Source organism: Diadema antillarum, unplaced genomic scaffold, assembly GCF_040938485.1.
Source record: "Diadema antillarum isolate AM-2024a unplaced genomic scaffold, OU_Dant_1.0 scf00000146, whole genome shotgun sequence".
Taxonomy (NCBI): domain Eukaryota; kingdom Metazoa; phylum Echinodermata; class Echinoidea; order Diadematoida; family Diadematidae; genus Diadema; species Diadema antillarum.
In genome coordinates, this window is record NW_027271035.1 from 1,358,508 (window position 1) to 1,411,546 (window position 53,039).

Genomic DNA, 53,039 nt, shown 5'->3' on the forward strand with positions numbered 1-53,039 from the left:
GAGTTTTGCATAGCCATGTGCGTGTATAAGTAAAGATCAAGAGCAATTGTAAAATGTTTTTTGCAATGGCTTTCAGGTAGTGTAACATATCTGGAAGAATACATGTAAGTGTATACATGTACAGTATGTGAAGTGAATTATGACACCATCATTTCACACTGCCAGGAGTTATATAGTGCTTCCTGAAATGGGCCCTGAGTAAGTCTGCTGGAAAATTGTATGCAGATGAATTGGATTATACATCTGTGCAACTATCTGTTCTCACTGCCTACAAAAGTAGAACATACCAGTACACTGCTTTCTGAAGTACGTCTCTGGTGTATCTTCAAGAACATGTGAATGGAAACTGAATTATTTACTGTCAATGCACACTGTCAGTAATATAAAGAACTTCCCTATCTTCAGCAGGAGTAGTAATTCTGGGAAAAAATACCACATAGACACACAAAGTATGAAATGTTAAAAGGTTATAAAGAGCTTTATTCCCATATGTCGTTTCCATCCACTGTACTCGCATGATTTCAAAGCAAGACTACAAAAATTGTATGTACAATATATACACTTGTAATACAGCAGAATGCAGTCAAATGTTGAAAACTGAAACAATCTGCACATCAAGGGGGGCATTTCATGTAGGAACTTGTCGGATAAAATATCCGGCAAGTCAATTATATCCGACAAGTTCAGAGAAATCAGCCAATCAGACAAAAGAATTTCTCAAAACTTGTCGGATATAATTGACTTGTCAGATATTTTATCCGACAAATTCCTTCATGAAATGCCCCCCCCCCCGACAAGTCCATTATACCCGACACGTTTTGAGAAATTCTTTAGTCTGATTGGCTGATTTCTCTGAACTTGTCGGATATAATTGACTTGTCAGACATTTTATCCCACAAGTTCCTTCATGAAACGCCCCCCAGATATGCTCCAACTGATGCATTATGAAGGTCATGTTCACAAGAACCTTGTTCGACATTGAGCATTTAATGTGTCTAAATACAGTATAATGTCAAATGCCACCCAAGTGTACTGACCTCTGAATTTGTGTGTATGTGTTTGTATGTCAAAGTGTGTGTACTTAAATAGTAGGTGAATGTCCAGAAATGAATGGAACACAGCATAATACTGTGTTTGCTATCGATGCATAATAAACAGACAATGGTTTGGTGGGCGTGTTTGAGTGTGTATGACATTTTGTGCGTTTCTCCTTGTCAAGTATGCATAGCAGACATTGTACTAGAAATACAGTACAGTGGAAACTTGATATAAAAGATCTGATATAACGAAATATCTGATACAAAGTATAACAAATTAATTTCTCCGGTCCCAATGAATTTATTTCCTTTGTTTAGTATTGTTTATCGACTACAGATATAACAAAATATCTGCTATAAAGAACAAATTGTCTTGGTCCCACGGATCTTGTTATACCGAGTTTCCACTGTATAAGGTTGTACTTCGAAACAGCCAGAACCACACATGGTATGCTGCTGCGTGTTGAATGGAACATATGAAAAAATGCACAGATGTGGTACAGTACGTGTTTTCAAGCTACTACATGCACATTGTATAAGAAAAAAGATATCCCCAACATACCCTGGATACCAGCCATAAGAGCATTTTGTGTTGCAACAACCTCTCTACACTTTCAGGGTCACCAAGAAAGTTTTTACACATATCCCCTGTGATACGACATACACGTATAACATACAGTAATGCTCAAAAACTCAGTTGAATGGGTGTCAACATCTTCCCTCACTGGCAAAACCATATTTGCAGTGCACATGTATGAGCACTAAACCTCTTTATGACTCCTGTGACAATTTTGCATGATACATTAGCAAAGCCCTTTGTAAATTGAAATTGATGAAAAGGAAGTTGTTATACAGTGGAAACTCGATATAACGAGATGGTCGGGACCGAGTCATTTTCCTCGTTATAGCCGATATCTCGTTATATCAGTAGGCATAAAAGAAGGCATAAAATAAAGACATTAATTTGCACGTGTGGGACTACCCATCATATTTCAATCAATACTGATAACTTGATATTGTGTGTGAGGGAATTACTCACCTTTATGGGTAAGAAGATGTTTTTCGCCAAGGAAATCCAATATCAAGAATGTGTTTCTTATTAATTGTAGATGTTTGAATTTGTAAATTTATATAGCTTGCGATTGTATCAAGATCGTCTGTGGATTGGTATGTGGTTATCGTATGGGTGTGTGTTGTGTGGAAAGCTTGAATATGGTCTGCACAATGCTGTGTGTGTATGTGACACATTCTGTATGTACATTATGACTGCGTGTGTGTGAAGACGGGGAATTCCCTAAAGTAGAAGGCTAATCACAGCATCCGATTGCCTCACACCTGCTAAACGTCATGATGTCATGTATACATATGGCCGTCCGTCCCACCACATTTTCTGCATGTATCAGTGTGCGTGCACACACACACTTCACACGTACAACATGCAGTGCTAGCTGGAGTGCACTGAAGAAAATGATTATGTGTGTACAAGACAGTTTTTGGCGCATCAAGCTTTACAATCTCGGAAGATGATAGCACAGGCGAAGGAAAGCTTTACTGAAGGCATTTTGCTTTACCTCGCTATAGCAGGTTTGATTTACTATGTTTTTCTTTGTTTGGAAGTCACAAAATTTATCTCGTTATAGCAGTTATTTCGTTATAGCCGATCTCGCTATAAGAGTAGCATTTTACATAGACTTGTGTGGAAGGAAATTTGGGACCGAGAAAATTTCCTCGTTATAACCGATATCTCGTTATAGCAGTGTTCGTTATACCGAGTTTCCCCTGTATACACATTACGAGTTTGTATTTCCATGCACTAAATATTTCTGCTTTAAATGTTTTAAATTGTTCCAATTCCTTCTCAAGATAGTGTATACAGTGCTTTTGTAGTGAATACATGTAGTTGTTTTGAGTTGCAACAAAACTGCTACTATATGCACAATCTTCTAGATATGAGCATTAGCATATTTACAGGTGTATAGATGATATTGTTGGCCTCCCAGAATACACTTATATATGAGAAATGCCAGACTGATATTGCGACTATATGATGCTGTACTGTTTGACAAGAATGTGATTTCTACCAGCATTATGAATCAAATTTTAGACAGAAAGACAGTAAGCCAAGGAAGAAGTATGCAGTGCTCTCTACATGTCTTTGGAGACTTATTAATAGATCGGCTATTTGTATGTTACAGAGTGCTTGTTAAGAATTGAAATAACTACAATATACTTACAAGAATCCCGTGTACCATTGCACACACAACAATATGCGGAAATTGTACAGGTAAAGCTTCAAAAAAGGTTATGCAATACATGTATTTGAAACAGAGGGCATGGAAATTGGTTCTATGACCACAAACTTTCACTAAATCATGAGGATGGCCACCCACCTACAGAATTTAACACCATTATTGTCACAATTACTGATGGAAATATACACATGAATGAAGCAGGAAAGGAGAGAGAGGATATTACAGAATAAGATGCAGATTGTCAAATATAATGATGGTACGCAATGCCCAAACAGGAAATTACAGTTTTTTTCCGTCTCTCTTAGTTCAATCACAGCTTTAGGCAAAGGAAAACAACATGCTTCTCACTTAGATAATACAGCTATTGATAGGCTTCTGATATGTACAACAGGCTATAGAAGTGATGTGCAGTTTACAATATTTACAAATATACACACGTTATACACCTTGATGATGATGAATTCTACCAGTTATGAGCTTCATCAAGAAGTTGAATGCGCCTAACTATGGGTACCACGGACTAACACAAAATCCTTCTCAGGGCTTTTTCTTTCGTATGTTTAATTCGCTTCTGCTTTACAGGCAAATTAAAAGCAAGGCTTCGGTGGACCATCTTACTGTGCAGTTTCTTGCCCACATTAACAGTATTTTCCAGTACTTGAAGCTTCTTGGTCCACTAAATATTTGGGGTGACCAAAATATCTTTTTCACATCATACGCCTAAGAACCTTTATCAAAATAGCTGCAGTTCATATGACATTTCTTCATTACACATCTAGCAACTGATTAGTTAATGAGTTGCAACTCATGATAATATAGAGCAAGGGGTTACAAAATCAGTAATACCATTCCAAAGGAACAAAAGGTTAAAAAATAAAACTATAGTATATTAATGTCTCTTGTAGAAGTATTCAGTTCTGCTGTGGTAAAGTGGACATGAAAGCATTCTGACCCCATATGAACATCTCACATAGAGTGATCACACACAGGTTTTTTTAAGAGGAAAAAATCGTAAACTATCAGTCAGAAATGTCCTGTAGGGTAACGTGGAACCTTGGTTGGTTGCATTTTACAGTGTTGAATACATACTAAACATGCACAAGTGACCTCCACTACTTAAATATTTTAGCCATACACAATCTGCATTTAGAGCAACATTATCTCTTCCATTTCTCCACATATTTCTTTGGGCACCAGTGCATCATGCACTAACTAGAGAATATTGTCGAATATGAAAGGATGCTGTTGTTACAAACTTCCCTAATACAAATGCTGGTGTGTTTTTGCTTTTTTGGGAGGGGGTGATGATTTCACAGCACAAACCATGTCAGGGATCATTGCAATTGACAGTCCTTGCAAGTTCTAAATGCCTAGTAATAGTATAAGAAATGTCAGAACTTGAGCATCGATTTTGCATAGTATACTAGTTATACACTGATAGATCATTTCATATATACAGACATCGCATTCAGCTCCTTAGCATTTATTACAATCAAAAGTACCTGTAAACTTATGTAGATGATAGATCTGAAAAAATAATCAAAACTTTTGTAATACAATTGTAAATACAAGCTCTAGAAAGAGATCATTTGCAAACAGGCAAACTATTTAATCCACACTCCACTATCAGCATTTTCAGTTTTAAAAGTGCTATCACTACAACCACTGCATTCCACTTTTTAGTGTGTGTCTTTATGGGGGTGACACGGGCAGGACATGATTATACTCATGATGGTACATGAACAATCAAAAAATGATTGAAAATTTAGCATAATGCTGCAGTTTGCCTTCCAAGGCTACCATGCTACAACCTTGATGTGTTTGCCATCCATAAAAGTCAATAGATGAGCAATAGAAAGAAGTCCATGATTTGTGCCATACAGAACACTTAGATACACCACCCTTTCTTACTTAACACTACTGAGAATCTCCATTAGTGTAGAATACCTTTGTAGAATACACAATATCTTCACCCACAGTGATGCATTCATAAAGCCACAAAGCCGCAACTTCATGAACTGTCCTGTCAGTAGCAGAGTCACAGTCATTCAACCCAGCCATATCATCCTCTGCTCACTTGCCAAAGAACCTAGCCATGGATTTCTGTGAGAAAGAGGGGAAAAGGAGTATGAATTAGAGTTAGCATAACAGATTTTTAAAAGGAAGCTGAGAACACTTTTGAACCTATGTAATTCAAGCAGATTGCTACATTTTTTTTTTCTTCTTCACATTCACAACGAAGATCATGAACAATACTTTTGGCACTTTCCAATTCATAGAATATGTAGATGTGATACTCAAAATGAAAAAACAAAAACAACAACATGTAAATACAGTGCGCTCCTGTTATATTCAACAAACACAGTTATAATGAAATTCAACAAAATGAAAATTCTTATATATCTTTACTTATTCAGCTTTATAACAAAATTTCGATGTAATAAAAGAAAACTGCCTGTGGACTCCATTATAACAGGAGTTGCCTGTACTTTAACACCATCGTAGACCTCGCTGGGTAGGACCTACCATCTTTGAGGGAGTCTTCTCCACTTTGGTCTTGACCTGAGTCAGGCCGGGACTGCCCTTGGCACTGGACTTCTTAGCCAGGGACATCCGCATGGACCTGCGCCTCCTGGACAGCACCTTGGGAGAGAAGCCGACGCTGTACGCAATGCTCTGTCTTCTGGAGGCTGGCTCCTGGGGGGTGGGTGAGGGGGATGAAGAGAAAGGGGCAAAACAACAGATTTCCAAGAATTCAATAGCTGTGTCCTGTTACACATGGCAGATAAAATCTTTTCTGAAACTGGTGATTACAAGCCAGCGCCAGCTGAAGGTGGATGTGTCAAGATAAAATCTGAAACTGATCACACGTCTGAATGCAGTCTTATGTTGGCTCCAGGTGAGAATAAGACAGTTTGAAACACAATGATTCAGTGATTGGCTTACAAGTTATAATCCCTTTCTTTCTTTTCGCTTTGTAAAAGCAATATCAATTATAACTTAGTTATTGATTGTATTTTGAACAAATGATTGTTTTTAAGAAGCACTAGAGCATCTAAACAGTAGAATGGAGTCACAATCAGATGATATTGACAAGTTCAAGCACAGTATTTAGGCAGTTTATTTTGATAAGTATAAAGTTGTTAAAGTGTAAAAGTAAAGAGTAAGAAGTGCGGGTATCAGTAGTCGAGCTGTTATAAACATCCAAAAATCTGTTCATACACAGAAAGCCAGTAGTTCCAGGGATGTTAACATATTATATAACTCCTCTAGATTGAAATATTGATGTTTAATCAAGAAGTCACTTCAATATGAACACATAAAAATGACATAAACAAGATAAAGTGACAACACATACTTGTATCTCTGGAAAGACTGGTTCCTTCTTCTTGGCCTTCTTCTCAGTGACCTTCGACCTCTTGGAATGCAGACTGGAGGAGCTGGAGCTCCCTTCTGGTGACCTGCTCACCAGGCTGGACTTGCTGGTCCTCAAGGAGGCACGGCCTGGATCGGCAGTCTCACTCCTAGACCCTGGTCTGCTGTGTGGACCACCACCACTGCCACCACCGCCACCGCGGCTAGTCTGCTTCGCCAGACTCGACGTGCTCCCCGCCAGGCTCGCTCTGCTGGAGTGGCTGGCCAGGCTAGTCCGGCTGCCAGACTGCGATGCCAGGCTGGCCAAAGACTTCCTCCCGGACAGGCGTGGGCTGCTCCTGGTCCCCGCCAGGCTGGTCTGGCTATTGCACTTGGTGGTCGGCTTGAGGACGTTTGACCGCTGACCCATGGCCGACTGGATGGAGGCGGTCCTCGTGAACCCGTGCCCCCCAGAGGCAGAGGTCGCCGCGGCTTGGTCAGTGGAGATGCAAGAGTGAGAGATGGCCCTCCGGGTCATGACTCCCTTGCCACCTGGAGCTGGGGGCGGGGGCATAGCTTGGCAGGAGGTGGAGCTCCTCAGTTGCTGGGGTTTGAGGGAGGAGGAGAGACAGGCACAAGATTTCATCAGCACATAACCATTGTGAAATATACATTACTTTGCCAGAGCAAGCTGAGAAGCTGGAACAAACATGAACACATATTTCTGTTAGCATCAATACACCTAAAAAAGAGGGGGGGGGGGGAGACATTTAGAAACACATGCAGCAATTATTCACAAGAATTTCCTCCTTTCTCACATTTCATCCGGCCACACCTAGCCCAAAGTCCTAGACACTCCTCTAATGAATTTGTTACAGTTTGTTTTGTAATCATTTCAAACAACAGAATAAATCTTACCACATTACAATTTCATCACACGTAAATCTATGCTTAGCCAGAAATGTGAAGATGTGACACTTGATATATGATCTCATTGTCTTTGATGTGATTAACTCATCCAAATATATTTATGTACACGTCTGTGAGACTATCTCCTCACCTTGGTGACAGGCTGTTCCTCCTTGAACTCATCACTCTTCCTCTTGCGTGAGCTCGGTCTGCTGGAGGTGGCCTCAGAGATTGGAGTGATCCTCCCTGACAGCCTCATACTGGTGCGACGTGTGTCCATGCCGATCCTCAGGTCTGTCTCACTGACCTCCTGCAAATCAAGGAATATGGCTAGGCTCTGGTGAAAGTAGCATTCAGTTGGTGACTTACAACACTAGTATGTGTGTGTGTGTGTGTGTGTGGGGGGGGGGGGGGGGGGGGGGGCAGGGAAGCATTGTTTAACCCTCACCCTAACCTTGACCCTAATCCTCATCCTATAACCCTGACCCTAATCCTCATCATAAAACATAATCTAATCCTCATTCTAACCATGACTTTACTCCACACCATAATTCTTCTTCAAACATATTATAATCCCAACCCTTATCTTACTCTTCACAATAACTCTAGTTCTAATCCTAATCCTAACCCAGGGCTGCACACTAACCCATTTTTCCTACTGGTCCGACCTGTCTGTGACACCAGTAGGTGCCCAGTTTTTCTGTCTGTGACACCAGTAGGTGCCCAGTTTTTCCATTTTTTACTGGTCCATTCCTGAAAAAGATACTGGTCCTACTGTGATTTTTATTGGTCAGGGACCATCGGACCAGTGCCTGTGTGCAGCATTGCCTAACCCTTGGCCCTAACCCCAACCATACTGCAACACCTTACCTCACACACAACCTCATCTACTATGGCATGGTTTGTTTTACTAAGGTTATGTTCATAGAGAGATGTTTCCCCAAAGGCCAAGAGGTTTTCCCCAAAGGCTTGCACCATCAGAATGTGACAAGAAAAAGTGGTACCTGTGGAAGTCTGGTCTGGGTTTCCACTGGGTAAGAGGTCTGAAGATGGGGTCTACAGAGGGTGTTCCGCCGTTGCAACTCCGAGAGACGGTCGTCCCAGTCGACATGATCCGGTTCTTCCTCACAACGGCCAACCAGGAAGAAACCACTTGGACCTGGCAGGGCAAGGAAAGATTTGGATTTGAATAAATACAATGCATGCTTAGTTCTACGGATCCATTTTTTAATCTTTTTTTAATCTAGCATGTTACAGAGAGGAAATAATTGAATTCAAAGACTTCTCAATGAATATTCAGAGAGTTGACAAATTTCATGGCAACATTCCCCTTTGACTTGCAAGATTACACTTCAGGCATGGCCCTTTTCTCATTTTACATATACACTGAAATCTGGCATCATAACAAAAGTGAACCAAATGTTTCTTCCAGCTTATTTCTCTATACTTAGACTATTATAATCTCCACTCTTTCTCTGAATGCATGGAACTATCCTTCAATTCACAGTGCACAAGCCTCCGCTCAGTAAACTTTTGAACAACTTTATTGAATGTCCTATTTGTCACAATCATGATACAACGGGATGGAAAATCTGCCTCATTTGATAAGATGAGTAATTGTATGCTTTATGCTGCTTAATGGAAGATCATGATTTATCAAATATCTTTAACTGTGACTCTCAGATTATACAAGGTCTTGGACCTGACCTGTAGTTCTGTGGGTGTCCAGCGTGTCTCTGCGATTAGAAGTGGCAAACTTTGAGTGACCGCTGGCCCCAAGGTCATCCAGGGTCCTTGCAAAGTTGTCAGGCCAGTCGGCCCCAAGGCTATTCACACTTCCACCCAAGGAGTTTTGGCTCAGGATGCCGCTGATGTCGTCAAACTGAGATCCACTGCGGGAAGAGTTCCTCGACACGCTGCGCTTCGCCGACAGTGTGATTTCAATCCTGGTGCGACCTGTTATGGACAACAATAGATTGATGGTAAACTCCATACATTTTCCGAGGTACCCTCACAATTGTTGAAGATGTAAAGGACCAGGCAAAGATATAGCAACACTTTATCACATAATTAACATATCAACATAATTGCAGAGATGCAAAATATTGATCACAGAATACACTGAAAGAATAACACAAAGATCCTGCACCATGTAATCTGAAAACATTTCTAACAATTTCCATGCATCAGAGCATCAGTACTTCTTTTCTTTTCTCTCTTTTTTAGGACCCTTGCCAAAGAGGTTATGTTTTTGCATATATATGTTTGTATACTTGTCTTTCTGTGGTAAGTATTAAAGGGGGAAAATTGGACAGATTTTGACAAAATTAATCAAAAAAAATGAAAATGAAAAATAGACTATGGAACAACAGAAAAAGAAAATATATATGTGATCTTGGACCAACTCCACAAAGATGATGCTATTGTTTGCAGATTGCGCCACGGTAAAAAATAAAATGTTTTCAGGCTGTTGTAAAGGTATCTAAGAAAAAAAAAATCCAAACCTCTAAAGTGGGCTTATGGACTATAATTTTGATCAACAAAGTTCTTGGTCACAGAACTCTTCACTGTAAACAGTTATGTTGCCAGCACTCACTTCTGGTTGACACAGTACTCCTGTTGGAGGCGACCGAGGCCAAGCTGGCCCTGGACTCAGTCCGGATGGGCGGAGGAGCCTGAAGTCCATCCGTCTCAAGGTCGTCCATGCGGAGGTCACTGTCGTCCTTGTTGTCATCGGGACTGACACCGAGTCCGTCCAAGCTGTCCATGCTGTGGTCGGCGACCGCTAGGTCACGCGTGGTGTTGAGGTCGGGCTGGGACGGGGGTAGGGGAGTGACCATGGCGCTATCCTCACCGGTCTGCCTAGGGGGCGTGATGAACTGTTTCTCTAGGGTCAGTTGCTTCATCTGCTCCAGTTCTGCCTTGAATACCATCTTGGCGATGATGACAACGATAATATTGATCATCAGTTGAAATGGTGATGTCTACAAAAGTTCAAATTCATCTGATTTCGACATGCAATCAATTGCTATATCATTTAATTGCTATGTGAGGCAATAGTTAGAGGCTAGCTGTCTTCTCAGTGCAAATAACTAAGTCATTGAAGAAGTGAGTTATCTAAATGTTCACAGGAATCTATGAGCTAGTTGCCTTGTAACAGCATCGCTTTTCATGTGCTAAGACGCAATTCACTCCTTCCCTAATATCTAGTGCCTGTGTGTACAAAAGATTTTTTTTCTTAACACAATATCAAAGTCTCTGTTTTACCTTATAACTCTTACAGTGTTCAAAAATCTGACAGAATGACAGAATAACTAGCAGTGCTCCCACAGAATATGCCATCACTCCTAAACCAGCATTTTCCATAAGCTGAAAATGATATCTGAGGTCCCCCTGAGGCAATGACCTAAAGATTGTACCATGCTTCTCTTACAGGAAAATACAAAAACAAAAACAAAAACAACAAAAAAGCCTTGATGTGAGACACCATGCAATGATTGGTGTACACTGATAACTTCGAAATGATGATTTTAGAAATAAAAAAAAAGCTTGAATTGCATAAAGACGTGATAACAAATTCAGGACCAGCATAGCTATAAAACCCCCAGGACTGCACAACAGGGACTTTCTGGGCAATGTAAACACTGACGTACAGTGATCACAGTGTAGGCGTGTCTTGCCTCCAAGGACGTGCCCACAAGACAGGACTTACCTCCTGCTTCTCCTTGGCCTGACACACCCCCTGGTATTTGTTCCTTAGTTCCAGGACCTCCACCTCCAGAGCGGACACACGGTTCTGTCTTGCCAGCTCGTTGGAGTCACCTGTAGCACAATGCAGTCAGAACAAATGCAAATATCTTTTTTCAGTTGAAAGTCAGGGAAACGTTATGGAAACCACTGGTCAACTTTCTCATGCAAGAAAATGACAAGCATGTACTGTAAATAACAACTGATAATCTTAAACAAAAATTAACATTTCCCAAGTCCTGATATGTTATAAATGCTCTACAACAAAACATGGTTTGCGGGCATATGAATAGTGCATGCAATGCATTTAGAGAAAGCAATATTTTTTATTTTAACGTAACAATACAGTTCTGCGATCTCTCTCATATGCTTGTCTTTCTAAGTTCTCTCAGCAGACAAGACAATTCATCATGATGTAAAATGAAAAGTTTTACAGTGAAAGGAACTGTATAGTACTGGTTGAGGTGAGGATTCAGCTTGTAACATTTTGCAAGATATTTAGAAGCCACTCTATGAAATGTTAAAGAGCATGCAATTCTAAGGGGAATCAAAAGTTTATTTGATGAAAATTGGTTTTGAAATGACTGAGATATCTAAAAACAAGGTAAAACAAAGAGTCCTAATAACAGTTGTGGTCTGTCAATTTTATTAGGATCGCTTTTTTATACCTCAGCCATTTCAAGACCAATTTTCATCAAGTAAACATTAAATCCTTCTTGAAATTACATTCTCTTTCATATTTCATAAGAGGTTTTTCATTAACTCACCAAAACATGATACAAACCTGACATTAGGTCTCGACCAAAAATATACAATTACTTTAACAACTTTCAGTGAGAAACAGAGATTCAGGAGCACTTACAACTTTACCAATTGCATATGCAACAGGTGCAGAGAATTTGAATGCATTTGTACTAAAACTCTGATGCTTTTTCAAGAGAAACAACTTCATGTCCGAGAAAAAAAAATGCAACTTCTTAACTACAGGAAGTTGATTACGCAGATTAACTGTACTGGGTTGTTTGCTTGTGGTTTAACTCTAGGGAAGCAAAGAAATTCAAAGTCTGTGCTATAAATGTGTGGCACAGCAAAGTGCTTGAAAAGCCTTACCTTGGGCTAGTTTTTCCTGCAGCATGGAGATCTTTTCTTCGTAAAGCTTCTTGTTCTCGTCCCTGATGGCAAGCAGCTCACTCTTGTTGGCCAGACCCTGCTTCAGGCCAGCATTCTCCCTCTGTAGGTTCTCTAGGGCCTGTTGGACCCCTTGGAGGTTGGTCTGACTGTCCTGCTTAATCCGAAGAATTTCCTCCCGCTCTCTCGTCAGATCCTCCAGTCTGACCGTCGCTTGACACAGCTGCCCTTCCCTCTCGTTCAGGGTCCTTCTCGCATCGTCTCGGTCAGCGTCCAGTTTCTTGATCTCCGCTTCCAGTCTGCCGATGTGTCGTTGCTCCTTGTCCAGACCTTCCATGTTGGCCTCCCTGCTCTCTTCAAGCCGCTGCTGGAGACGGAGCTTTTCCTCCTGCAAGTCTTTGATGCTGGTCTCTGCCTGCTTCAACTGTGCCTTCCACTCTTGAAGAGTCCTCCTCACATCCTCCTTGTCGGTTTTCAGTGCCTGGATCTTGGCTTCTTGCTCCAGGGTCTCATTCTGCAGATCTCTTATGGTGGACTTTGCCTGCTTCAACTGCGCCTCCCGCTCGCAGAGGGTCTTCGTTGCCTCTTCCTTGTCCGCATACAGCACCTGGACCTTGGTTTCTTGCTGGAGTCTCTCCTGTTGTAGGTGTTCGACGTTCGTCTTTGCCTGCTTCAGTTGTGCCTCCTGCTCACAGAGTGCCTTCCCTGCGTCTTCTCTGTCTGCTTTCATTTTCTGGATCATCATTTCCTGTTGGAGTTTCAGATTTTGCAGATCTTCAAAGCTGATCTTAAGCTGCTTCAGCTGCGCCTCCAGATCACAAGATGTCTTCTGTGCCTCTTCTTTGCCTGCCGTCAAGGCCTGAATCTTGGTTTCCTGTTCAAGCATCTTGGTTTGCAGATCCTCGAAGCCGGTTCTCGCCAGCTTCAGTTGCATCTCCTGCTCGCAGAGCGTATTCTCTGCTCCCTCCTTCTCTTTGCTCAGAGCCTGGATTTTGGTCTCTTGCTGAAGCATCTCTTCATGGAGGTCTTCATTGCTGGCCCTTGCACTTTTCAGTTGTGCTTCCCTTTCGCACAGGGTCTTCTTCACTTCCTCTTTGTCCGCACTGAGTGTCTGGTGGAAGACGGACTTCTCCTCCTCAAGATCTCGGATGGTTGACCTCGCCCGCTGGAGCTGGTCCTCCTTTATGGCAAGGGATTGCTTGGCTTCATCTCTCTCTCTCCTGAGCTCCTCTGCTTCTCCCTTGGCAATGTCTCGCTGTTTCTTGATGTTCGCCTGGATATGATCACAGCCACAAATTGATGTTTAATTGAACACAATGACAAGAACAAATCACTATTCCTTCCTCAGAGAATGCTTACTACAAAGCAGGAAACTTTTGTGGCATGAAATTTACGCAAATTACCACTGGCATTGAATGCGTATAGTGTGGACAAGAACTTTCATGTGCATTTAATTTTTGCGACTCTTGGCTCTCGCAAAATTGGCAAATTAAAATGCATGTGAAAATCTCTGGTTTTACAGTATTCTGTTTGAAAGAACACAGCAAAGTGTACTTGAATGAAGGCTTCACCATGAGCTATGCATACCTGGCACTAGCAGCCTTCAGTAAGGCAAATGATAATGAACTGTCTCATTATCATAATTGAATGGTATTAAATATTTCAATCAGGAAATCAGCAACATTTTTCAGACATTTTTTATTTAGATTGGAATTACTTCCCGGGTGACATAACAGTCACACAACCAAGCTGGCTGATTTCAAAAGCTGTACCTTCACAAAATCAACTTTCTGATTAGGTTGATGCCCCATGCAACACTAGAACTATAATTTATCTCTTTCTCTCTTATATTCAATGATATACACCATGAAAAACTAAATCTACTCAGGGTTTGACAGATAGAGAGCCTAGGAAAAACACGGGGCAGAAAGTGATCCTGTTGGTTGAATGTTCATTTGAGAGACAAAGCTTAGAGAAGGTGGAAATTCTCACCTCGCTCGTATCCCTCGCCTGAGTCATCTCTTCAATTTTGTCCTTCATCTTCTGGTTGTGGGTCTCGGGACACACCCACGTCATCCGCAGCCCTTCTAGCTCCTGCTCCAGCTTGCGCACACACTGCTGGCTCTCTATCAGAGTTTTCTAATGAGAAAAATTGGAAATAATTCAGGAGAAATAAATGGGATCCAATTTGAGTTACCACATCACACTGGAGCTACTGTCAGGCAAGGAATTTTCACAGCATGGATTTTGTGCAAATACGAGTCAGCAGCCTTTTTCACGGCATGAAATTTTTGCGAATTGCCACTGGCATTTTAATGCATATAGTGTGGACAAGACCTTTAATGTGCACTCTGTTTTTGCAAATTTTCGCTCTTGCACAGTTTGTAACATTAAAATGCACAAACAAATTTCTGGTTTCAGAGTATTGTACTGAGGAGTTTAGTACACTTTCTTTCTTTCTTTTTTTTTTTTGGTGACGCTAGACCAATTCTTGGGCCCATTCCATCAACAGGTTTGCACCTGGCCCAAGCTGCCTTCAGTGCAGTTACTGCGGCAAAAGCTGAGATATAATGCTCAACATAGCCCAATCTATGCTTCATCACTATGGCCATCACTATGATTCATCAATCAAAGTACCTCATTAGTCTGCGTCTCTTGACAGGTTTCCTCGAGGAGATCCTTGAGCCTCTGGTGTGTCTCCGGAGAGACCCAGGTCATGTGCAGCTTGTGCAGCTCAGTCTCGCGCTCCGAGATGCGCTGCTGGAGCTGGGTCAGATTTCCCTGTCAGTGCACAATTTGCAGCAATATGGTTCACTGTTGTTGAAATTTTACAAGGGGCATGAGGATGCGCAGCTATCATTGGAATTGAGGTCTTTGTAGCTCTTGCTTTATCTGTATTGAACTGTATATCACATTCTTGATGAGTCCTGAGCAGAATTTGAGCATGTGGTACATTTGGGAAAATTAAAATATATGACTCATCTCCCCTAAGAGTAAATACCACAAAGAAGTTGTAGTAAATACCAGAGTACAATTTGATGTTTATTAACATTCTTGTCATGGACACACTTAAATTTTGAAAAGCTACTGTCAAGAACAAAAAAAATACAAAAAACAACACAATCACAACAAGAAGAATCATGAGTATTTGCAGGCTTTCAAGCGGGATAATGTAAAAAAGTAGGAATAAAGTAGGAACAAAATCTCTAAAAAAGTAGGAAAAAGTAGGACATAAGAGGGAAAAACTAGGGCATTAAAGAAAAAAAAAGTAGGAATAAGTCAGGACATGTGCAGGCTTTTTGGAGTAGTTTTCGTTGATACTCATCAGAACTCTTGATGTTACATGTAAATCTTAATTTGTACTAACAACCCTGCTACCTCAGCCTCACTTTTGCTCCTGGGAGAGCCTGGTAATTTTGAGCGATGATGAGAGCTGGTTGAGCACTGCTCCAAGTCCTAGGCTGCAATATCAGTGGGATCAATCACATCTGCACAGGAGCAAAAGCTGAGGCTGGCAGCAGTCTTGTAGTTGATTGGTGTGTGATATCCCTCTTTCATGCTGAAGAGGCTCTCCCCACCAGTAAGAATCTGCAACTAGAGTCTACTCATCATTTCTGAACATAAATTATTCAAGTAGCCTTGCACATTTAATTTTTTTGTGGGGTTTTTCACCAAAAAAGTAGGAAAAAGTAGGAAAAAGCAGGATTTTGAGCAAAAAAGTAGGAAAAGTAGGGACAGCAGTAAAAAAAGTAGGAAAAAGTAGGAAAAGTAGGGCCACTTGAAAGCCTGGTATTTGGTTTCACCACCACTCAAAAGACTTAAAAGATGATTTGAGTTTCAGAGTTTTTTGTGTCAGCAAACGGTCTCAACTTGCAGGTTCCAATAGTCCTGACGGTGTTGACTAACTAAATTGAAACGGAATGATTATGTGCTGTGCATGATGTACACTGTAAAACAAAGTAACTGCAAATATATAAGTAAAAGGAGACTGGTGAGATTTTGGTTTTTCTTTTATCTAGTTTTAAAAAAGACATGTTAGCTTTCTATTGTGTCTGGTCCAAACTCTGAGCATATATCTTACCAGTATCACAACCCCTTCAAAAGAGCTCAAGTCAATTGGCTGTGTTTTTTGTTTTTGTTGTTGTTGTTGTTTTTTGTTTTGTTTTTGCTTGTTGTTTTTCTTTTTCTATGTAAAACTACCTCTTGCATAATGATTAGTTACATTAAAACACATACAGAGCTCATTGTTTGCTTTCTTCTTTTTTTTTCCTTCAGTAAAACTTCTCTTTGGCTTTCCGATTAGTTACACAAAAGGCGCGGTCAGACTGGCAAAAGATCAAGAAGTTTAACATCCCGATCTTTAAGATCTCGAAGTTTTGCCAGTGTGACCGCAAACTTCCCGCGAAACTTCTCGCGAAACTTCTCGATCTGTTTGCGGGCGGTGTCTCCGAAGCGCGAGACCATTGTCATGTACAGATGTGCATTGTTACGTCACAATCACTAGCCATCGGACGGCGCACTCTTTTTGCGCGCATATGAATGGCCCAAACTTCGCGATCTTGAACTTCTCGATCTTTTGCCAGTCTGACCGCGCCTAAAGACATACAGTGCTCATCCTTTCAGCCAACACAGCACATCTCCCTCCATCAGCAAAACATTCCACAGAAATCCTCCCCTCCCCGTTCTCACCTCTAGTTCCTGTTTCTGCCGACACGCCTGCTCATACATGCCCTTCATCTGTTGGTGGACCTCGGGCGACGCCCAGGTGGTGCGCAGCTTCTGCAGGTCCAGCTCCACCTCCTTCGAGCGCTGCTCCCTGACTTTGCCCTTGGAAATCTCTTCTCCCAGCTTCTTCACGTCCATCTTGAGTGATAGATAGAGAAAGACAGAGAGAGATAAATGAATAAACAGCTGAAGAGGCAAAAAACTAGGCAAACATTGATAGGAGTTATCAGTATCATTTAACGAATTGATAGATGTATGTGTTTTTCTGTTGACTTTTTGGGATGATTATTGACCCCAAAAACAGATGTCAGTTCAGAATTAAAGGGTGTGTACAGTTCTGGTCGAGGTGAGAATTTAGCTTTTAACGTTTTGCGAGATATTCAGAAACCACTCTATGAGATGTCAAAGAGCATGCAATTCTAAAGGGTATCAAAAGTTTATTTGATGAAAATCGGTTTTGAAATGGCTGAGATATCCAAAAACAAGGTGAAACAAAGAGATCCTAATCAAGTTGTAGCCCGTCCCCTTTTATTATTATCACTTTTTTGGATATCTCAGCCATTTCAAAACCATTTTCCATCAAATAAACGTTGAATCCTTCTTAAAATTACATGCTCTTTCAAATTTCATAAGAGGTTTCTCATTATCTCACTTAGAAATGTTCAAAACATGAATCCCTTACCTCAACCAGTGGGGGGGGTGTTTGTCACTTCCCAACACAATTGATGTATGAATTATTCATGTATTCATGAGTCAATCCCAGATGGTATGCTAATGAATACTGCCCTACTTTAGAAAAAGGAAGCAAGTGACATGTACTATCCAAATTTGAGTTATTGATGTTTTCATAATTCACATAATGAGCTCTTCTTCCAGGCCAAATTTCATGTAGAAACACTCATCCTTTTAAGAGATATGTTAGATAAGACATCATCATAGTCCATTGACATCAGTGTAAATGACAGACACATTTTGCTCTTTTACGAGAAATGTCACTTTTGACACTTGTTTCCTTTTGCCAAAGAAGGGCAGAATTTTTTTTTTCTCTCCTTGTTTGTTGCATTTTTTTCTATCTTTCTTTTCTCCTACCTCCCGAGTGAAAGATGGATTTGTGAAGCGCTGTGATACATATGTACTATTTGTAAGAGCGCTATAGAGATACTAATATTGTATTGTATTGTATTGTAGAATAACGTGTCATCACAGGCAGTGCAGGTTGGATTATGTAGCAAGATTATGTAGCAAAGAGATATGTTAGATAAGACATCATCATAGTCCATTGACATCAGTGTAAATGACAGACACATTTTGCTCTTTTACGAGAAATGTCACTTTTGTCACTTGTTTCCTTTTGCCAAAGAAGGGCAGAATTTTTTTTTTCTCTCCTTGTTTGTTGCATTTTTTTCTATCTTTCTTTTCTCCTACCTCCCGAGTGAAAGATGGATTTGTGAAGCGCTGTGATACATATGTACTATTTGTAAGAGCGCTATAGAGATACTAATATTGTATTGTATTGTATTGTAGAATAACGTGTCATCACAGGCAGTGCAGGTTGGATTATGTAGCAAGCCGGAGATATGCATATGGTCTTTATGCATATTGATTAGATGCTGAAGTCACTGTGAGCAATGCGGTTGCAGATTGGTCGCTATCTTTTTGGTAGCAAAATCGACAAGGGACAAGATTCAACATAAGAAATTAATATCAGGTTCTAAATGGCCTCGTAGCTGGGCCACTCAGTCTTGCATTCACTCATTCCCTCGCAGTTAGTCTCTCTTCCAAGCCTCAGCCATGACGCCTTGTCAAAAGGCTAAACAAAAAAACAGAAAAACACACAAAAAAATGCTTTCAGATTTCTCTTCTAACACTGCGTATTATCATTTCCTCTTTACCTCCAGCTGCTGTTTCTGTCGACACACCTCCTCATACATATCCTTCATCTGTTGGTGGACCTCGGGCGACGCCCACGTTGTCTGGAGTTTCTGCAGCTCCGCCTCAATCTCCTTCCCATGCTGCTCCTGGACTCTGCCCTTTGAAATCACCTCTTCACATCTCTTCAGCTCAGTCTAGGGTGTGAGCACACGGGATGGATATACAGACATACAGAAAGACAGAGATACACACAGCAGATAGCAGATCAACAGTGAGATGAAAGACACACACACACACACACACACACACACACACACACACACACACACAGTCATATAAGAATAGAGTGACTAAGAGGGAAAAGTTTATTTGTGTATTACGTATTATTTCCAGGAATTTCATATCCTATGATGAGTGTTCTTTGTTTCCTTTTCCCTTTAACGTTTTTATTCTGAATGCAGTCTGAAACTACATGTGTCTATTGGTCTATTCTCTTCTCAAAATCTTCCATTTCACATATTTCTTTGTGCAATAACTGTGAGTAATTAAGAATCAAAACATATGAGTTTCCAATGATGTGAATAAGAGATTATCTACCCTGAGAAGTATATCATGGGTGTTCAATGGGGCATTGAGAGACAAGAAAGTTGTGGGGTGAGTACACCATGTAAATATTTGTCTACAAAGAAACCAACAGAAAGCTGAGGACAAACAATTCTAAATTCTTATTCTGGAATGTTAATTGATGGTATGGTTTTGGTTGAGATGGGGCTATTTTTTGTGAGATAGTGAGAAACCTCTTCTGAAATATAAAAGAGCATACAATTCTAAGAGGAATCCAAATTTATTTCTTGAAAATCAGTCTTGAAATGGCTGAGATATCCCAAAACAAAGAGGTCCTAAAGAAAGGTGTGACCCACCTTTTATCACAACCACTTTGTTTTACTTTGTCTTTGGATATCTCAGCCATTTCAAAACTGTTTTTCACAAAATGAATTTGAATTCCTCTTAGAACTGTATGTTCTTTGATATTTCAAAATGGTTTATAATTATCTCACAAAAAATTAAATCTGAATCCCTCATCTCAACCAAAACTATACCATCCCTTTAATGTGTCCTAAAGGCCTCACCTCCATTTCTTGCTTCTGTCGACAGGCTTCCTCGTACATGTCCTTCATGTGATGGTGGACCTCGGGCGACGCCCAAGTTGTCCGGAGCTTCTGTAGTTCTGCCCCCATCTCTTTTGAGCGTTGCTCCCAGACCTTGCCCCTGGAAATCACCTCTTCACACTCCTTCACATGAACCTGGGGTGAGTGATGGAGGGATCATGGAGAGGAAGCAGGACAGAGGCAGGGGTGAGAAAGAGAGAAAATAGATTCATATGAACGAGATCTCCGATTCATTGAAGCTCGGTGGTCTAGTGGAGATGACGCCTGTCCGGAGATCAGGAGGTCGTAGGTTCGAATCCTGCTCTAGTACATACATCCATGATTTTTTTATCATGGCTACTACCGAAACACTGATCAATTCAGTGCTTAGTAACATCGATGTAGGGAAAGTTGTCAATCAGTGGCAGAGATCATTGATGTTGCAAACACAAAGAGTTTGATCTCAAAATGGGCTAAGTCTCATTTTCAAACATTTCAAAGTAAGTCCAGCATCAGACTGAGCAAATAAAACCTTTCTAGGGATACCTTACTTGTAAAACAATCAAAAATATACTTCAAGTTATGGTTTGGAATATCCCATATTTTCAAATTTTTCAAAACTACCTCAACAAGATTGAGTTTTCTAGCCATTGAATGTTCTCTTTCAACCACTCCTTGCTATCTATCAGTTATCTGTCGCCACTTGCAATATACCTTTGCTCTAGGAAACATGAACAATGCATACCAACTTGATTGCTAAATGAGGCAGCAATCCATTTCAGCTACCGAGGACATCACAACCACGGACAGAAATTCACAAGAACCAAACAAGTTCATATCAGTCTTTCTTAACTAAGTGTACTGCATCCTTTTGCTCTTTACCTCAAGTTCCCGTTTTTGGAGGGAGGCCTCCTCATACATGTCCTTCATTTGTTGGTGGACCTCAGGCGACGCCCAGCTAGTCTGGAGCTTCTGCAGCTCTAGTTCCACCTCCTTTGCCCGCTGCTGCCAGACTTGGCCCTCGGATATCTTGGCTTCACTCTCCTTCAGTTCCGCCTGAGGGTAAGCATGAGATATAGAAGACGAATAAGCATATATTCAGACAGGTAGAATAATAACTGGAAAAGTGAGCAAGGAAAGTGAACTCAAATTTTGCCTTCAGGTGCTTGCAAAGTTCTAAACTTTGATTTGAAATTCGCAACCCTCATTTCTCACTGGAGTCATGATGAACACAGCACTATATACTCTCCGTACACCCTGGTAGACCAGGTAGACCATTTCAGCTTTATCTGTGTACATCTATGCATCAATATGAAGCCCTCGTAACTATCATTGTATTCAAGATTATTGTTATTGGTGTTTTGGATATGTAGCTGACACTATGAACAACACCACTGACCCAATAACGTCTATCCCTGCAGATTCCATGACATTTGCTCCTGCAACAATTGCTCCCATGAAATATCTGCATGCTAAACCAAACATAAAACCTACCCACAAACATTGCTGTATTTCCCAATCCTAATCCTAGTCCTCACATCAAACTAAAATCCCATCATGACCTTCACCCTAAGGGTGGGATTTCACGGAGCACGCGAACGATTTGCGAAGGACGCGAATGACAAAATCCAACATTCGTATTTTAGTCTGCAAAAGTTCGCCAAACGAACGTGAGGGTTCGGAAGCGTCGTCAGTTGTTCGCGAATGTCGTTTTTACTTCGGCGAGAATTTCAAAAAAGTTTGAAATTTTTTGCGAACCTTTTCCGCACACTTGGTCGTGATTTGCTCGTGAATTGTTCTCGAAAGTGTCTTTAAAGCCTCGTCTTATGCGCAAGACCTTCGCAAGACACGCGCGATGTTCGCAAAATGTTCGTGAAACCCCAAACAGACTCCGAAACTTTGGAGAATGTCTCGCGTATGTTACGCGAAATCTGCGAAGTTTTTCCGATCATTTTACGACGTAATCGCAAATTGTTCGCGTACCTTTTGAGACATTCTCGCGAACGTTTAGCGCACGTTTGGGGGATGTATGACTTATACGTTTTCTACAGATAAAAATCGTAGCATATAACATCTAAACATCAAAGAATTATTAACAACTATATATATCATAATAAGAAGTATAGTAGAGAAAGAAATGTTTGATATACAAAAAAAATCGCAGAATACACTTAAAATTAATCTTAAGTATGTAAAATTTCATTTGAACTATAGAGATTACATGTATGTGTCGGAGGAACTGAAAAAAAAATCAAATGCTCGTTACTAGTGGAGATAGGTATTAGGAAAAAGAATGTAGGCAAGCACACGATAGAGAAATGAGAGAAAAAGAAAGGAGAAATAGAGGAAAGAAAAAAATTCAACTCAAGACAGCTTCCACCTCTCCTTGGGTACATTTTCTCCCATGATTATTGGAAATGTTTCGTTGTTCGCATTTCCGTTGCGTGTTCTTCGTGTACGTAACATGCTGTACTTTAGCAATGATACACACGACATTCGCACAAACGTCGTGGAAAAATCGCACAAAATGCGCAAGAATAGTTTTCGGCTTCATTGTCGGAACACATTCGGAGGAAAACTTTTCCGAATGTTGGATTTTGTCATTCGCGTCCTTCGCAAATCGTTCGCGTGCTCCGTGAAATCCCACCCTAACCCTGTCCCTGAAGAAAATTTTAAGACTGGAGTAATTGTCGCAAGAACAAATGTCGCATCACCATTCCTGTGATCCTCATGTTACATTCATCATCATGACTATCATATATATAATAATCATCACTACATGTACTTCCCCTTGGCTCAGAGTATACACCAAAGAGCTTTTCCCCAGTGACTGCTAGAGTGGGGACTCTTCATACGCCCTGTACTACTGTTTTGTGATTGCACAGGGAGCACTGGATGACGATGAGGCGGTAGGCTCATCCCTCGTGCTAACATGCTAGCAAACGAGCAACCGAGGAGCAGCCAAATCAAGAAGTGCGTGCTTGCGTAAAAGTTCAAAATTTTGCGTAATACGCGCTGTAAAATGTTACTTCAATACGTAAAGTCCGCCATTACTAAGTGGGTAATGGCAGCCCCGATGAAATCACTGACACCATTGTAATAATAGTTCGCCCCCCTCTAGTGGTAGGGAGGCAAAAATCTCTTTGGTATACCCCCACTGGCCCTCTCACCATCAACTCCTGCTTCTGTCGACTGGTCTCTTCATACATGTCCCTCATCTGCTGGTGGACCTCTGGGGAGGCCCAGGTGGAGCAGACTTGCTGGAGGTCCTGCTGGATCTTCTGCTCCCTCGCAAGGCAGCTTGTAATCTCTTCCTGACTCTGTTTTAGCTGGACCTGGAAACAGTTGTCAGGGAGTATACATTTCAGATAATCAAAGTTCAGAGCATCTACTTGATATAATACAGTAAGACCAGAAATGTTCACATGCATAAAATAAACTGTTGCGAATTTTGCAAAGGGCCGAGATTCGCAAAAGTAAAGTGCATGCAGAAGATTTTGTCCACACAAGGCATTGAATGTAAGTGCCAATTTTCAAAAGTTTCATGCCTCAAAGAAAGACCATCGGCTCTAATTCACAAAAGTTTCATGCTGTGAATGATTTTGGTTGTACAGTGTATGTCAATGCAAGTGTGTATGGTTTGCATAAAATTTGCCTTGCTAGCCCGATGTGTGTGACAAGAGGAAACAGCTAGTTCATTCACCTTTTCACCCTGATGGTTCTGGGCTCTTTATTAAAATATCATAAATAATAAATATTTTCTTCAGACTGGTACAATGCTTTCTCAGTTTTCCAGCAAATCATTTTACGAAAAGTATAAGATATTTGTTGTGTGAAGAGAAGATCTGAAAGCAAACACAACATCCATACATACAATTAAGCCATTCCCTAGATAAAGCGGTTTACCTAACCAAGAGACAAGGGGTTAGACCAATTGGAGCAAAGTTCCATACATTACTCAGCAACTGGTTCTCTTCTCTTGTTATCATGTGACCACTGAATTTACACAATGACCATCATCATCTCACTGGCCAGCTTGAAACAGTTGGTGAGAGCAGCTATATGTACAGCACAGCTGCATAAATCCCTCAGCCCATGGTTACTCTTTTCTTTTGTGGCAATCTTACTGTCATAAACACCATCTTCATCTCTGTACCTTATTGACTGTTCCAACTGGATAGGGGTTTGGTGAGTAACTTACAGACTCCATACCTTGTCTGGCCATCAATGGTCATCATAACTTCTTGTCAGACGGCCATCTGACAATCACACTTGCCAAACCATGTGATGCTGCCCTGAACTGGATCAGCAGCTTGGATATAAACCTACAACCTCCCCTTGTATGCGTCATACAACAGAAGAAGAAGGTGCACATGCATTCTCACCTCGCTTGCTTCATTGACCCGGCAGGACTCTTCGTATAACTCCTTGAGTCTCTGGTGGGTCTCAGGTGGTGCCCAGGTCGTACGCAGCCTTTGTAGCTCCTGCTCAAGTTCGCTGACCCTCTGCTCCGTGATGACACCCAGGGATTCTCCCTCAGATGGAGCAGACGCTACGGGGAAAGGGGGAGAAGAGAAGGATAGGGTTGAGAAGTGGAAAATGTATTCTGTCTGCCTACAGGGCATTCTTTTGCTATAATCCACATTAGAGATAATAAGTCATTGGCAAGTCTCTAAAAGATATCCTAATATCACAAACATTTACACGAGTTCGTAGATTTGTGACAATATCATGCCTGAATAAAAGAAGTCATATTTTGCAAGTCAGCCACTTATATTAAGTCCTTGTATAGAAAGCATTTGGTGTTGTCAATGCTATTTTAAAAAATTCCTTTTTTCTTTTCAGTCAAAGTACTGGAACTGCATAATGAAAAACTTAAAACTATTTAATTTCTATGTTAATGCTCAACAGTTCCCTTATTCTCTCCTCAACGATTCCATGTAAATCAGGACATCTAACATGCATGTGTATTAAAATGTAAGTCTGCTTAACCCGTTGAGGGGAGTCTTGAGTATGCTCGTGCAAGTGTCTATGGGAAAGGCATGTTGTGCAGCAAAATCAGCCCATCCTTAACAGGTTAATGTCAGTTTGATTGCTACATCATATTTGGAATGATGCCTGCAGAAACAGAACCTAACCGTTCCCCTTTGAAAAATAAAAATATATATATTTTGATTACCCTGCATTAGCTGCTCCTCCAACAGCGCTATTTTCTCTTTCAGCATTTGCTGGCTGGTCTCCGTCGTGTGGGCCATCTCTTCCCGTCCTTTGAGGGCGCTCTCCAACTCGTCCTGAAGGCGGCAGTTCTCCCGGTGCAGTTCGCCGAGGTTGAGTTCCGAGCGGCGCAGCCTGACCCGGCTCTCCTCAAACTTGCTCTTGATGGTTTCGTGGTCTTTCATCTGTTATTGAGAAATGCCAAGGTAAATTACCACTACTATTAAAGGTCAGGGGCCCGTTTCATAAACTTGTTCGTAAAGTTACGAACAACTTACATGCGACTGGTGATCAGCTCTGATGTGCTATACTTATCAGAATTTCCATAATTTAGCACAAGAACTGATCACCAGTCGCTCGTAAGTCATTCGTAACTTTACGAACAGCTTTATGAAACACCCCCCAGGTAGTGTAAAGATACCATGGAGTGGGAAGGCTGGCCTGGTTCGAATATACATTCCAGGAATCCCTTTTGATGAATTATGTACAGCTTTACCATTGATCTGCATGTAAGTACACACACACCCAAAGAACTTCAACTCGAACTGGAGTCAACCGTTAGAAATGAGTGCATGCTTCAATGGACATATTGGCTGACCAATGCTATTCATGGTTTTTTAATGTACCTCAGAAGGACAGTGAATGAATTGGGCCAGCCACGAATCCCCACGTTACAGGTCTTTACAACACGTTTGCAATAATCAAACTTTCGTCACAAAACAGGGATCTCAAGAACAAACTTAGACTGGGCACATAAATGACTATAGAGTCCCTCCTGACATTTACCGTACTTCATTTCTTACCATGTACTTCAGCTGGTGTCTCTCAGACAGAAGTTCTTCATTCTGTTTCTCAAGATGATCTTTGTCCATCTTGAGCTCTGCCTTTTTGTCCAGTAGCTTCTTGAGCCTGGTAGAACAAAAAAGATATACTGGTATACAATATTTTTTCACTATGGAAAAATGGAAAATTATGATTCATGTCGGCATATCAACTGAGAAATAAAGACTTATCATGTGAAATGTAATGTAGATTAGACACTTAGAATCCTGGTTTCAATCCAATTGTCACAGCAGTCATACCACATACGTTTGTACATTATAAAAATGTGGTAAATTTCACCATCTGCTCAATGACACCAACACACTGTACTGGACCAACTAACGAATCTTTATAACGCAGAAAAAAACTAGAAATGTTGCTATGGCGACTGGTATGCCTCCGCCATAATGCATGGTTATCCGAATAGGTCTATAGCACAATGTCTTGACAATGTGTGATGACAGTTTCACATAACTGGCAAAATATTAAAATGACAGGTTTGTCACAAATGCATTGAGTGTTCATTTTCCTTAATCTAGGTTTATTTGGATGAATGGCTATACTGTCTAAGAGTGCAAGTATTTGGGGATTTGAGGATTTGTACCCAACTTTTGACCCTTTTATAAGTTTAAAGAAGAAGTGAAATTTAGCACTTTCACCTGACATTTGACCTTTTGGCAAGAAACTTCCAAGAGAATCTGTATTGGATAATACATGCATACACTAAGTTTCAAGAAAAAATCATGCAGGCATTGCATAGATAAGATAGAAATAATCACATTTTGATGAATTGACCTTAACCTTTGACCCATGACCTTTGACCCATGACCCCTAAATTCCCTACATGATCACTGCCAGTCAGTACATGCATATATACTAAGTTCCATGAAGATACCTTGAAATATTTGTGAGATATGGAGAAAAAAGTGAAAATTTAACATTTTCACTTGACCTTTGACCCTTGACCTTTGACCTCATGACCCAAAGCGCTCTCTGGGGAATCTCTATTTGGTAGTTCATGTATACACCAAGTTTAAAGAAAATACCTCCAGGCATTGCATAGATATAGGGGAAATAGTGAAATTTTCAGCATTTGACCTTGACCTTTTGACCTTTGACCTTGAGCATGTGCGCCCAACAGTTGATTGGCACAACTTCGCCCACTCATACATATACATGCCAAGTTTCATTAGGATACCTCAAACTGTTTTTTAGATACGCTGTCCACAAAATTGATTAAGGACGGACGGACGGACGGACAACCCGAAAACATAATGCCTCCGGCGACACTTCGTGGCGGAGGCATAAAAAAGATTGGTAATACAAACAGAGCTAAACTAGCAAAATATATATTAGTTTATTACACACCTCCATCAGTTTGGGGAGACAAAGAATGTATCATATGTTGAGATCTGTAGATAAGTTCCTAATCTACTGGAATGAGACTGGGACCATGACTACAGGCTGGAGACCACAGCATATCTATCATGTGATTACAACAATGACTTAGTGAAAAACTGAGCAAAAGAGAAAAGGATTTTATTGGGATTCAAACCCGAGACCTCCGGACAGCTAGACCGGTGTTCTACCGACTGAGCTATAGAAAGCCCTAGTACAGTTTTCGTCCTAGAAACCCTTAATTCTCAATGACTGTGACAATCTGTGTCTTGTTTTTCTGTATCTATTTTGACCAAAGACTGGAAAAATTAACTCGGAAGTGAGGAGAGTAAGGGCAGAAAGATGAAAGGAGCTCACTGTGCAACTTCTCTCTCGCTCCTTCTCAACTCATCCTTGACTGCCTGGAGTTCGTCGACCTCGTCCTTCAGCTTCTTAAGTTCCTTGACCTGTTGGTTCAGTTCTCGGAGCTGGCCGTCTGCAGGAATGAACAAACAAAATATGTGTACTGTGTAACATTTGATTTAACTATGTGTGTAGACTTATTGGTAGGCCCTATTGTAATTTAATTGTATATGATAGGGCCTCATCCATGTCAAGCTTTGCTTATGATGATGGTCCCCTGTGTTAATTTCTCCCTTTTTTCACACACAACTACAGTACACATTATAATATTTCTTTGAATTTATATGTATAAGGGACAATATTGTTATGAAATTGGCAGTTCATGTATTGATTTGTATGTTCTTACTTCTTGGGGGGGGGGGGGCATACTCTGTATCAATTTCTATTGATTTCTCATTGTACTTTGAGAAAAATAATGCAGAAATAAACCAAATCAAAGCATGTGCAGAGAAATTGCAACATCAAATGAAGCCAGCATGTACATGGAGGATATCACATGACTCAGCTACCTCCTCAACAGTTTCACATTGAGAAGCTGTAAATGCCATGGCAAGAAAAGAGAAACATCTTTTGGCTACCTCTGTAGTTGCTGGAATGATTTCAAAATCAATTTGTCCTACGCAGGGCTGACTCAAAGTTTTGTCCTTCACCAGTTGTATTCATCCCATGCTTCTTTCAATGATACATTGAAAGTTTTTCTCATAAAAAAGGTAATTATGCATCATTGATAAGACTGTGACCAAGAGCATACACAATTACGTACATAAATGTGGTACTACACACTACAAGATCCCATGATCAAGTTATATGCATTAAATTGCTGATTTCCTGCTGGTATTACTGCAATAAACCTTTCCTCATTCCTCAGTCATGTGACAGTGTGTTCTTCTTTCATATAGTCTTTATTCAAAGCAGAGAACCTCTTAATAACGGGCAATACAGCAAAATACTGCAGCACAGTAGAAAAGGGAAAAAATCACCTCCGGGTGTGGCATTCTACACAGAAATCTCACCTCTACATTGACACAGGGAAGAAAGCTGACATGCCCTGTCCTGTTTATGATAGTATATCCTGAGATTTGACTACAGGATGCTACGAACCTACCTGCCCTGCTTGCCAGGGCAAGTGAACTTCACTTTAAAATTCAAGTGACATGAACAGGCACTTGCCTGCTCAAAGTATAAGGCCCTTGCCCAAATGACGATTCAAGCAAGTGGGTTGGAAATGAAATGACATTTGAATGCCCTGGACTATTACAGTCATACTCCTGCCTCTTGCTTTCCTTAGCTTTCTATAACACATGATACTCTGCTACCATCCACCACATAGAAAGCACCATCACCACTGGTCTCTGATGTATCTGGATATCTCGTAGCCCTACTCACGCTGTACAAACAAGTGAAGCCACCACGCCACCATCTTACCAGGCACACTCTATGGGGATTTGCACACATTTTCCAGCAGAGACTGTCACCAAGATCACATAACGTTGTGAGCCTCGTACACAAATGTATGGGCTTTGTGCATGGTAAGATGGCGGCGCGGTGGCTTCAAAGCAATTGGCCTATGAGATATCCAGATACCTAGAGATAAGTGACCACCATTAGCTTGCTCTACCTTTAACCCCAATCTCCTTGTTCTGCATCTGGACTTCCATCTCCAGGTCTTGTCTGAGGGCACTCTCGGCTGCAAGCTTTTTCTCCAGACATCGCAGGCGGTCGTGGAGTCTGCGGTTGTTGAGCTGGAGGCATGGGAGGGAAGATCTTTGCACAGTTTAAACAACATCAATTTGTAATTTTAATTCTTATTTTGAGCATTATGTTGTTGTTGTTGTTGTTTTCTCTCTCTTCATTTCATAGTCATCGGAGAATAATTTTCCTGGTACTAGTAGCGCATCGCAATTTTCTATGCATTTCTATTTCCTGTATGTAGCCGGGCGTTTACATACAATGTAAGACTGTACAGAACTTTGTTCAAAGTATTTTCCCATTGATCAAAACTGCTAATCAAATTTAAGACATAAAATTATTCCCTGGTCATTTTATCAGCCATGAAGCCACTTGGTGCAAACTGCTCATGATATACACCTTGTCGCATTCAAACTTATTTTTGAAATGAAAACTCAAACGGGTATGACTGAAACCATGTCATCATTCAAAATTCTAAAAGTTGAATACATCTTCATTTTGCAGACCAGCAGAAAGTTTACTTTTTCTTTCTTGTGTCCACAAGAGAATTTGAAGTAAAGTCACACTTGCCTAAGTTGAATTTACATGTATTTGTATTGAAGAAATAGCATCAACTTAAAGAAAATTTGACTTATGTGGGATTAAAATTAATAGAAAAATTCTAATATGTTGCAGAGGGCATGTCTCAAGTATATTCTACAAATAGAGCAAACGTAATACTCAGGGTATTGGTACACTTTAAGTTCTTACCTTATTAATCATGGATGGAGAGTTGATGAGATTGTGGACAGGTGATAGGGGTGAGTTGGTGAACATGGGAGTCCCAGACTGCACAAAGGGGGAGGCTGGTTCTGCCGGCGATGTGGTCTGACTGGAACTATCATTCATACTTTCAGCTGAAAAAAAAATAAAATATCAACATACAAATCAAAAAGCATTAAACTTATTTTTAGTAATTATTCCACAGGATATCAAAATTCATTTATTAGCCCTCTTCTAATCAAATTCAATTCAATTCAATTCAATATTCTGCACAAGAAATAAGAAGTACATTATGTACATGATAAAAACAAACGAAATGCTTTACATGCACATATGAATGTTTAACAAATCAATGCCAGAACCCCTTTGAAGCAACTAGAGGTTGTTAGCAATTAAATCAATAATCCAGTGAGTTGATTGGCAGTTGCATGGTACACAACTTACTGAACTTACCAGCACTTGGCTCTCGAGTGCTGACAAATGATACACTAATGTTTGGTTGTAGTTCATGTTTGAATCTCTGCATGCCTAGCCCATCTTGCAGTTGAGGAAATATATTTGATTTTCTCTTTTAGTATTTTCCCCTTAAATGCAAATATTTGATTATGACTATGAACGAAAAATGATACAACTCTGAGACTTCTCTTCTCGGTTTGTCACTGATAAAAATAGCAAGGCTGCATAACACAGGTCAATATGATGTCATACCCTTAAATGATATGGCAATTGCGTAGCATAGAATGAAAACACAAAATTGACTAAGCAAGCATTAAGGCAGTGAAGAAGATTAGTACAAAATATGAGCAATGATCATATAGATACCGTGATACCAGTGGGAGAAAAAAAAAATTTTTAATGCATATTAAGACATTCCATTGCTTTCATAATACGAAAACTTGAATGAAAAGCTTAAAACAAACCACATAGAGTCATAGAGTTAAGAACTTAATTCAGGCATAAACTCAAAGCATATTTGAGATAAATTGTGGTTTGTGATTCGACAAGACAACAGAGAAAAAAATTAGAACACCTCCCTGTACTAAGCCAAACATGACACCAACAAACCTTACTTACATACATGTACATATACATGGACCAAATGCGGAGATACTGTATCTTAGATATGAATGACAATACAATATCGTACATTGGTAAGAGAAAGAGATGTGCAATGCTGACAAAATGTTCTGCAATACAATGTACGAGCTTGTGTATTGCAAGGAACAAAAGTTGTGAAGGCTGTAAACGTTGTCAAAAAAATAATAATACATAAAAAATCATTCATTCTTATGACAAGAAGCCAGATAAGCCAAACCCTAAAAATGGTAATTTGGCTTTCTTGCAAAGAGCAGTGATTGAATTGCAACCATGGATGAACGGGACAGCTGGTGAACAATAAAAACAACGTCAAGAAATGTGGCTACTATCTACGAGAACACATATTTTTTTATCTTTTTGTTTTTATTAATGTATATACAGTGTATAACATAAAGAGTGATACAAGAAGAGTGGATATTTACAAAAATAGTGCACAGTTTCTAACAAAAGGATTGAAGCACAAGAGTAGTAACACATGAGAATTATAAAATGAAACATATATATGTAGTTTAGTGGCTATATAGTGTTAACATGTGAGAACTAAACAAACTAAGGTTGAGGTCAGACTTGATTTACATCGTGTATTGAGAAGGACCACTTCTTGAAGTGGGCATTTAACTTATTTCGTTTCTGTGCTATTTTGCACTCGATCTTTATTATATATTTCATAGACACAATAAAAGCATGGAAATTCGGTTGCTTTTTCTGAAATCTACATCTATAAATGTAAACGAGAACATATATATCAATGCTATAAAGTTGAGTACTTTGTATGTTGTAACTCCATTCTGACTGAATATTCAGAGAGACTCCAACTCTCCCACTTTTGGTGAGAGATCTGCTTTAAAGCCATTTTTGCAAAATCTTCTGCCCTTCTACCCGAGTTCAAATTTGTTACATTCTAGCTGTCTGTAACCCGCTTACGATATATTTTCTCTCATTCAAAATTCAGCTTCCTTCTGCCCAATTTAAGTACTGTCATGTACAGTGTTCAATAATAAGGCTAGGACAGAACCAGAGAGCATAACCCCAGAGCTCGACCCAGCCACAGGGGGCACCATGCATCTCCCTCGTGATGTATTGTGCACTTGTTTGTGCCATCAGAATCACTCTCCAGTCTGCTAGAGGGTCTAGGCGGGAAAATCTCCCATGTGTGAAGACGCTCGACATTGGGAGTCTCTGCATTCAAATTTGGTATGGGTCAGGTTCGTGTACATGTGTTGTATTTGCGATAACAAAGCCATAATGGTGAATTTTACGTGCTAACTGACTGTAGCCATCTATACTTAGAATGTCATGTATAGAATGTCATAATTATTTCATGTATCCCATCTTTGTGGTTTTTGATTGAAAATTCAACCACTCCTGACATTTTCTTACAAGTCCCGAATGCAAAATATTACTCTCAGCATATTCAGTATTTCATAATCATTAATACACCTTAAATGGAAAATTCAATATACATTGTATGGAGATACTATCTTGCATTACAGTAAGTCACTCACTGTAAAATTACTACTGTTTGAACAAATGTCACAATTTCCAATACAAGTTCCTTGCACCCAAGTTTGTAAGATTGCTCTACCACAAAATCAGCAAATGCTATACTTTTATAACATTATCCTCTGGTAGTTTTTTGGTTGGCAATATTAGTTCAAATTTTGTGTTTTTTTTCGTTTGCTCTGTTTGTTTGGGATTTTTTTTTTTTTTTTTAATGTAGGTCATGGATGGAATTGGTTTTGATTCATGGCAATTTCAACTTGCCTTGATTAAAACTTAACTCATTTTTTTTTTCAATCATGAAGAACATTGCCAGAACAGACATAAACTCTTTTAATAACTTCACATGTGATTTTCTTGAATGGTAGTTGCCTCTTGATACGGAGTGAAGACAAGTGCAAGAAAAAAAAAACTCAGAGATTAATATTGCATGACAAGGAAAAAAATAAAAGCAATTTGCATACATGTTAATGATAGCTGCACATAACAAATCAGTATTGGAGAAATGCACAGAAAAACACTGTATAAAAGCAATAATAAGATTTGTTAATAGATAATGAAGCATTGTTTATGAATATCATGAAGGCCTAGTATGATATAGACTGGCACTAGAATGAAACAAAGCCAGGGATGTGACAGAACAAGAACAGAAAGAAAGCTACATTTTTTTACGTTTGTGGCATCAATCTAGACAATATCTTTCCTTGTAGTTCTTTATCAAATTTGTTAGGATATCCCATATTTTTGGTCCATTGCAGATATTTTCTACTTTACTTATGTAAATACTGTAAAAGTGGTTTCTTTCGCGTACAGAAACTTTCGCGGTTTCCATCGGTGCCGACTTTTTCGCGTGTGTTTAAATTCGCGGTCGGTAATGATAGCGTTGTAACAAGCGACGAGTTCAAAACATTTTCGCGTGATGTTAAATTCGCGGTTCAACCTCAAAGCGCGAAAATAAAACCACCGCGAAAGAAACTACTTTTACAGTATAAGTTTAATCCAGGCTGCCCTATACGCTATGCTCAAAGAGGACATACCCTGCATGTTTATTTTCTTCAACTCCAAATTTGATGCTCACACAGACATAATATTTTCAATATCAAAACATTTCGACTCAAACGGCTAGGTCCATTATTTTTTTCGCCACTCTCCCTCCCAACAAAAAGGGCATTTTGCAACAGTAGAAAAGCATGTTCAGATTATGTCATGTGTATCGGTATAGTCTACAGCTGCAGAATAATCACACATCAATTTCATGCAAAACATGCATTACAATATACAGCTACCACAAACATATTTTCAGCATGTGATTAAGGAATCTTTTTATAACAACAAATTATCATGCAGCCAAAATTGAAAGCCACTTAACTATACACAAAAATGTCTGCTTTTAAATACCCACTGCATCTGTTAGATAATATACTTTTGTGTTTGGGGGTGGGGTGTGGGTACAGTATGTATATGTGTGAAAGATCAAAATGTTTTGTCTACTGGTATTTGTGTGCGAGTGAGTGTGTTTGTACTTGGATCCAATAGTAAAATTCAGTTAGCATGTGAATTGGTACAGTACCCATGAAATTTCTATTCCACGAGCTTGTTTATGTTGCTGGTTAAGGAACTACTGTACACCAAGCAGATACCGGTATATTACATATCTGCCAGCTATTCAAACTGCTGATTAAAGGGAGCGTACAGTTTTGGTTGAGACCTGATTTCAGGTTTCTAACGTTTTTTTGTGAAATAATGAGAAACCTCTTATGAAATATGAAAGAGCATGTAATTCTATGAGGAATTCAACGTCTATTTCATGAAAATTGGTTTTGAAATGGCTGAGATATCCAAAAAGAGCAATTCTAATAAAGTGTGGGACCCACACTTTAATACAATCGCTTTGTTTTACTTTGTTTTTGGATGTTTCAGTCATTCCAAACCCGATTTTCATCAAATAAACTTTGAATTCCTCTTAAAATGGTATGCTCTGTACTATATCATAAGTGTTTTCTTGGTATCTTGCAAAAAGTTAAAAGCCCAGTTCTCATCTCCACCAATACTGTACCATCCCTTTGAATATCAATTTATCATGAAGATCTCATACAAATGGAAGAGACATACAATTACACTGAACATGTCAAATGGAAAATATCAAAAGGCAAAATGATAGGGAAGAAAGTCTTTGGACTTGCATGATTAAATTAATGTGAACAAAAAACTGTCAAAGTTGTGCTTTGTCTGGATGGTGTACACTTGTCTAACATGTGAAATGAATAAATGAGAACTGGAATGTTTTTGTTAGGGTGGAGGGTAAGGACAGTGATACACAAATATATAAATACCAAAAATATGGATATTACACCAATAAAAGTATCTCCCATTCATGTATAGAGTACAACTGCTTCTTGATTCATCTCAGTGGGCAAAATCTACATTCTTTGACCTCTCAGAAATCAGATTTGGGGTTTTGATTCTGTTTCTGTAGCTCTGGTTAAAGCTTGTGTGTCCCTTTTACAACCCTGAAAATTAGATTGCTTTCATAAGCTGGTGTATTTTAGAGGTACGTAGGTAATTTAGACCTTTCCTACGAATAATAAAACTGGAAGCGGACACAATACTATAGGTTTCCGGTGAATTTATACCGACCTACAAAAAAAAAAGTACTATTATTCACACTAAAAAAGGGGGAGCGAATTTGGAGTAACATGGGGTTAGTTTTTTCATTTCTTTCTTGAAAACTATGTGGTGTATTAAAGTAAGATTTCATAAATGACTTTGGGAGACATTATTCTTCAACCATGCAAAATTTCATGTCATTTGCAAAAGGGATATATGACTTGAGGCTACTGGCAAAAACAAAAACAAACAAGTGTCCTTAACTCTAAACGTTGTTTCAAACACACATGGATCACAGGTCAAGATGCACATTTGCCCACTCAAAAAATGGCTGGGTCAATACATTGTATGCTTGAGGTACAGTGTAATACCTCTAGTCGGAGCAGTTGTGGTCAGAGTACACTCAGATATACTCATCGAGGCAGAGGGTTGAGTACCTGAGTAAGAGGATGAAGTTGTCATTTCAAGAGCTCAATGAAGAGAATGAGTGCCTAGAAGTGTGATATGCAATGGCTCATTGGCAACTTCAAGTCACTTCTAGAGCAAATCTCAGACAATTATTTTTTTTCTAAAAATTGGGCATGATAAACTTAGTGGAAAGAACAGAATTGCATGAGAATTACAGATTTATGTTATTGTCATTTGCTATTGCAATTAATTGTGCAAGAAAACTAGAAGAGGAAAAGCATCGGAAGAGCATGACATTAATATTTCAAGACTGTAGTTCTTAAAAATTGGTGCAACTGAGCGATGAAAGCATGGCCAAACTTGGTGCGATGTTTGACTGGCTGCCATTCTCTATACATGTCTACATTTTAAGTCAGGGAACACTTTGTCTAGTAGTTATTTAAAATCAGCTGTCAAAGTCTTGTGAATCCACAAGGTTGCTTCTCTGGTACTCCTCATTTGCTCTTTCTATGAATGTCCACTACTTTCACTTTTCCTCAAAAGACACTCTTTCCTCAAAATCGCAATGTCAATCTATTCCTACACAGTTATACAGGTATACATAGTCCTTGATAGAAAACACAACACCTTTTACAAAGTGTAGTGGGGAAAATGAACACTGGCATTGATTTGCACAAAGTCAAAGAAAAGTGTAATGCAGTTTGTATGTATTAAACAAGGATGAAAAATTTTCATTTCAGAAATTGAATTCCTTCTTAACAGTTTGCAGAGGAGAAGCATGATTACTATCTATTTCTGTGTATATAAAAATAGATATTCATCAAATTTGCATGAGCAGAGGGTTTTGTCTCAATGAGATTTTTCTCTCTTTTTTCTGGAAAACACACACAAAAAAAGAAGTGAAATGTGATAGATCTGTGACATTTAATGAGCTGAGCAAATGAAAAGTTCAACAAACTATTGAATCAATATCAAGGCCACATCTCAAACACAGCTGTTTTCAAAAGTGATTACAGGACACAATGTCAGATATTTTCCCACACAGCATAGTGAGTACAATCCATATGCCTGTTCACCAAGGGCAATCCATATTCCTCCACTGGCAATGAAATTCCACGGACATTTACACTGTTTGGCTATCATTCTAAATTTTACCAGGCATTGTGCTTTTCTGACTTTAGCACTAAATATAGAACAAATCACAGATGTTGCATGAAATTTATGATAGAGCCAATAGGTCTTGATTACAAATATCAATCTTGAAGTGAAATAATTAGCACGGCCTACAGAGCACAGTGAGCTTGACAGTGACTGATTTGCTTTAATACTAAAGATGGAATTCTTTGGGACATCTCGACAGGCTAGAAGCGCTTCAATTCTGCATGCTGTCGTTTTTGTTTTCATGGTGTGGAATTGCTACTTTTTTGGGGGGGAGGGGTGGGGTGGGAGGAGAAGAAATTACCTACTTGCAAAGGTTCACATGTGAAAAGGATAATTCTGTAGCATCCCGCATTGTATAAAACACTATCTCAGTCTTTGTCTGGTCTTGTTGACATTTTCTTCAGTAAGCTCCTATTAATTCACTTTCCATGATGAATCATCTTAGCATCAAGATGTGGTCCCCTAACACCAGGGCCCTATTTCATAAAAGATGTTAGGATAGCAACTCTTGATGGAGTAGCAACTTCCCATAGCAACAGCCTATCAAGAAGCTGGATTCTTGTCGTTACCATGACGACTGCCATTCCAGCAAGAGTTTCTACTGTATCAACTTTTTATGAAATGGTGTTCAGAACTTTTGAACCTGAATGCATACTTGCCAACCGCATTTGGCGGTAGACTACCGCTTTTGAAAGATTTTATTAGCATTCAAGCTAGTGCTGCTCGCATAGGCATCCTGGATTCTACCGCTTTCTCAAATGAAAATGTTGGCAAGTATGTGAATGTTTACAGGTAAGTTAACCACGCTCACCTCTGCGATGCAGTATATCGGCGAAATCCGGCCGCAGCTTGTGGCTGCTCTCCTGGGCCACGATGAACTGGATGATCTCCTTCAGCTCATTCTGGGTCACGAGGTCAAGGTTCGTGATGGCGTCCACAAAGATTTTGACCTTTTCACTCTGGATGGCCGCACAGAGGAGCAGGGTCGTGACCTTGGCCAGCTCAGTGATGCTGGCACTGTTCACAATCTGCGAGAAGTCCACATGGAACTTGAGAGAGGACTGGTAAAAACCTGTGGAAAACAAATAAAAATCAAACATGAGGTAGGCATGTAACAAGTATGCACATGAAAAGCTGTGATTACATTAAGCACCCTGCAAACTTGCCAGTTCTAAAGTCTTGACCAATTAAATCTATCAGACCAAAGAAGTATTCCCACTGAAAAAAGAAAGTAAATCACATCAAACAAGTTCCCTGGCATATTCACAACCTACTCAAGTAACCATCCTCATCACATTTGAAAGTTAATCTCTGTAATCCCAGTAACTTAACCCCTATTGCATTGTTCTGTAATAATAGGCATATCCACCTACTTCTAAATGCTTCTGTTTATCAGATTGGATGTGTTGAGACTAATAAAAAAAGGGAATTGCATAATCCTTCTGATCCCCATGGTAACACAGTAGCCTTCATGTTTAAATATCAGAGTAGGCATGTTCAGCTTATACTGCAGCCAAGTATTTTTTTGAGGTGTGAAATTGAATGAAATCGCTTTGCGCAACATAGCTTCCAGTGCACACAGCCACATTGGATTTGGGACTTCATGTCACATTATTTTGCTACATGCAGGACCATTATGATTACTGTATACACCATATATTTAGCAAATCTAATTTCTTCGCAAAGCAGGATTTCGTGACAATTCTGCGAGTGGTTAAATTTGCGATTGTGGAGTTCAGCACTAAAATAGAGAAATCTTTGCATGTACGCACATTCATGTCATGATCAGAGTTAATATTATCATGTGTTTTTAAATTCGTGAATAGCAGCAGACTCGAGATTCACAAAAACAAAAACCTCACGAAATATTCAGCATATACAGTATAAAGTGACACTGGATAAGACCACAAACTCTCAGTCATGAGGTCCGTAGTGTGTGAGTCAGGTGACATCAGTGGTTATGCCCCATGGCAAGGCACTTTATCCTCATTGCCTCGTCCTTCATGGCGGATGTAGAGTCATTGGTCCCTTGGTAGCTTGCTCATTTCAGCATGTAAGTACTTCCTTTATGGCTTTATTCATGACCACATAAAATAAATCCCAACACACACATACAAGCAATGTATATCTTCACTGCATGTAGGGAAAGTGAAAGTTGCCCACTGCATATTTCTGTATGTTAATGGGAAACTCCCCCTCAAAGGTACTAGTTAAATCATACAACACTTCACCTTCCAAGTATTTCAGGATAAAGCGATAGCGCTGAATGGAATTGTCGCAGTCCGGAACTTCAGTGCTACTGCATCTATGTAAGAGAAACAAAATCAAATGAAAAATATCAAAATTCCGGGGACAGGATACAATCACAAATGGTCCCAAGTCAGTATCATATCTCAATCATATTAATGTTGGGGTAGAGCCATATACTGTAGATGAATGCAGAAAAATAAAAATATAATTGCAAGGGCTAAGGCCTTAGGTAAACTTTTTTGGTAGCCAAATGATGAGACTGCTAGACTGCTACTTCCACTTCTTTTGGGTTTTTGGAGATTTTTGGCAGCAATCCATATAATTTTTCATGAGCTAGAGATTTATTACTCCAATGTTTCAATATTGTTGGCAGTTTATTGAGACAGTTTACAGTTTCAGATGCCTGAACACACCAATTACAAAGATATTTCCCCCACTTGCCCACACAGGCACTTGGGTTAGTGGTATGTCGTGTCCTGTGCATTTACTCATTCATTTCACTTGCCAAACAATTAGTTTCAGTCGTCCCAAGACAGGGGACCATGTAAGTCTCTGTAAAAATGGTTTCTTTCTCGTACAGATACTTTCGCGGTTTCCATTGGTGCCGACTTTTTTGTGTGTGTTCAAATTCGTGGTCGGCAAAATCTGTGAATTCACAGTCGGCAAAAAACTGTTTTATTTTGCACATGAAAACCCAAACTATAATTCAATTATTCTTTTATTCATTAAGTAGAAATTAAAATTAAATGCAGGCTTACCTGAAATCCCGTCTCTCGAGTACTTTATAATATGCTTGTACCTACATTGCGCGGTATCGCTGTGTGTGTGTTGACCATCAATACACTCAATGCGCGGAATCTTCGTGTGTGCATGTGCGCAATAGCGTTGTAGCAAGCGGCGAGTTCAAACATTTCCTTGCGTGGTTAATTTCGCGCGACTTTTCAAAACATTTTCGCGTGATGTTAAATTTGCGGTTCAACCTCAAAGCGCGAAAAGCGTGAAAATAAAACCACCGCGAAAGAAACCACTTTTACAGTAGGTTAGAAACACCCTGCCAAAAAGGCATAAATGTTGTAGAAGAAATGCTTGCACTGGAAGGAACAACCCTCTGCTCCTCAAGTGATGAGCTTCGCCAAACATCCAGCTGCAAGACATATTTTGGGCCACAAAAGCCACACATCAGACTGAGGAACACACGCTTGACATTGTCCAATCTGTTTCCTATCATTCATAAGTTGTTTGGGGGTTTCTTGAAAACAAAAATAAAACAAAAAGATTTTTTCAAAAAGATTTAGTATTGCTTTGCTGGAACGAGCCAGTCTTTCTCACAAATAGAAGTCAGATTCTAAAACTATAACAAGTAAAGAGTGTAACTTTTTATCTTACATAACTTGCAGAATGCGGATAAAGTGTTGGCCATCCTTCAGCTCTTGCAAGGACTCGATGCAGTGGCTGACACCTGTAGCATTTACCTGGGCAGAATGGAAGAACAGGAAAATGTATCAAACTATGGACAAAAAATTTCAAATCTAATTTTCATTGCATGTTAACCCTATTCTGACTTGGGGGGGGGGGGGGCAATTTGACCCCCCTCGACATTTCGCGCTACGATTCCGCAACACGCAACAATTTTGCCGCGCCGTTTCATGACTTTTTTCATTGAAGTCTCCCGCATATTTTGAGACCAAATTTGCAACGTCCAGGTACACCGTTCTGAAGTTACGTAATGTTTTGCATATATGCATGTCAACCCGAAAATGGCTCACATTCATGATATCGTGTGCAAATCCAATGCAAATTTTTTTTTTTTTTTTGAAATTGATATAAATTAGTTTATTACAAATTTCAACTTTTAACCGTTGAAATTAATTAATTTTAATGTAGATAAGCTTGAAAAAGTGCCTGCAACAAATTTTGGGCAAAAAATAATACAAAACAAAAGGTCGAAAAAACAGTAAAATACATAAGAAATTAAAAAAACAATAAAAAACAAAAGAAACTAATTTTGATTGTGCTATTTTTTTACAAGAAAATTGTTGGATGTGTCTTTAGGAACTCTGACACAAAAAATCAGCAATCCTTCAGTCTTTTTAATGGAGTTATAGGTGAAAATATGATTTCATGCGTAAATTTGCATAATTAATTTACTAAAAAATAGAAAGCCATTACTTTTCTATTATGTGACCATGTAATCTTGTAGTTAACATCCAGCTCTATCTTCAGGCAAAATTTTGCGGCGATCGTGGGATTGGCGGCCGAGATCTGAAGGGGGGGTCAAATTGACCCCCAACCTGTAAAAACTTGGTCTCAAATAGCCCAGTTAAAATAGGGTTAAGAGAATACACAAATTCAACCCTGTCTACGATCATTTAAAAAAAATATATATGACCACAACAAACTTGTAATGCAGTTGCAGAACTGAAGATTTTTTTTTTTTTTGTCATTATCATTGCTGACATGTTTGATCTATGTTGTTTTTAGAATGTTTGTTTTACATACAGTACATTCATAGTATACTGAATGAAGGAGGAAATTACAACTAATATAATGAATTTTAAGCAGAACTTTGTACTTTGTGGCAAAGATCATAATCTCACATCATTCACACTTTCATCATATCTGATGGAAGGACCTGGGCCCTGTTTAATGAAGAGTTATAATTGATTACATAGTTCACTTCTATCATAAGTCTATGGCAGCCTGTGTACTGTGGTTAGGGGAATTTACAACCGATTTTATCTTTTGATAAAACGGGGCCCTGTTCTCACAAGGAATAATGCAAATTAAAATAACACATCATGCGGATAATAGACACGTTGTATGAATATAACAGACACTCAATATGTTGGGTTCCAATGGTTATTAGGCAAGGTCTTTAGCATACACAGTACAGATAGTGTGCAAATTATCAACTGTACATTAAGTATTCATTGACTTTGTAATTAGTGTTATAATTATCAAACCTGCATCAAAATGAAATCACCAAAGGTGACCAATGGCTACAAAGCCACTAAAATATAAACTTTCTCATGAATGAATGTTTGCCAAGTCCATCATACCACATCACCATGTATATCTTGGTAAAAGTATGAACAAAAAAGCAGAAAAAGATGCTGTCCAAATCACAAGTAGTAGGGCTGGGGCTTACTAAAATAATTCTTTTGATTACAAAATGGGAGGGGGTAGCAATTAATCTTTCAGCAGAGAAGAATGTTAAAGGTCCAGTTTACCTTTGGGAGCAGTGATTTAAAAAATGTTCAAGATATCACATTTGATGCATATGAGTAGGTCTGTTTTACCACAAAACATCCTACCATATAAAATTTTTGCAATAAAGCCTAAAATATAAGGAGATATACTTATTTTTCTTAATAAACCGTAACTGTAGACGGTTAAGTCTGGAAACATTTTTATTATAACTATTGTTTGCATTTTGTATATTTAATAATACTTAACATCCATTTTACTGATTCAAAGTTTTACAGTGGTTGTTTCTATCCCTAACTCACATTTTAGAACTATTTTAAAGCACTAATGCTGGGTTTTTGTTTCATCTGCAAATGGTAAATTATGCCTTTAACCTGTATATTTATTGTACAGTTAGCATTACATTTTACATATTATATCATATATTCTGAAAGTACTGGTATACTTACAAAGTTCACCAAACACCTCAGTTTGCCTTGATCCATCTGCAAATTGACACAAATTAAAAATGAAAGAAATAGGAAAGAGTTCCTGTGGGACAGCTGCCCAAAGATTGTGTTGACCCCCCCCCCCCCCTAAATAGAAAAGCTAACCTTTGTAGCTAGATCTGCATATCACTTTGAAATAATCTGATTAATCATGATGATTACTCCCCATAACCCAACCTTACTTAACCCCAGTTAGTACAGGACCACCGGAACCAGCAATTAAAAAACAAGCAAAACAACAACTTAAATAGATTATACTGATCACACTTCATACGCACATACACATCGTTGTACGATGAGTAGCAAGTGAACCTCGAACTGGTATTTTATCATGTTTATAGACAGAAAGATCCGTCTGTCCGGAGGAGTCATTTATTTTTTTTACGTTATCGCTCTCCACCGAATGGGATCCACGAAGCCAGATGCAGTCTCCGCGGAACATATCCCAGACGACCATTATTTCTGCATGCACTCAGCATGCAGCAATGTTTTATGTAATTGTCATCAAAGTTGCATCATAGTGATATCATGATTCATAGATATGTAACTGTTAGAACTTGACTAAATTTAGTACAAGCACGGACAAGCCCGAGGAGTGCCCTGGCATGGCCTGGGGTTAAGCTGAAACTTCAGAACTTTGAAGTAATGTTAGACATCTAACATCAATTACCATTTAGTCGTCACTTTAAGTGTATTTCCTAATCTATGTACTCCCGGGTTGGCGAACTAACGATAGGCACTGAATTAGTTCGCCGCCCTTCGGCCTTAGTGTGCCACGTATTAACGCTAGCGCGTGTGTCATACTGTACACACACTTCAATGAAGGATGCATTGTGCATCATCACGTTTGAAAAACTTTGTTAATCTGCCACCTGAAATCCATTCGAAATCCAAAAACATTCTCGCGTGAAAAATGGTTTTGTCACGGCCCGGGCAGAGGGTACGGCCCGGCATATGGCTGCATGGGTCAATTCTTGTTCTGGTCATTGACAGTGCACGTACACGCACGTTAACAAATGTTGCACACATGTCACAGATTTTGATAGTTAATTTACGACACTTTTTTGGCCTAACGTTAGGCCCTGTTAGGCTGTGGCTGTGCTGCAGCTGTGGTAAGTAATTTAAATCAGAGTAAACAAGTCATGATTGAAAGTCTAACGTTAGTCTCTTCATGCTCTTAATCCCAGATTCAGTTCGAAGAAGTTTTATCTGTTTATCGTTTTTAACGTTAACCCGTTACCGATCGGCGATATACCGCGTTCGTGGAGAGATTCAAACGTCTTCATTTGCAGGAACTTACTTTAGTTCAGATGACAAACTGCATTGCGCGCTCCAAATGTAACGTAGACTTGTGGGCAATTGTGAACTTTACGGCCCTATTTGACTAAATTTACATAAAAAATGCTTTAAACTGTGGCGTCGTTGCATTGACCGATCCAGATCCAGTAGAGTACAGCACTATATAATCAATGGTTCATCAGCAGTATGCAGATCACACGTACAAGTACAACTTTACGTACAGGTACGATCGCATCAAAACATCACCGTTCATCACCATACCACTGCACTGCACCCACATACATTCATGTCGAATTCAGCGGTTGAGAGTGGATGTCAAAGGTCAGTGATGCCAACGTACCAATCACAAGGTACTCCCGTGTTTAATTACCACTGATAGAGGGAGCTACACAACTGTCAGAGACTTTTTTTTTTTCCCCAGAGCGATCTCACTATACTGTAGTACTTACAGTATTTTTCCTTTTTTTTTATTGATTTGAACAAAGAAAAGTTTGTATGTATCGTTTGAACAATCGAACAATTTAAGAGTACGTAAAGTCAATGGATAACCAAAAACTTTTAAAATTCATCACACTCGACATCAAGTTGTTAAAAAAGTGCCAACAGAACATACTATAGGTCTACATTAGTATTGTATAACTACTACAATACGATAAATGTTTAATAATAATATCAAAAAATACAACAAACAAACGAAAACTGTAAACTATGAACAATAAAAAATGGAAACGACCTCTCCTCACCTCCTCCTATCCCCCCCCCCCTCCAAAAAAAAAAAAAAAATATATATATATATCAACATCAACAACAACTGATACGGCGGCGCTGAAGAGCACCCAAACATTTCAACTTTTTATCATCATTACGTTTGTTTTTATCTTGTTCAGAAATATGTGATTTAGCAATATTATTTATGGGATAGATGTGATGCATGATGCTTAATATGTATAAATCTTATCTCGTAAAAACTGTAAAAAACAAACAAGCGAACAAACCACAACAACAACAAAAAAAATCGCCAAGCCTATCATGACCACCTACATCAGTCTCTTCCCGTTTACTTGCAGTTAAATAAGAAATTGGATGCTAATATCATTATGATGAATTGAATCATTATAGTCACAGACGATGTAGCCTTGGGAACAGCCAAAACGCAAAATGATATAAGCTAGATTTGAAATCATAGCGTTTTGCAAGTTTTCAATTAACAGCCGCGACAACAAGCCATAGGAAATAATGCCATCGCCTCACATTTATTGTCCCATTGGTTTGTGCAACAGAATTATTATAACCTTTAAAAAAAGAAAGAAAGAAAAACGTTTTGGGTCTATAATGTACCATCTGTATTCTTCCCCTACAGAACCATTCTTAAGTTTTCAGAAGACTCTATTCCTTGCAAGGCTAGATAAAATTTGTTTTAACTATTGTAATTTCAAAGGGGATATTAACCAGTGGAGATTCCTTCTTGTTCTTCTTCTGTACTGTGTAGAACTTCCTGAAGTATATTTTGTGTGCATGAACTTCAAGTTCATGTTCAAGTTCAAGTTGATTTATTTCATTTCCAACAAACAAATAATTCGGAATACAATGACATTTTCATTTTCATGTTCATGTTCGTTAAAGGATTATTGTATTTCATAAGTTACTTCTTCTACTGCGCCTTGAGCACGTTAGCTATGTGGAATTGGCACATTATAAGTTTATATACCCTGTATCATTATTATTATTATTATTATTATTATTATTATTATTATTATTATTATTATTATTATTATTATTATTATCATCATCATCATTATTATTATCACTATTATTATTGTTATTATCATTATTAAATGTTCGTATTACAGATGCCAGGAAATCAGTACAACAATGCGATGAACATAATAACATGTAATCAAGACACAGGTAAATTATCAACAGAGATACAAATAAATGTTATATTATTATGGTAAAAGCAGAAACAAAATTGCTGGAAATGGAGGGGACTGCTAAAAGGCAGAGTTTGTAGTATGCAGTCCCTTCATAAGAAAAAGAATGAAGAAAAAAACTTGGCAGGCTCTCACATGTGACAGACATGAGACTCGAGACATAAAAGTGCAAAAAAAAAAATATATATACATATTTTGGGGGTTTTTTTGGGGGGAGGGGGTTTGTTTTGTTTTTTTTAATTGTACCAGTTAAAATCCTTCTGTTCTGCCCTAGCATGGCTAGCTGAAAGTGACATCTTTGATCTTTATGTCGAGTTCACTAGGATATACATAGGTGCTTCCGCAGGCGGATGGCCGTTTTGGGGGAAAAACGTCCCTCTCAGTGCGAGTTCTGAAGAAGACAAGCCTCTTCTTGTGCCTCTCTCTATCGTTTGAGGGTATAGTCAAAGTATGGGAGACTTGTGAAGCAGTGCCATCATTATCTCAAGTATCGATTATACGATTAGTATACTTGTAGAAAGGTAAGTTATTATTTTGACTCACTAGGTCTCCTCCATTGACCTGCAGATACCCAAATCATTTTTTTTTCACATGAAAGAGAATGAATTGTGCTGTATTTTTTGTAAGTAATGTGTAACAGTGCTAAAGTTATTTGCACTGAATAAGTAACGATTGCATTTTAGAGGGGAGTTTCCTTGAATCATTGACGTAAGAATGTTCATAATGTTTATATCACTCAATGCACGCAGCCAATGGGAGAGTGGTACGGCAATGTCGTCATCACCTTACTTAAATTGGGTGATGTTCGTTATTCCAAAGGTTTGTAAATCTGAAAATAAAAAAAGGGTTCGTTATTCTGAGGGTTCGTTTTTCAGAAGCACTAAATTTCTCGTTCCTATCGTTGATCCGAAGGTGAAATAGGGTTCGTTAACACGAACATTTGTGGTGTATTTCCGAAGCTTTGTTAATCCGAAAATAAAGTGAGGTTCGTTTATTCAAAACCGAAATACGTAAGATTCGTTTTTCCGAAAATAATAAAAAAAAAGTGCGTACTAACGAACCTTTGCGGGGGCCGCAGAGTTTTGTTTTTTGTGTTTTGTGTTTTTTTTTTTTTTTTGGGGGGGGGGGGTTGGGGTTTTTTTTCAACGGTGGGGCTTAAGGTTTGTACCCACCGCTTATCGACTTGAAGAATGTAAGGACGAAACTTTGGGAAATTCATGAACATGATGGACTTCGTGCTTTCTCCCCCCCCCCCCCCCCTCTCTCTCTCTCTCTCTCTCCCTCTCTCTCTCTCTCTCTCTCTCTCTCTTTCTCTCTCTCTCTCTTTCTCTCTTAGTGATTATTTTATGAGCCACTTCTGCTGCTTTGGAATAAAGAACTTTTTATTCATTTTTTTTCATATTCGAAATCACGAACCTTCGGTATAGCGAACCTTCGGAATAACGTAACGCCCCCCCCCCCCTCAAAAAAAAAATATTTGGATCAACGAACCTTTTTTTTTTCATTTTTAGATAATTGAACCTCTAGATGAGGGAGTCTGTGTGTTTTGGAATAGCAAACCTTCGAAAGAACGAGCCTTAATTTCATTTTGGAATAACGAACATCACCCATAATGAAAAATGCACCTCATCTGATCGCCCGCATGCATTGACAAACTTCACATGAATTGACTGAAGTCATCATTATTACGCGAAAAAAAAAAGCCCAACCAAACAAACATGTAAAGTTTCAGGAATCCATAGGTTTATCTTCTTCTTTTTTTTTTTTTATTTCACTGATGCATCATAGGCAGCAGTAGCGGATCCAGAGGGGCGCATGCACCCGGCGCACCCCCTTCATTTTTTGTTAGAAACAAAAGAAATAAAACGAAAAAAACAAATGAAATGAAACACTGAAGTGGCACCAGACATATTAATTGCGCCCCCCCCCTTTACAGAATTCCTGGATACGCCCCTGGATATACGTATATTTCATGTATATGTATATATATATATATATATATATATATATATATATATATATATTATACACATACATCTTCAAACGCAAATTGGTTTCTCTATTCGAATTAATGAGCCTATTAATGGGTGTGTATGACTTCCCAGGGCCCCATCATTTCATAAAAGATGTTAGGATGTATGGTAACTCTTGCTGGAATGGCAACCTTCCGTATAATAGCAGCAGCTAATCAGGAAGCTGGATTCTTGTCGTTACCATGAAAATTGCCATTCCAGCAAGAGTTGCTATCATATCAACTTTTTATGAAATGGGGCCCAGATGTATTGTGAATATGATTATACACAAATCTATAGATACCAATGCACACACCAGTCGCTTGCAGTTGGTGCCCGGGACAATCAGACCCTTAAAAACTATACATAGATATGCATGTCCTGAATCATTAATTCCATTCAATCATGCTTCATGAACATTGATTTATTTGCACTCACATATAATTATCTAGAGACTTTCATGATTATGGATTGATGTTCAGATTCTGATTTGTTATGATTTCATTTATTGCACCACATGCAGTTGCTATAGACAAAGGCCAAAAGCCTAAATCTAGCAAATAAAAGGTGCAGGGGAAGCGATACACCGTCGTCACCAGATATCTCTCCTTTTTATTTTGCTCATTGTACAAATAAGGCGTGTTTGAATACAAAATAACGAGAGGTGAAATGTAGTCTAAGGCGTTTTCACATCAGCCCGATGTTTCGAAATAGCGCGCTATATATTTTCTGACTTGGGAAATTAAAAAAAATCTCGAGCTTGGATTTTTATCGGGCTGATGTGAAAACGCCTTTATGTCGCAAATTTACATTATTTTGGAATGCTTGTGGCTAAGACACCAGTGCATGGATGGGTGCATTTCTTATTATCAAGGTCCCTTTCTATTAAACAAAACATTGTACACAGCCATAGAATAGTACATGTATAATTGTGAAAAAAAAATTGCGAAAATTTCTGATGCTATATACCGTGGTCATGTTGAAAAAGGGATGGTCAAGGCGTTACGTGATATTCTCTTCAGAGCATGGTAAACATTCGTAATGAAACATTGTAATAAATAGGCGCCTTTTAATGTAATAAAATGTAATTAAACTGTAATAATTATTCTGTGATCTATAGTGGGACAAATATTAAGGGACAACAGACGTCAAATGAAATGAGATCAATTTTACATTTTTCTGTTATGACACACATTTCATGCGCACCCACCAAGCAAATATGGACTTTGGGTCTCCTTTTTATGCACTCACAGCCCAATATAAAGTAATGTTTATTCATCTGACTCCATATCAACGCGCAATATAGTTATTGATATAATTATGTCATACCGTCATCATTTCGTGGAACGTTTGCAAAATAGTTTTGCTGGTTGTCTGTTTGTAAAGAGGGAGAAAGCATTGGACTATAGGCATGATTGGATCGAAGTCCACTACCCGTCGCACTGTTGCAGATTTGCAGTCATTTTTTGTTTTTTAATTTGAGCACAAGAATTAGTTGGAGTTGTGTTCCAAGGAAATCACACCATGATTTGTCTCATCAGATGGGATGGGAGTCATCAGTGGCTGATCCAGGAATTGTGTAAGGGGGGGGGGGGGGGGGGGACAAAAAAAAAAACTTCAGCGCAAATTTTCTGGTGTACTGTGGGGGTGGGGGGGGCTTTCATTTTTGTCGAGCCCATAACGTCGTCCGTCCGTCGTCCGTCCGTCCGTGACGCTATACAAAAACTTGAATAACTCTCCACTGAGGACTTCAATTTCAATCAAACTTGGAGGGAAGAGTGGTTATACAAAGTTACACATTTTACCAAACATTGAAGGGCACCTCAAGGTCAAAGGTCACAGGCAGAGGTCAATGAACTTTGTTTGTTTGCTTGTTTGTTTTATTTCCGTTATAAACATACATAAAAAAGACAACATAAGATACAAGGAAAATGATACATCATGCATAAAATGAAACATATACATACATATAGCAAATGAATAGTGTGACACATCATCGATATACGAAAAAGAATAGAATGTAGGATTATAGAAAGATAACGGCTGGATAGCCCATCGTACACATAGTCAGCTGCACTTTTCTGGTGCCGCTGGTCTTCCATGGGGACCAGTTATAAAGAGGTATAGAAAAGAAAGAAAAAGAGTAGAAGATTGCATATTTTTATTACATTATTTTTTTATAGATTACAAAATTATAATAATCTCATGAAATATTAATTTATAATGCAATATTATACAAAATCTCGAGGCAAAACACGCTATAACGCCCAATGTTAAGTTTTTACGGCGCGTTTCGATTATGGCTCATAACTTTTGATCCCTTTGTCCATTTGTGACCAAATTTGGATGGTAAATGTCCCTTGGGGAGTTGAAGGTCGTCACAAGGTCAATGGTCACAGACAGGGGTCAACAAACTTTTAGGGCCCAATGTTAAGTTTTTTACGGTGCGTTTCGATTATGGCTCATAACTTTTGATCCCTTTGTCCGTTTGTGACCAAATTTGGCTGGTAAAATAAAATGTTCCTTAGGGAGTTGAAGGTCATCACAAGGTCAAAGGTCACAACAGGGGTCAACGAATTGTTAGGGCCCAATGTTAAGTTTTTATGGCGCCTTTCGATTATGGCTTATAACTTTTGATCCCTTTGTCCGTTTGTGACCGAACTTGCATGGTAAATGTCCCTTGGGGAGTTGAAGATCACCACAAGGTCAAAGGTCATAGGCGGGTCAACGAATTTCCGGGAGTTAGAAAACATTAATTTCTTCTACGCGAATGGGCGAGACACAATTTGGCACTTGCCTTGTTTCATTTTAGTTCTTCTATTTTTCCCTAAAAAGTAAATAAATAGATACAGGGAGGCACCCGGTGCGCCTCCCCCCCCCCCTCCCCTACGTTGATACGAAAGGTTATTATGACAATATTATGCAAATGCGTATTACAGTAACGTATATAAATATTATCAATAGTGAATTGTGAAACTGTGGAGCTCCAAGATGGCCTAGCATATGAATGTGAATGAGCTTAATTCATGAATATGTATGGTTATGCATTTATGTAAATATCATATGAATTATGTTTGGGCTGTGCATGGAGCTGTGGAGAGTGACTCTCTTGCAACATGGCTAGTGAGGAGTGTTTGTTGTGGAGTCGTGTATGTTTGCAAGTAAGGTTGATGCGAATATAATTATGCAAATGCGTATGACCGTTATATACGAAGAAATAAGCATTATCAATTGTGAATTGTGGAGCAGTGGAGCTCTAAGATGACCTCGCACATGAATATTTATGAGCTTAATTCCTGAATATGTTTTATAAATATTAAAATGTTATGATGTAAATACGAATTATGTTTGAGCTGTGGAGTTAAGGAGAGTGACTCTTTTGCAACCGATTGTATGGCTTGTGTGGAGTGTATGTTGTGGAGTCGTATGATTTTGCACGATGATAATATGGAATGTATTTATACACGGTGTATATGCAAATGTTATTGTATGGCCTGGAGATGATTAACGTGTGAATGGGAGTGACAGTAACGTGATATGGGATTAAGCACTTTTGATAGTGAATTGTGGAGCTATAGAGAGTTACACTTTTGTTGTTGTTGTTGTTGTTGTTGTTGTTGTTGTCGTTGAAATGGTTTACATGGCTATATAATTGTGGAGTGTATGATTATGTTCTCATGGAGTCGTATACTTTTACACGATGATACGGATATGATACGAATATTCAAATGTGTATTTATTATAACAGTAACGTATGTAGGATTAAAATATGTATCATCAATAGCAAATTGTGGAGCAGCGGAGCTTCAAGATGACCTATATAGCATATGAATTTGAATGAGTTGAGAAGTATATGAATATGTATATATGCAAATACATATGAATTATGTAAATTTTTAGGCATCATCAGTACGGGAATTGTGGAGCTGTGGAGATCGAGACTCTTGAAGTGAATTAATGGTAATTGTGGAGTTATATTGTAGAGTCGCATGTTTGCACGATAATACATACGGAAATTTGATATCATTACATTAAACACGATGTATGATCATAAAATAATGATCACGGTATATACCCGCCGAGTAGCGGAGTCGTGGAACAGAGGAGTTCCAGAGATGCTGTATGATGTATGAATGTTCATGACTTGACATCGTATGAACTTCAGGGTCTAGACCCTGAAGTTCTATGTGGAGTTTATGGCGTGTATGGAGCTGTGTGCGTTTGCAGTATATCATGGAAATCCTATACGACTTTGCATATGACATAATATCATCACGGTGTGAGTACTTGGCATCAAAAGTGAGAATGAATTAGAACAGTAATATTCCTCTTTTCATCATTTCATCGTTTCATCATTTCATCGTGTAATCATTTTATCGTTTCATCATCTTATCATTTCATCGTGTAATCATTTCGTCGTTTCATCATTTCATTACTTCATCATGTTCATCGTTTCATCGTACTAAATTGTTAAAGAGATTTAAGTCAATTTTCTCACACAATGTTGGAAAAGCAAACATGTAGACACAAACCCATTTGCATTATTTAGAAGTGCGAAGTAACACATTGTAGTGTTTTGTACGATAATTGCGGAGTCGTATGTTTCGCACGATAATACG

The 53,039-nt window shown here is 39.0% G+C and overlaps 1 pseudogene; it reads right to left on the reverse strand.

Annotated features, from left to right (window-relative positions):
- Positions 1 to 4,812: 4,812 nt before the first annotated feature.
- Positions 4,813 to 44,580, reverse strand: LOC139721628 (uncharacterized; annotated as a pseudogene).
- Between the last annotated feature and the right edge of the window lie 8,459 nt (positions 44,581 to 53,039).